The sequence below is a fragment of the Cherax quadricarinatus genome, chromosome 11, assembly GCF_038502225.1.
Source record: "Cherax quadricarinatus isolate ZL_2023a chromosome 11, ASM3850222v1, whole genome shotgun sequence".
NCBI classification, from domain to species: Eukaryota; Metazoa; Arthropoda; class Malacostraca; order Decapoda; family Parastacidae; genus Cherax; species Cherax quadricarinatus.
Window position 1 is genome coordinate 43,386,637 of NC_091302.1, and position 72,089 is coordinate 43,458,725.

The following is a 72,089-nucleotide window of genomic DNA, read 5'->3' on the forward strand; positions in this document are numbered from 1 at the left end:
TTTTATTTAGGAAAACTGGATATATCGGCCATGTTTCTCATGTCATATTCCATCACTTAGGCTGGGTCACACACACATTCAAATTTGTCAGCTTGAGTTTCCCAAACTTCAATATTCCATTAGAAGGTTCATCAGCTATAAGAGCTTCAAACATTTCATTCCAGCAGGGCTCTAGTTGCTATCAGTTGGATGGGTCATGAGACTAGGAAGGAGAAAATTGCTTCAACTGCAGTGATCATTTTTTTTTCATAAACCAAGGCTGGGTTACAAAAAAATCTGATCAGTGTACTTTGACATAGATGGGAGCAAATCAAAATTTTTTTTTTAATCGTCTCAGCAGTCAACACTTGCAGCATCTTCATAACTTAGAGGAAACTGGTGATAATAATTATATATAAATTGTTTATTAACATGCAAGTCACAGGTCCAAACAGATGGTACTAAATTAGCTGTTTTCAGTATAGCAGTATTCTCTGGAAAAAGAGTTTAGATCTAGGTGAAATACCAGAGGAATTAAAATGAGCAGGCATAGCCCTTCTCTATAAAGGAGGAAAGTAGAGCGCTAGTAAAAAATTAGACCAGCATTAACATCCTACATCATCAGTCTTTGGAAGGGTGATGCAATGCCAAATTACAGTCTTTATGAAAAGGCATGACTTGCACAACCCAACCCAACATGAATTTAGAGTGAGAAGATCATGCTTTTCACAGCTGTTGGATTTGCAAGGAAAATGTAGATGTGGTGTACACAGATTTTGTGACAGCATTTTTATACTGTGCACACTCACCGCGTAGACCCTCTCTCTCGTATCTAGGCCAAAATTTACCACTCACAGCTTACCTGATTGAGCCAAGCTCATGGCGTAAACCTATGTGATGGACCCTGGGGTCAATAATGTTGATTTACATGACAGAAGAAGGTTTAACCCTTTGACTGTTTCGGTCGTATATATACGTCTTGTGAGCCAATGTGTTTGACGTATATATACTCAAAAATTCTAGCGGCTTCAAATCAAGCAGGAGAAAGCTGGTAGGCCCACATGTGAGAGAATGGGTCTGTGTGGTCAGTGTGCACAGTATAAAAAAATCCTGCAGCACGCAGTGCATAATGAGAAAAAAAAAAACTCCGACCATGTTTTTGGATTAAAATGCCAACTTTGAGGTGTATTTTCGTATAGTATTTATGGTTGTATTCTTGTTTTCTTGGTCTCATTTGATAGAATGGAAAACATATAGAAATGGAAGTGGTTTTGATTGGTTTTACTAAGAAAAGGATCTTGAAATGGAGCTCCAAGTGGCAGAAATGTTCGATTTTTGCCGATGTTCAGTAGTAAACAAATGGCGTCTTTGTCCAATAAATGTCTAACTAGCCATTCTATTATGCAGTCAAGAATGGGTTGACATCATTTATACAATTATTACAATATTGCAGTAGTCTGCATAACAGTAAATCTTCTATTTTTTTTTTTTTTTTTTTTTTGTTAATAAAAATTCAAAATAGAAAGCAAGAGTATTATAACAGGGGCCTGGAGATGTGACTGATGAACAGCGAAATATGTTTAGTGCCAGTTATGTCTGCATTGTTCATTCTGGATCCTATTTTGAAACTGACATTTTTAATTTGCATGAAATTGGGCAAATTGCCAATTTCTGACCACTTTATTGGGTAGTTGAAATTGGTAAATGGGCGGTTTCTTGTATTCAATAGAACAAATGGAGTCCCAAAGAAATAGCTGAGAGTTTGGTCGACTGGAACAATGGAATTGGCCGTAAATAGGGTTCAAAGTGGGCGAAATTGCTGCTGCGTAAATGTCACCAAGGTCGCTAACTTTGTGAGAGCGTAATTCTGCAAGTTTTCCATCAAATTTCGTACATTTGGTGTCATTATCATCTGGAAAAGATTCTCTATCATTTCATAAGAAAATATAATATATATATATATACAGTGGACCCCCGGATAACGATCAGCTCCCAACTCGACCAATTATGTAAGTTTATTTTTGCAAGTGCTTTTGTAGGTGTATTTCTGGGGACCGGAAATGGACTAATCTAATTCACAATATTTCTTATGGGAACAAATTCGGTCTATAACGGCACCCAAACAGACTTCTGGATTGAAATAATATCGTTATGCGGGGGTCCACTGTATGTATGTATATATGTATGTATATATATATATATATATATATATATATATATATATATATATATATATATATATATATATATATATATATATATATATATATATATATATATATATATATATATGCATGCATGCATGCATGCATGCATGCAATAAGATCACAGTAAACGGGTGATTTCAGAATATGCAAAACAACCACTCTGAAAGAATAGAGAAATTCCAAGCGCTTTCGTGACTACTCACATTATCAGGGAACTATGATAATGTGAGTAGTCACGAAAGCGCTTGGAATTTCTCTATTCTTTCAGAGTGGTTGTTTGTGTGTGCGCGCGCACACACACACACACACACACACACACACATTTTATTTATTTATTTATTTATTTTTTCCAAATATTTTGTGATACCGGGAGATACTTTAGGATTTGGGGTTGCAACAATCAAAGGGTTAATCTAGGATATTTGAATGGGTATGGGTATGATAAGTGATCATTGATATTAATTTTATTATGAATGAGAAGAAATTGTATGTTTTAGCATTATTAAAAAAGGTGGGAGGATTTTAATGGGAGGGGTAAAGGGGATCAGGTTGGGTGTATCTGAGAGCTAAGGAAGAAGCCTCTTTAAGGGGGACTCCTTGTCGTGGTAAAGAGGCTCTTGGTCTTAGGAATTGGACCTTCTTGTATTCTTCCTCAGACCGAACCTAATTACCCCCAATCTCCCCTTCCCTATCCCCTCCCCCCTTTTTTTCCCTTTCCTAACCCCCATCCTATCCCTCCCTTTTCCCTGTCTCATTTGTAGCCTCTGGGGTCCTCCCCTCTAGCATTACAGTTTCTAGGTGGGGGGAAGTGTGCCGGGGTTCATCCCGCTCCTTGGGGTTCCTTGAGAGTGGTGCAGTTTGCCATGGAATCTGAATCATCTGGAGGTGCCCTGCTCTCTTCCCAGATTTCCAGGTGGTGGGGAGAGGTGTCCTTCAGGTGACAGGTGTATCTCCAGAGGTTGCCTGTCGGTTCTGGGAGGTGGCAGCTGAAGGAGGTATGCTTTGTGGCGGGTATCTGACTCCCCTCTCTTTTGTCACCAAGGTGGCTCAGTAGATGTGAGGTTGCTATCCCAGAGCACTGGTTTACTGGCTTGAAGTATAGGGTATGGCACGGGTCCCATGCAGCATCTGCACTGCTGGCGGTATTGAGGTCCTCTTGGATGAGAGGGGAAACTTGCGGCCCTTTCATGCCTTCTAGTAGCTATCCCTCCACTGTCCCTCTTTTTTTTCTCCTTAAAATAGTAAGAAATGTCACCATCATGGAGTCTTTGTTCTGCGACACCCCTACCTCCTCCTCCCAGGCCCCTTTCTGTTACCGCATCCTGTTCTGACCCAGCTTCGTTATTGGACCATTCTCCAGAATTTTCCCATACCCCTCTACCTCCTGCTGGTGACGCTTCGTCATCTGCTCCAGATGCCAAGGCTCCGCCTGTTTCTTCTAGTGCCTCTACCTCTTGCACATCTTTAACTATGCATCTGGCTTCCCCAAATACGGTTCAATGGTTTTTGGATTGGGCCGCCAGAGGTCCTACACCTAAACGTTCCAGACCATTTACTGAAGACTGTTCTTTGATTTCTCCTCATTCCACCCAGAAACGACCTACACAACACCCACTTTTTTATGCACCATGTTTACAAGTACACAGTGGACCAAATTCTTTTCCTTACAACCGATGTCTCTAACTGATTATCTTTCAGACCACAGTATTGGTAAAGCTCTTTTACGATACGTTGGCCAAAATATATCCTTTCACGCTCTTCAGAGCAGTGCGCACATCATTATAGTTCAGAATGCAGACCAAGCTCATGATCGTTCTCATCTTGCTTCCATTGATAACGTTCCTATCACAGTTCACAAACATGCAGTGGTACAGTGGTCTTACTGCTTACCATTGTACCGTGTGATTTTCTGTCTTGAGGTGACGATATTTTAGAGCAATTAGCCCTTCAGGACCTTCCGAATCTCAATGTGGATACATATGTCCTGCCTGCTCACGGGCAAAGGCGCTTTCCCAGTAACATTGCCTGCTTAACCTTTGACTGCTGTGAATGCCCGTCCTCCGTTTATATCGTGGGACATCACCTAGAGGTTCGTAAAGTGGTCCCTACACCCCAACAGTGTCGAAATTGTTGGCACTTTGGACATCCAGCTAAATAATGCAGATCTGCGGTGGAGTGCCCAGTCTGCAGTACTGCGGATCATGCCAATACATCTTAGTCTTTCCCCCACTTGTCTTAATTGCAATGAAACTCATCCTTCTTTTTCCCCTCGATGTCAGGTCTATCTTAATGAACATGAAATCCGTTGTCTTAGGGAGAGCGAAGGCCTTACTTATGCTATGGCTGTCTCTCAGCTCCGCATTCAGGGGAATCTTCCTCGTGTTCCTTATTCTTGAGTAACTAGGAGATCTCCAACCTTGACAGTCCACCCCTGCCTACCAGCTCCTTTGGTGCTATATCTTCCGGGGTCACCCCCGTCTCTAATTCTTTTGCGGTTTTACTCTCTGAAACCCCCACCTCCTTACCTCTTCCTACCTTTACTTCTTTATCTCACTTACTAGTTTCTCAGTTTGTGAGGCCTTGCATGCCTGCACCTTCTTTGCGCCTATCACCTGCAAAGTTTCCTAAGCCCAAGTCTCTTCACATTACTCCAGTTACCTGGAGTTTACCTGGAGAGAGTTCCGGGGGTCAACGCCCCCGCGGCCCGGTGTTCACAATTCCCCAACAGTTCTCCTTTTTGGCCTCGGTGCCTACTTCTCACCCCATTTCTAACTCTCTCACAAAGGTGGAGGTTCACCCCCCCCATGTGGTCTCCTCTTCTCCTGTTCCCCTCTCCCCCAGACTACTTCCCCAGTCCCCTTCCAACCTCCTTCCTCTCCTGTTCCACCGCAGGACTCTTCTGTCCCCTCCGGCACTTCTCTCCAGGTTCATACTCCCCTCCCCTCTCAGACCTCTTTGGTTCCCTCCATAGTCTCCCCAATCTCTACTTGCTCTACCTCACCTGTCTCTGAAGTCATGGTATTGGCATCTTCCTTGTCCACTGAAACACTTGATGCTATCTCCAACTATATTGCAGAGATGAAACCCTCGATGGACACCAGTGCAACTCCTTATGCCCCTTCTTATTTTTCACAACCCTCGCAGCAATCTTTTTCCTTCACAGCATTCTGATTCCTCCTTACACATTTTCCATTGTCTCCACACAATGACTTCACTGACCCTACTAGCCTCTAGATTTTATCGCTGCTCATTGTTGACATACCTATCTTTGTGAATAATGACTTATTTACAATGGAATATTCGTGGCCTCGGGGGTAATCAGGGAGAGCTCCAGGTGTTGCTCTCCCAGTTATCCCCAGTATGTGTCAGGTTACAAGAGCCTAAAATTCATTCAGTGGTTATCCATCCGTGCTGTTGCATTCTTCTGATCCCTTTCCTGATGACACTTTTAATGAGAGTGCACTTTTTGTGCGCGTTGGTATACTGTTCCACCAGGTCTTTGTTTGTTCTCACCTGCATTATTCTGCAGCCCATAATTATTTGCACAGGTGGTATACACTTTGCTCTCTATATCTTTTCCCTTCCCGTACATTCCATATCTCAGATGTTGCATTCTTGATCTCTTCTCTGCTGCCACCCATCTTGCTAGGTGATTTTAATGCTCATCATCATTTTGGGGAGGGTCCCACTGTGACTTGTGGTGATCAGTTGGAGAGACTTCTCACTTCTCATCATCTTCATGTTTTAAATACGGGTGCTCCCGCCCATTTTGACTCGCTCAGTCTCTCTCTTGCATCGATCTTTCTATCTGTTCCTCGTCAATTGCCCTTGATTACGCTTGGTCTTTTCTCCCAGATTTGCACGACAATGATCACTTTCCTATTATTCTTACTTCTACTAAATATTCCAGACCGCCTCGTAGCCCCCATTGGCAATTTGGACGAGCGAATTGGGGGCTTATACTCTCATCTTACCACTTTTTGTAGGGACCCTGCATTGTCCTCGATTGATGAGCTGGTGCACCAGTTTTCGACCTTAGTTTTGACTGCAGCATCATGTTCTATTCCTCAAACCTCAGGCAGGCATTCTTGGTGGTCTCCTGCCTGTGCCTGTGCTGTGCATTTGAAACGTGCTGCATGAGGCCATTATCAATATAATCAGACTGCAGATCGTCTTTTGGATTTTAACCCTTTGACTGTTTTCGACGTATAAATACGTCTTACGAGCCAGTGTTTCTGACGTATATATACTCAATAATTCTAGCGGCTTCAAATCAAGCGGGAGAAAGCTGGTAGGCCCACCTGTGAGAGAATTGGTCTGTGTGGTCAGTGTGCACCACATAAAAAAAATCCTGCAGCACACATTGCGTAATGAGAAAAAAAAAACTGATCGTTTTTTGGGAATAAAACGCCGACTTTGAGGTGTATTTTCGTATAGTATTTATCGTTGTATTCGCGTTTTCATGGTCTTAGGTGATAAAATGGAAAACATATTACAGAAATAGAGATGATTTTCATTACTTTGACGATGAAAATGACCTTGAAACTGAGCTCAAAGTAGCGGAATTGTTTGATTTTTACCAATGTTCAGGAGTAAATAAATCACACCACACGTCCAATACACGTCAACTGGGGAGTCTAATATTCTTTCACTAGTGCACTGATATTATTTATACCATTTTTACAATAATGCAGTAGTCTGCATAACAGTAAATTTTGTATTTTTTTGTATGAATAAAAAATCAAAATAGAAAGCAATAATAATATAAGAGGGGCCTAGAGATGTGACTAATGAACAGAGCATATGTTATTTCAGTGCCACGAATGTCTACCTTGTTTATTCTGGACCCTATTTCGAAATTGGCATCTTTTTTAGTTTGCGTGAAATTGGCCAAATTGCAAATTTCTGACCACCATATTGGGTAGTCCAAATTAGTAAATGGGAGGTTTCTTGTACTCAGCTGATAGATAAAATGGAGTTCTAAAGAAATAGTTATGAGTTTGGTCAACTGGAACAATGGAATTGGCTGATAATAGGGCTCAAAGTCGGCGAAATCGCCGATACGCATATGTCGCCGAGACCGCTAACTTCGTGGGAGCATAATTCCATGAGTTTTTGACCAAATTTCGAACTTTTGGTGTCATTACCATCGGGAAAAGATTCTCTATCATTTCATATGAAAAAATAATTTTTTTTTTTTTTTTAAATTGAGCGACATAGAATGACAGTTTCAGAAAGGGGCCTGAAACAGTCAAAGGGTTAAGCAGGCAAGGGTAGTAGCTCACTGCGTCATAAGCAACGCTAAACATACTTGTTGGCAAGACTACGTTTCTAATGTTACCCTGACTTCCCCTATGTCTGCAGTTTGGAAGAAGGTATAGAAACTATGTGGCAAGTACGCTTTGGACCCAGCTCCTGTTTTGCGGGTTGCTAGTGTTAGTGTTGTAGAACCTCTTGAAGTTGCCATGAAAATTGGGAACTATCTTGTCTGTCTCTCCCAAGGGCTTCACCTTTGTCTCTCATTTCTCGCTTCTAAGTCCGCCAGGGAGCAATCACCCTTTGATTTCTCTTTTAATGGGATGCAGCCATATAACATACCTTTTACTCTCTTAGAGCTAGAGTCCACGCTTTCCGCTTGCTGGTCATCAGCAGCTGGGCCTGATAATATTCATATCTGTATGCTACAGCATAAGAACATAAGAATGTAGGAACACTGCAGAAGGCCTACTGGCCCATACGAGGCAGGTCCTTATCAAAACGACATCTACCTAAAGCTACTCAAGAAATAACTCCCGTACCCCTTGACACCAATCAAACCCAGCCCCTCCCACTCATATATTTGTCCAGTCTCTTCTTAAAGCTACCCAAGGTCCTAGCCTCTATCACCCCACTGGGAAGACTGTTCCACGCATCTACAACCCTGTTAGAAAACCAGTACTTACCTATGTCCTTTCTAAATCTAAATTTATCCAACTTAAATCCATTATTCCTGGTTCTTACCTGGTTCGACACCCTCAGTACTTTATTAATGTCTCCCTTGTTTATGCCCGTCATCCACTTATACACTTCAATGATATCTCCCCTCATTCTACGCCTCTCCAGAGAGTGGAGATTTAAGGCTTTAAGTCTATCTTCATACGGGAGGTTCCTTACACAGTAAATCATTTTAGTCATTCTTCTCTGTATGTTCTCTAATGAGTCTATGTCCATCCTGCATTCTTCAGTCCATACAGTCCTTTTGCTTCTTTCCAATCTTGTTTAGACACATGGGGCTCTCCCTCAGCAATGGAAATCTGCCATTGTACTACCGTTTCGCAAACCAGGCACTTCGGGGCTTGATACCCTCACTATCATCCCATTGCTCTGACCAGTGTAGTTTGCAAGGTGATGGAATGATTGGTGAATAGACATTTGATATGGTATTTGGAGACTCACAATAGTCTGTCTCCTCAATATGGGTTTCGCAAGGGCTGCTCTACTTTGGACCCCTTGCTCCACTTAGATACATATGCATGAAATGCCTTTCCTAATAAACACACTGACGTAGCAGTGATTTTTGATCTCGAGAAGGCATATGACACCACTTGGAGGTATAACATCTTAGCCCAGGCCCACTCCTTAGGCCTCTGTGGTACTCTACTGACCTTCCTTGCTGCTTTATCTGAAAGACATTTTTGTGTCGTGTTGGCAACTCGCTTTCCTCAGACTTTGTTCAGGCCAAGAGAGTCCCACAAGGTTTTCCTTAGCACTACCCTTTTTCTCTTGGCTATAAATGATCTACCTTTCGTTCTTCCATAGCATATTTGGTCGTCACTTTATATGAATGACTTCTCTGTAGCTTACGCAGGTGCTGACTGTCACCTGGTAGCGGCCTTCCTGCAGGATGCAGTTGACCGTGTTTCCCATTGGGCCAATTCTCATGGATTTAAATTTTCTAGTGCGAAAACCCATTTCGTTACCTTCATTAGACATCCTGTTGTCCCAGACATTCCATTTTTTTTTTTTATTCGCCGGTATTCTCCCGGCCCGGGTCTTTTCCAAGTAGTGGTGACCCGGCCTTGGCTCGCTATCTGGGTAGTATCTCGAGACCTAAGTCTCCCGTGGGAGGAGGTACAAGTACCCCCTCATCTTTGGGACCAAGTGTCCCCAGGCCTAGCCACAGTCCCCGCCCTCACGGGGCTCAACATTCCATTGTATTTGCATGGTTCACGTATCCCAAAATGTGATACGGTCAAGTTTCTTGGCCTTCTGTTTGATCGCTGGTTGATATGGAAACTTCACATTTCTTCTTTGAAGGCAGCTTATCATGCTCGGCTAAACCTTAAAATTCTTGCTCATCATTCATGGGGAGCAGATCGCTGGACTCCCCTCTGTTTGCATTCTGCCCTAGTCTTGTCAAAGCTGGATTATGGCGACCAAGTCTATTCTGCAGCTTCTCCTGCAACTCTTTCTAAGTTAGATCCCCTTCATCATCAGGGTCTACGTTTATGCCTTGGTGCCTTTCGTTCATCCCCTGTTGAAAGCCTCTGTGCTGAGGCGAATATTCCTTCCTTACCCAATTGTCTTGATGCTCATTGCCTTCGTTACTTTGTCTGCTCCCATGACCTACATATAGGTTGGTTTCAGACATTAGTAGAAGCCTGTTATTTGACTGGCGCCCCTGCTTACTCCTTCTGTCTTCACTCCAGTCTTCTCTCCATTGCATCCCTTGTATGTTCATGTAGCATCTGCCTTTTCCCATCCCCCTTGGGAGGTTCCGACTTTTCATGTCTGTTATCCCCTACTGCCGTGTGCTAAAGCTCTCCTACCTATGGCTGCTTCTCGCGCGCTCTTTCTTGATCACTTCCAGTTGCATGCTCGTGCTGTCGCTGTTTATACAGATGGTTCTAAATCTTCTGGTGTTCCCTGAGAATGTTGTCCGAGGTCATTTGTTAGATTCGGCTAGTATTTTTACCAGCGAGTTGTATGCCATCCTCATAGCGCTTCTCCATATTACGTGTATGTCTCCTTCGGCATTTTTGATCATTTTGGATTCCCTCAGCACTTTACAGGCCATTAAACATTTTGATTCCCCTCATCCATTGGTCATCTGTATTCAACTCTGGTTGCACCGTGTAACTAGCAAAAAAAGGTGTCGTTTTTGCTGCCCGTCTTCACGGTCATTGGCAACAATGGTGGTCAGACATGCACCATAAAAAATTACACTCTATTAAACCGCTTTTGAGTTTGTGGCCATCTTCTTACCACCATAGCCGTACTCAGGAGACCGCACTCTCCCATCTTCGCATCGGCTATACTCGCCTTACCCACGGGTATCTCATGGAGTGACACCCTATTCCCCTCTCTGAGGTTTGTCGGGTCCCTATTTCGGTTCTTCAATTTTTTGTGGAGTGTCCGGTTTACCAGCGAGCTTGCAGGATTTACCTCCACCGATGCTGCCACCCTACCACTCTTACCTTATCTTCCCTTCTTGCAGACGGCGCTGCCTTAGACTTACAATCACTTTTTGATTTTTTGTCAGCAACTGCTTTACTATATGAACTTTGACACACAACCCTTAGCGTTTCTTACAGCCCTTTTCTCCCTCACCTCTGATCCCCTCTCCACTTAGCTGTTTATGGCCCTGGCACTATTTTCTTCCCCACAGCACTACATGACCCTTGTCAGTTTAGTGCTTTATTTGATTATAATAATAAGGAAGAAGAAAGAGTAATATTAAATGATCACTTGTGGGAAAATAAAGACAATTTTGTAGGTTAGAATACAGGTGGGATGCAAGAAGTGTGTGTGTAATTGGGGGCTAGAGTTGTGTAGAATAGAGGGAGAGATTGATTTTGGGAAATGTTAAGTGAATGTTTATAGAGATAAGTGAGGGGAAATTTTTGTTATGGGGACCTTAATGATAAAGTGGGTGTCACAGTTGTAGATTGTTTATCAGGTAAGTTTTGAGAAAAAGAGGATATATAAAAAAATATACTAGATAAAATATAGGGTGCACTGAGAACAGTTTGATAGACTATATATTATTGACAAAAGGGTAATGGGCAGATTTCTGGATGTACATGTTTTTTAGGAGTGACAAATGTCGGATCATCATTATTATGTGGTAGCTACAGTAAGAGTGTGGGGTAAATGGAGTAGGAGACTGGCAGCAGTTGGTAAGAGAAGTGAACATAAATGAATTAACCCTTGCAGGGCTGGAACCCTTCATCTGAAACTTTGTCTCAGGGTTGGAGAATTTAAAAAAAAAAAATCTTATGAAATGATAAATCTTTTTCCAAACATAATGAAATCAAAAGTATGAAATTTGATGGAAAACTTACAGAATTACGCTATTAAAAAGTTAGCAATCTTGGCTATGTTTAAGCATCGACAATTTCACCCACTTTGAACCCTATTTTTGGTCAATTCCATTCTTTCAGTTGACCAAACTCATAGCTATTTCACTGGTATTCTATTTATTGTCTGTTGAGCACAAGAAGCCGTCCATGTACCTATTTCAACCACCCAATAAAATGATCAGAAATCGGTAATTTGGCCAATTTCAAACAAGATTCAAAAGCTACCAATTGCAGACTGGGGTCCAGAATAAACAGTGTAGACATTCCTGGCACAAAAACATTTCCCCTATTCATTACTTACATCCTCAGGCCTCTCCTATAATATGCTTTTTTTTTTTTTTTTTTTTTTATTATTATTATTATTATTATTATCACACTGGCCGATTCCCACCAAGGCAGGGTGGCCCGAAAAAGAAAAACTTTCACCATCATTCACTCCATGACTGTCTTGCCAGAAGGGTGCTTTACACTACAGTTTTTAAACTGCAACATTAACACCCCTCCTTCAGAGTGCAGGCACTGTACTTCCCATCTCCAGGACTCAAGTCCGGCCTGCCGGTTTCCCTGAACCCCTTCATAAATGTTACTTTGCTCACACTCCAACAGCACGTCAAGTATTAAAAACCATTTGTCTCCATTCACTCCTATCAAACACGCTCACGCATGCCTGCTGGAAGTCCAAGCCCCTCGCACACAAAACCTCCTTTACCCCCTCTCTCCAACCTTTCCTAGGCCGACCCCTACCCCGCCTTCCTTCCACTACAGACTGATACACTCTTGAAGTCATTCTGTTTCGCTCCATTCTCTCTACATGTCCGAACCACCTCAACAACCCTTCCTCAGCCTTGTTTTCTATTTTGAATTTTATTCACATAAAAAATAAAGGCTTCACTGTTATGCAGTCTACTGCATTATTGTAATAATTGTATAAACACTGTCAGTGCATTTCTGAACACGTATTAGACTGACCATTTGGACATAGATGAGTAACATAACTCGTGTACTCTGGAATATCGGCAAAAATAAAAAATTTCCACTGCTTTGAGCTCATTTTCAAGCTGAAACCAATCAAAATCAGGTCTATTTCTGTAATATTTCTTCCATTCTATCAAATGAGACCAAGAAACTGAAAATACAAACATAAAAACCATACGAAAATACACCACGAAGTTGCTGTTTTAACCCAAAAACACTGCCAGTTTTTTCCCCATTATGCACTGCGTGCTGCAGGATTTTTGTTATATGGTGTACACTTACTGCACAGACCCATTCTCTCGTATCTAGGCCCAAAGTTGCTCCTCACAGCTTATCTGAGAGAGCCAAGCTCATGGAGTAGTACTATGGAACTGACCCAGGCTTCAAAGCAGTAGAACAATGGGACTGACCTTGAAAGGGTTAAGGAAGGAAAAAGTTTCAAAGATATAAGCAGCTTTAGGAATGGTGGGCTATAGAAAGTGCAGGCAGTGAGTAGTATAGGGTAAATCCAAGACTGTGCTGCCAATGTGCAGCAGAGGTTTGTGGGTATAGAATGGGAAGAGGTGGAACAATGAAGAAGAGAGGGTGGTAAATGGAAAAATTTAGCATGCAAGACTCTTTTTATTGTGTAAAAAATGATATTGAAAGCAGAGTGGTGTGGGAGTGCAAAGGATGAGCCAGCGAGAGAATGGGCAAGCCCATATCAGCAAATTTTGCTGAGAATAAAAAGCTGTTTTGGAGAGAGAGATCAATGATGTGAAGAGGCCAGGAGAGCAGATGGACTTACCAATTAAGAATAAAAAAAGAGGCTGAGTTGTGCAGCAATGGGCAGACTGAAAGTTAGGTAAAGTGGCAGGAATAAATGAGGATAAGACGAATGTTAGAAGTAGGTGGGAATATAACGTTGGAGTGGTTGGCATGTTCAATATATGCCTGAAAGAAGGGAGGGTTCTAAAGGATTGGCAGTGTGTGTGTGTGTGTGTGTGTGTGTGTGAGAGCATTCCCTTGTATGAGGGAAAAAGGAGACGAGAGGAGAATAAGAATTACAAGGAAACAAGCCTAGTAAGTATACCAGGTAAAGTGTGTGTTAGTTACTATTGAAAGAATTAAGGATAAGACAGAGGAGCAGGGAGGATTTAGGAAGGAGAGGTAGTGGATGTGGCTCAAAGGCACAGCCCAGCATTATATCACCAGTCAAGACATTTTATCACTCATACCACAGCCATGTAGTAAAATAGGTGGACACCTTCGGGTTATTCAAGTTTTTTTTTTTTTTTTTTTATGAACTAGAGCTAAGAATTTTTCATCCTTTTATTATTATTTTTAAGAATAGGTCATAGAAGAAGAAGAGAATTTTCAAAATCACTAATGCAAAATTGGAGATGGAGAATATTGGCTATTGCTATTGGATATATGTATATTTGTAGACTTTATTTTAAAAGACTGTAGATCAAAAGTGTTAGGAAAGATATTGGGAAGTGCAGTAGTTGCTATGCTGTATAAAAATTATTGAGATAATTTAAGATTGCATTAATGCTACACAAAAAATATCCCTAAACTGTTTTGTATATGCAAATTAGTACCACCGGGCCACAGTGCCCATGGCCTGGTGGCTAAAGCTCTCACTTCATACAGCAAGGGTAGAGACATTGGGTGTGTTCCTTAACACCGGTTGTCTATGTTCATCCATCAGTAAAATGGATACCTGGGAGTTAATCGACTGGTGTGAGTCACATCCTGGGACAAAACTGACCTGATTTGTTCGAAATACTCTGCATAACAAGCAGTTTTCTATATGTTGGTATATCATTGATGTCGGCTAGGGCTGTATATCATGTACTTGTAGTAAATAAAAGATATTATATTATTATTACTAGATATTTTCTTTCAAAATACTGTGGTGTGACAAATATCTCGCCAAGTATGCCTCAGCTGTGGTATGACATGAGCCAGCAGTTCTACCTAGTGTTTTGGATTCCCAAATTCCTCTTTAATTGCTCCTTGTCATCCCATTCATCAGATGTAAGGAATGTTAGCTATGTTAACCAGGACATGAAGGTGGGCCAGCGTTGACATTTTAGCATGATGTATTACGTCAACAGTTAATACACAGCCATTCAGATGAGCTTGCTGTGACCCCAGTCACACTATTATGTAGATTTTTTACATTCATTATTTAGTATGTTGGCTACCATGATTTATCCTAATAAACACTAGTTATTTGTAGACATTTGTACAATTTTTTTTTTTTTTATATATATATATATATATATACTCGAAGTCAATTGATTTGCTTTTAAGTACAGTATGTTATGAGAGTGGACATCAGATGAGGAAAATCTAATTTCTTTTTATCACTTTTTTCAGATGCACACCACAGAGTTCAACAGCCTAGCAGCCCTAGCAGAGCTATATAACTATGCATTCAAGTACAGTGACCAGCTGATGATCACATTAGAGGAAGACGAGTTCTCCACAAAGAATCGCCTGGCATATCGACTAGAGCAAGTGCACAACATAATGACAACCGATCAGGAATGACAGGACGCCCCCCCTGACCCTCGGGCTGGACCAGATCAACAGAGGGTACCAACTTCAGGGCCTGTGGGCCCTGGCTCCTACTCACCAGGTCCATATGGAGGGTCCCCCCCACATCACGCTTATCCCGGGGGACCGTACGGGGTTTCTCCGCCACAGTCTGCTGTTTATGATGGCCAGCTGGAAACAATGTTCACTTACCGTGGACAGGGTGCCGCCATGGGAGATGGGGGCCAAGGGGGGGTAGATGGCAGTGTGTATGGTCTGTACGGTGTGCCGCAACATGCCAGACTCTCACCCGGGGCATATGGAAGTGCACAGTTTCCAAATAGAGGGACACCACAGGTGTATGAATTTGAATATGAAGAGCCTCGATTCACTTGAGGCTTGGTGGTGAGGAGTGCTGTGTTTCTGCTCAAAATATGTTGCTGTGTGTGCAACAGGACAGAAAAACAAAGTGCCTCACACCAAAGGCTACAATGGTGCCCCGGAGTGAGCATGAAAAATAGGCAACAAAGCAACGAACAGACTTGCCCACCAGCAAGAAAGAAACAGAAGCAGCAAGACTTTACATTATGCACTACAGTAATTTTGTACCAAATTCCCAGGCGTCTAATAAACTCATTTGTGACTGAAGGTGCATTCTGCAGTCATTGTCTTTTAATGAGATTATCTTGGTGCTGTTTCTTATGTGTGCAATGTAGACTGCAAGCTGAGTGCTGCTACCTGGACAAAACTATGGTTAGCACTTAAGTGGTGCTCACACAGTGTGTCAGAAAACAGCATCTTGTGTTTAGTGTCACTTTTTTAATTGCCAGTCCTGCCCTGAACACTCGTTTGACCTTTGCTCTTCCGTCTTCCATCAAGATTGCACGTGACTCCAGCACAAGACTCTGCTGTTTACAAGACAGGACTCCGCTCAAAAAGCCGCCACAAAGAGAGTCCAGTGTTGGAGGTTTAGTGATACTGTACTGTAATTCAAAATTTGCTGTTATTGCTACTTGAATATCTAAAATTATGTGAAGGAATGTCACAATTGGCATTCAGTTCCCAAAGGAAACTATATCAGAATTATTCAGGATATTAATGGATTTTTTCCATAGACTTTAACAAGGAGAAAGAAACTATTTTACAACTTAGAACTCCTTGAATGCTGTACAGATGATCATCCATATTCCCTGCATTTAAAAAGCATAGCAATCATTACTCTCGATAAGCTTCTGTTTGTCCAGGTTTATAAACTGAGTGCATTAACATGTCGCTGCTCTGTTACCGTATGTATCATTTCATATGTGCAAAAAACTTTAAGATGTTTCAAGTTTTCATGTGATATTTCTATGTGTACGAAACTGCGTGTGTGATTGTGTGTGCATTCTGTTACTGCCATGTGCATGCGTGAGTGTGTGCGCAGAGAAGAAAGCCATGTGTGTGTTGTCTCGGTGTTTTGCGGACCTCTCAGCTTTTTGAGCATATTTTGCTTGCATGGTGGAGATGAAATTTTTTTTATTTTTTTATCATTAACCTACATACACCTCATGGTTTACAGAATGACTGTAGCTCATAACATCAAAAAGAGTATCATATTACCTGACCTCTGATTCATGGATATCACCAGGATGCTTAGGGTGTGGCTGGAAGGCTGAGTGTGCCAATGATTCCTGATGACTAGAATGAAGCTCCACCATGCTTGCAGAACTTGACATGAGGAAGCCTCTGTGCTCATAAGTAGCTGTTTCCAAAATTTGGTTCATCCTGGGTGTCCCAGTGATCTACGCAATCCACAGTATATTCATAAATCATTTCATCACCAACATTCACTTACATATACTACATTTTATTTTCGTTTTAAGTTTTGATTGGGAAAGTTCCATAAAGTTTTAATCATGTTGGCATTGCCACAGCAGCTGACTATATCAATAATTTTATGTAGTTGGAGATGGCCAAGATTTTAGTGACACTGCTCCTTATTTATAAAAGGATATAATTTTTCTAAGAGCTATGGACTAATGATCCTCTATGTATTTCCATGTTTTGAGCTTTTAGGTACATATTACGAAAGTGAGTGCAGACAAGGATTTTTGCAAAATCTTGAATACGCCTATTTTTCAGTGTAATTTTTCAGACTATCAATCTTATAAATTGAGCTTGATTTGGCACCTCTGGCAATAGAGACTCAGTGAGGGATGGGAAAGGGGACATGTTAGAAAGTGTACATGTTCTTTTTAGGCAGTTGGTCAAGCTAACCTAAAACAAAAAATATATTTTTTGGAGATTTTTTTTTTCTCTTTTGCTGATAGATATATTTTGAAAATCAACTTGGTATATAAATTTTCAATTCTGCACCAAAACATGCCTAATGTTGCTAAAATTGGTATAATTACCTGGATATTTGCAGATCTTGGATAAGCCAAAATTTAGTTTAAATTTCAATGTTCATACTAATTTTTGTAGTTGAAACTATAAGCCTAAAAAAGCATGACATATATATACACACACACATACACACAGTATATAAAATAATGAAAATGTTACAAAAAGTGACCCCTCACTGGGGTGCTCACATCTGATAAATAATGTGTCAAGTGTAATGGGAGTAACACTGAGATGAGTTACTGTCAATGGTCTCAGAGCTACAGTTGAGTTTATATCTCACTCTAATCTCACACCCATCTATGTACATTCATTTGTGAATAGTTCCTTTGTATTATATTAGTACTCATAAGACCATTTGATACAATCATTACTGGTATTAATTATTAATGATGTTGATAAAAATTCTTATTGTCTACTTAGCTCGCGTCCCAGGACCAACACAATCCTTTTGTTGCCGAGTAAACTATAGCCTCGGTGAGAATGAGGCTGTTTGTACATAACTGTGGAGGAAGGTCGGCGGCCTTCCACATCCTTCTGCATTCCAGGGTCTTAAGTCATATTGAGGACTCCACAATTTTACACACCTTTCTGTGGCCAATGTAACTACTGATTTTTTTTTTTTTCCGTTTGAAAGTTCATTCAGATGTAGCCTTGAAGCATTGGAGCATGATCAGAGGGCCATGATCTCTGTCTCTGTCATAGCTGGGCCCTGGTCTAGTCTAACTGCCGCCGACCATGCCTACCTGTGTACCGTGATTTCCCGCGCGTCCCGCTGTACAGGCGCACGTTACGTGTATGTCAAGTCTGTGTTTCATATAAATGGATCAATAAATTTTTTCACTGTATGCCAGGTATATAATTCAACCTTGACTTTTCAGTTGGTTACATCAAGGGCTGTTCTGTTAACATGACAACCATGTAACATGTGGAACTCTTGCTGAATTCAGCATTATGCAAGTACTAACACAAAGTTCAGCAATGAGTGGGACATTCTGAGATATATTATTATGCAAAAATCATGGACAAGCAAAACCACTACAGAGGGAAGTTGAATGATAGCTCTAGGCCTTTCATGTTGCAATCAACACATCAGGCGCTCGCAAAGTTGCAGAAATGAGTAAGCAATCTTATTCTGAGGGATGCCTTGTTAAGACTAAGGGTAGTGGATTATTATTAAAATAAAGGGGGAAACGCTAAACCCGTAGGATTACGGTATTCAAGCTTAATTCAGGGAACTGGGGCAGAGCCAATTCCCTAGATTATTATTATAATCATGGGGGAGTGCTAAACCTGTAGGATTATACAGTGCCTGTGGAGGGGGGGGTTAGATGGTATTCAGGGAACTGGAGCACAGATCCAATTCCCTAGACCAAGAGCCCCTCACCAGCATCAAGGAACCTTCCTTGCAGGATGAGGGAAATCATTCAGTATCCCCGGCATAAGCAGTGCCAGAGAAAAAAGTATTATAGGAAACAGAGACATCGGCCCATAAGCAAATGTAATTTAGCGTTAACTAGCAACTAAGGAAAACGAAAATATAGGGCAAACTCACCTAGTGGGTAGACACTGATCGAGCCTCACCAGGAAGAGCAACCTTGCTAGTTCCTACTCGTGGAACCCTGACATGCAAGGCAATCCACGGTATTCATATAAGAATCAGGTTTCAGACTGTAATATATATATTTTACTTTATTAACACATCGGCCATTTCCCACCAAGGTAGGGTTGCCCGAAAAAGAAAAACTTTCACCATTATTGTCTTGCCAGAGGCGTACTGACACTACAGTTATAAAACTGCAATATTAACACCCCTCCTTCAGAGTGAAAGCACTGTACTTCCCATCTCCAGGACTCAAGTCCAGCCTGCTGGTTTCCCTGAATCCTTTCATATTACCCTGCTCACACTCCAACAGCATGTCAAGTCCTAAAAACCATTTATCTCCATTTGCTCTTTATCTAACATGCTCACGCATGCTTGCTAGAAGTCCAAGCCCCTTGTACACAAAACGTCCTTTACCCCCTCCCTCCAACCTTTCCTAGGCTGACCTCTACCCCTCCTTCCCTTTACTACAGATTTATACACTCTCAAAGTCATTCTATTTTGTTCCCTCCTCTCTATATGTCCAAACCACCTCAAGAGCCCCTCCTCAGCCCTCTGGATAATAGTTTTGGTAATCCTGCACCTCCTCCTAATTTCCAAACTGTGAATTCTCTGCATTATATTCACTCCAAACATTGCCCTCGGACATGACATCTCCACTGCCTCCAGCCTTCTCCTCATTACAACATTCACCACCCATGCTTCACACCCATATAAGAGCACTGGTATAACTATACTCTCATACATTCCCCTCTTTGCTTCCATGGAGAAAGTTCTTCGTCTCCACAGACTCCTCAGTGCACCACTCGCCTTTTTTCCCTCATCAATTCTATGATTTACCTCATCTTTCATAGACCCATCTGCTGACACATCCCCTCCTAAATATATAAATACATTCACCTCCATTCTCTCTCCCTCTAATCTGATATCCAATCTTTCGTGGAATGTGAAAATTGGCATGGCTGTATTTGTTCAGCACCCGATTATGTGTTCGTGATCAGATGCAAAAATTTGGCAAATTTTTTGAACTAATTTGTTCATGATCAGAAGCATTTGTGACCAGAGGTTCCACTGTATATATATGTTGTGCCGAATAGGTAAAACTTGCGATTTTGGCTTTAAATAGTAATGCTCTTGCCGAATAAGGCAAGTGAAAATTTGTGTATGCAATAATTTTCCAAAAAATCATTCTGAATCTAATGAAAAAAATATTTCACTGTGTTTGTTTATTAAAGTACTGTAAACTTATCTAAAACATATTTAGTTGGATTAGGATAAATTAAATTGTGCTTATAATAAGGTTAGGTAAGTTTTTTAAGGTTCTTTTGGTACAAAATTATTAATTTTTACATTAACATGTATGAAAAATATATCTTTAAACATGTAACATAAAATTTTAGAAAGGACTAAGTTTTTAATGAGCTCTTGCTAACTGACCAGTTTTACCTATATGGCACGTGTATATATAATATATATATATACATATACATACATGTATATCAATAACAACACTGCACTAGCCAAGGATTTGAACCCATGTTGTACTGGCCTGCCTCATCGTAAGCGAGAACCACATGACGCTTTAAACCACAGGACCACCCAACCCTACCCTGTGGTTTAAAGCATCATGTGGTTCTCGCTTACCATGAGGCAGGCCAGTACAACATGGGTCAAATCCTTGGTTAGCGCAGTGTTGTTATTGATCAATACCACTCGTCTGTGGTTACAATATATATATATATATATATATATATATATATATATATATATATATATATATATATATATATATATATATATATATATATATACGTATACACACACAGAACCACCATGACTCACGAAATCGTAATGACACGATTGCAAACAAATCATACCATGGGCGGGATTGAACCCACTTTTGTGACTTCTCACATTATCAAGGAACTATAAAAATAAAGGTTAATAGGACATTATAAAGACGAGACTGCACCTCGCTGCCACCCCTAACAACACCTGACTTTTTATGATGTAGGTAGGTAGTCAGTGATCCGTAAAACACAACTTATATTCTACCCAAAAATTTGTCTAATGTACCTTAAATTCTTTCCAAATTTTATTATAAATGAATCCAAGTTAAGACCATAAGAAAGAAAAAAAGAAATATATTATTTTCAAAACTACTTTTTATAAAACATGATTCTATTATATTCCTGTCGACTATGGACTTGCTTACTATAACTTTCTCAACTGGATGGTTAAAATTTCTCACATGAATAAACAGAGCATTAGAATCTTGTCCACTTCTAATGCTATATTTATGTTGTTTTAACTTAGTTCAAGACTTTTACCAGTTTGACCGTAGTAAACTTTATCACATGCTTGACAAGGAATCTTATAGACACGCCCATGTTTTATCAAAAGTTTTCTGTGTCAAGATTTTTAAATACAACTTTGATATTAAAATTCTTAAGTAGAGAGGCATATCAACCAAGTTTTTTCATGGTAAGGGAGAACCAACATATTTTTAGTTGAATAAGGTTGGTTGTCCCTTTTTGAACTGTAAATAGTATTTCTTTTTTAAAGGATTTATCAATAAAGTTTCTTGGGTATTTTAGATCATTAGCTATTTCATAAATTTTGCAGGTGTCTTCATATATATATATACATACACACACACACACACACACTGTGTGTGTGTGTGTGTGTGTAGGATGGGATGAGAGGGACAGAAACTGCACATTGTGGTTCCAAAAAGCAGGAAAGGAATAAAAAAGCTGTAGTGACAAAATACCGGAAAACATGATGATAACACACGGGTCAGATACAAACTAAATGAAACAAGACAGAACAAAGCATGAGAGACAGGAAGTGAGAGATAAGAATGGGGATGGGTGGCAGAGAGGAATCTATATGTATGAGAAAAAGTCTTCCTGCAGTGGACAACAGCCAGTATTATTACACTTAAGGGGAAATGTTAAAACCATAGGGGTCATCATAAGCCAGTAGATATAACTGCCCCTTCTAACCCCCCCCCCCCCATCGAGTAACCCATACCCTATTCTCCCACATGGCCCCATCTTCAGCCTGTCACTAATAAAAGTTAGTGCCACTGTGTGTTCTTATAATGATTCTGATTTGCTATCCACTATGTATGTACACACACACACACACATACATGCATGCACGCATATACAACAGGCCTAGTATCTAATCGACATGTGCCTAGGACAAAATGGTAACTAACACAAACAGGCAAAGTGCCTTGTCACACACATATAAATATATACAGGAGGGCCCTGCTTAAACAGCAGGTCAGGTTCTGGGCTACTTCTGTAAAGTGAAATGCATATAAAAGCTTGATAACATTTTTACGCTATCATATATTGAGCAACAGAACTAGGCCTAGAAAATGCATATACTATATATATATATATATGGGGTGGTAGGGGAAGTGGAATATTCAAATGGCTTCAGGAAGAAATCCAAATATTCTTCCTTGAAGCCTTTTTATCCACTTCTCCGAGGCTATGGGTCCCACAATTTACACCAGAGGTGGACCCCATCCTATATATATATATATATATATATATAATATACGTATACAGTGGACCCCTGACTTACGATGGCCTCAACCTACGATAAAACTGAGTCACGATGCTTGTCAGCGTAAAAATTTGACCCCAACCTACGTTGAAAAACTCGACTTACATCATTCATCCCGAACACAGCTGTCTGGTCCATCTGGCCTGAGCGCCTCAGCAGAGCAAGTGTGACATTGTTTACAAGCCATGGCAGATGGTTGTACGCATACATTCGATAAATTTTGTATTAGTCCAGTGTTTTTAGTGCTTGTCACCGCTAAATAAGCCACCATGGGCCCAAAGCTTTTAGTGCCAATCCTGTGGTAAAAAGGGTGAGAAATACTATCGAAATACTATCGTACCATGGTCAGCTGCTGCTGCTGCTGCTGCTGCTGTACCACGGTCAGCTGTACTACTCAAAGATGTGGAGAGACTGCTGTTGGTGTGGCTTATCGAGACCGAAAAACAATTAACCCCAGAGGGTTAGCCACCCAGGATAACCCAAGAAAGTCAATGTGTCATCGAGGACTGTCTAGCTTATTTCCATTGGGGTCCTTAATCTTGTCCCCCAGGATGCGACCCACACCAGTCGACTAACACCCAGGTGAACAGGAAAAAATGCCTGGAACTAGTGCTCATATCGGTGAATTTAAGGCCAGCAAAGGTTAGTTTGAGAGATTTAAGAATTGTAGTGGCATACACAATGTGATAAGGCCTGTTCTGAAAGAAAATGCCAAACAGGACCTACATTACTCAGGAGGAAAAGGCACTCCCAGGACACAGTGTCTCATCACTCATCACCACATCTTCAATAAAGGTGTCATTTATTCTTCATTTAGTACACTAGTACATGCACAATGTATATTGTGCATGTATCCTTCTTTTTGTGTGTAGGAAAATGTATATTTCATGTGGTAAAAAAAAAAATTTCATACTTTTGGGTGTCTTGAACGCACTAATATGATTTCCATTATTTCTTATGGGGAAAATTAATTCAACTTACGATAATTTCATCTTACGATGTGCTCGCTGGAACGGATTAATATCGTAAGTCGGGGATCCACTTTATAATATATATATATATATATATATATATATATATATATATATATATATATATATATATATATATATATATATATATATATATATATATATATATATCATGCGAATAGGCAGAACTTGCGATATTTGCTTAAATAGTAGCAGCTCATCTTGCCATATAGGACAAATGAAAATTTGTGTATGCAATAATTTCACGAAATCATTCTGAACCCTAACGAAAAAAAATATATTTCACTGTGTTTGTTTAGTATTAAATTATTGTAAACAAATCTAAAATATATTTAGTTAGGGTTAGAAGCTAAAATAAATGGCTTGTTGAAATAAGGTTAGGTAAGTTTTCTAAGTTCCTTTTGGTGCAAATTATAAATTTTTACATCAACATCAATGAAAAAAATATATCTTTAAACGTATAAGAGAAAATTTTAGAGAGGACTTAATTTTAAATATGAGTTCTTGCTAATTGACCAGTTTTACATATAATAGACATATATATATATATATATATATATATATATATATATATATATATATATATATATATATATATATATATATATATATATATATATATATATATATATATATATATATATATATATATATATATATATATATATATATATATATATATATATATATAAAATATATATATATATATATATATATATATATATATATATATATATATATATATATATATATATATATATATATATATATATATATATATATATATATATATATATATATATATATATATATATATATATATATATATATATATATATATATATATATATACATATATATAAAATATATATATATACATATATATAAAATATATATATATACATATATATAAAATATATATATATACATATATATAAAATATATATATATACATATATATAAAATATATATATATACATATATATAAAATATATATATATAATAAATATATATATATATCTATATATATATATATACATATATAAAATATATATATATACATATATATATATATATATATATATATATATATATATATATATATATATATATATATATATATATATATATATATATATATATATATATATATATATATATATATATATATATATATATATATATATATATATATATATATATATATATATATATATATATATATATATATATATATATATATATATATATATATATATATATATATATATATATATATATATATATATATATATATATATATATATATATATATATATATATATATATATATATATATATATATATATATATGTATATATATGTATATATATATATATATATATATATATATATATATATATATATATAAAATATATATATATATATGTATATATATGTATATATATATATATATATATATATATATATATATATATATATATATATATATATATATATATATATATATATATATATATATATATATATATATATATAATATATATATATATATTTATAAAAATATATATATATATATATATATATATATATATATATATATATATATATATATATATATTTATATATATATATATACATATATATATATATATATATATATATATATATATATATATATATATATATATATATATATATATATATAAAATATATATATATATATATATATATATATATATATATATATATATATATATATATATATATATATATATATATATATATATATATATATATATATATATATATATATATATATATATATATATATATATATATATATATATATATATATATATATATATATATATATATATATATTTTATATATATACAGTGGACCCCCATGGCATGAAGAACTTAATCCGTGCAAGAGGGACTGGTCGTTATGCGAAATGTTATATGCTATGAATAATTTTCCCCATAAAAAAGAAATAATGGAAATAAAATTAATCCAAATGCCAAGATACCCCAAGTATGAAAAAAAACATTTTTTTACCAAAAAAAAAAAATGTTAATTTTCTAAAATACACACAAACTGAAAAGCATGCACAATTACATGACACTTACTTTTATTGAAGATCTGGTGATGATTGATGGGATGGGAGGAGGGGAGAGCATTATCTTCTTACTGTTTAGAAAGAATCCCTTCCATTAGGACTTAGAGGTAGCAAGTCGCTGCTGTAGTTACTTCCCTTCTTCTTTTAATGCCACTAGGACCAGCTTGAGAAGTCACTGGACCTCTGTCCTTTAACAAATCTGTCCATAGAGCTCTAGTACCTCCCGTTCCTTCAGACTTTCCTAAAATAGGGCCATAACATTGTCATTGAAATAGTCATGTACATGACTTAACATGCTGTGTCAGGGTGATTTTCATCCATAAAGGTTTGCAGTTCAACCCACTGTGCACACATTTCCTTAATTTTTGAAGTAGGCACAATGGATTCCACAACTAGGCATAGGCTTCTCAGGGTTAGCCCCAAACCCTTCAAATCTTTCTTAATTTCCATACTAATTCTCTACCCTTTTTACCACAGGGATTGGCACTAGAAGCTTTCTTGGGGCCCATGGTCATATTTTCCAGAAACAGTACAGCTTACTGTAATATCTGAAATATTCAGTGTATGCTTGAATGTTACCCGTGAGCTGGCTAGTAAACAATGGGAGATGGCAGGCACATGTGAGGTTGGCTGAGGGCCCACATTGGGAGGCGTCTCTGAGAATGAATTCACTGGCGGGTTTTTGTCTACTATCGCGGGAGGGGGCAAAATTTCCAGCGAACAGCGTTAGCTATGGGGATTGTTAGCTATGCAATGGCGTTAAGCTAGAGGGGGTCCACTGTATATATATATATATATTTTATATATATATATATAATATATATATATATATATATATATATATATATATATATATATATATATATATATATATATATATATATATATATATATATATATATATATATATATATATATATATATATATATATATATATATATATATATATATATATATATATATATATATATATATATATATATATATATATATATATATATATATATATATATATATATATATATATATATATATATATATATATATATATATATATATATATATATATATATATATATATATATATATATATATATATATATATATATATATATATATATATATATATATATATATATATATATATATATATATATATATATATATATATATATATATATATATATATATATATATATATATATATATATATATATATATATATATATATATATATATATATATATATATATATATATATATATATATATATATATATATATATATATATATATATATATATATATATATATATATATATATATATATATATATATATATATATATATATATATATATATATATATATATATATATATATATATATATATATATATATATATATATATATATATATATATATATATATATATATATATATATATATATATACAGTGGACCCTCAGCTAAACGATATTAATCCGTTCCTGAAAGCTCATCGTATGCTGAAATTATCGTTAGCTGAATTAATTTTCTCCATAATAATGGAAATCAAATTAATCAGTGCAAGACACCTCAAAGTATAAAAAAAAAAATTTGTTTACCACATGAAATATTAATTTTAATACACACAAACTGACACTTACCTTTATTGAAGATCTGGTGGTGATTGATGGGATGGGAGGAGGGGAGTGTGTGGAAGTTGTTAATGTTTAGAAGGGGAATCCCCTTCCATTAGGACTTGAGGTATCAAGTCCTTTTCCGGGGTTACTTCCCTTCTTCTTATAATGCCACTAGGACCAGCTTGAGAGTCACTGGACCTCTGTCGCACAACAAATCTGTCTATAGAGGTCTGTACCTCCCGTTCCTTTAAGATTTGCCTAAAATGGGCCACAACATTGTCATTGTAATAATCGCCAGAAGGCTTACAGCTTTCTCCCTGAATAGCTAGCTGCCTTGGATCAAAGTCTAGCACAAGCTGGGCTCCAAGGTATTGTCCAGTGTGGGTAGATTGGTAAAGCACTGCGTACCTTGTTCCAAGGTTCGTAGGTTCGAGTCTCCTTCAGCCAGAGATCAGTGTTTGTGTATATTTCGCCTGCTCTTGCGAATTCCTTGCATATAATGTATATATATATATATATATATATAATGTATATATATAATATATATATATATAATGTGTATAATATATATATATATATATATATATATAATGTCGTACCGAATATGTAAAACTGGTCAATTAGCAAGAACTCATTTAAAATTAAGTCATTTCTAAAATTTTCTCTTATACGTTTAAAGATATATTTTTTCATTAATGTTAATGTAAAAATTTTTAATTTTAAACACCAAAAGAATCTTAGAAAACTTACCTAACCTTATTATAACAAGAGCAATTTATTTTAGCCTAACCCAACTAAATATATTTTAAATACGTTTACAATAATTTAATACTAAACAAACACAATCAAATGTATTTTTTTCTTTATGTTCAGAATGATTTTGGCGAAATTATTGCATACACAGCCACAGCACCGTGTCTTCCTTTGCAGATGACACCCGAATCTGCATGACAGTGTCTTCCATTGCAGACACTGCAAGGCTCCAGGCGGACATCAACCAAATCTTTCAGTGGGCTGCAGAAAACAATATGAAGTTCAACGATGAGAAATTTCAATTACTCAGATATGGTAAACATGAGGAAATTAAATCTTCATCAGAGTACAAAACAAATTCTGGCCACAAAATGAGCGAAACACCAACGTCAAAGACCTGGGAGTGATTATGTCGGAGGATCTCACCTTCAAGGACCATAACATTGTATCAATCGCATCTGCTAGAAAAATGACAGGATGGATAATGAGAACCTTCAAAACTAGGGAGGCCAAGCCCATGATGACACTCTTCAGGTCACTTGTTCTATCTAGGCTGGAATATTGCTGCACTCTAACAGCACCTTTCAAGGCAGGTGAAATTGCCGACCTAGAAAATGTACAGAGAACTTTCACGGCGCGCATAACGGAGATAAAACACCTCAATTACTGGGAGCGCTTGAGGTTTCTAAACCTGTATTCCCTGGAACGCAGGAGGGAGAGATACATGATTATATACACCTGGAAAATCCTAGAGGGACTAGTACCGAACTTGCACACGAAAATCACTCACTACGAAGGCAAAAGACTTGGCAGACGATGCACCATCCCCCCAATCAAAAGCAGGGGTGTCACTAGCACGTTAAGAGACCATACAATAAGTGTCAGGGGCCCGAGACTGTTCAACTGCCTCCCAGCACACATAAGGGGGATTACCAACAGACCCCTGGCAGTCTTCAAGCTGGCACTGGACAAGCACCTAAAGTCAGTTCCTGATCAGCCGGGCTGTGGCTCGTACGTTGGTTTGCGTGCAGCCAGCAGCAACAGCCTGGTTGATCAGGCGCTGATCCACCAGGAGGCCTGGTCACAGACCGGGCCGCGGGGGCGTTGACCCCGAAACTCTCTCCAGGTAAACTCCAGGTACACAAATTTTCGCTTGTCCTATATGGCAAGTTAAGCGTTGCTATTTAAGCCAAGATCCCAAGTTTTGCCTATTCGGCATGACATATATATATATATATATATATATATATATATATATATATATATATATATATATATATATATATATATATATATATATATATAATATATATATATAATGTGTGTGTGTGTATATTATATATATATATATATATATATATGAGAGAGAGAGAGAATCACAGTCAGCAGGACTCGATACTGCTACTGGGATGGACAAGATTCCCAGGCAGCACTCTCATACACTCTGCCACATAAGTTGGGGAGCCTGGTTCATTGGCCATGTTTCTTTCCCAGCCCAGGCACGTCAGTGAGCCTCAAGCATGAATTTTAAGCTATTTCAATCTCCTCCTGTATGTTTCTGATCTCTCAAGCGATTTTTATATCTATGCACCGCACAGAAACAAGCGGGTATATACAGAGAAAGATCCCAGTCAGCAGGACTCAATACTGCTATATAAACACATCAGTCATTTTCCACCGAGGCAGGGTGACCCGAAAAAGAAGAAACACTTTCATCATTCACTCCATTACTGTGTTGCCAGAGGTGCGCCTACACTACAGTTAAAAAACTGCAACATATTTCCACCCTCTCCTTTCGAGTGCAGGTACTGTACTTCCCACCTCCAGGACTCAAGTCCAGCTAACCAGTTTTCCCGAATACCTTGATAAGTGTTACTTTGCTCGCACCCCACCAGCATGTCAAGTGTCAAGACCCATTGGCCTCCACTCCTAAGATGTTCACGCATGCTTGCTGGAAGTCTAAGCCCCTCACACACAAAACCTTTAACCCCCCCCCCTGCAACCTTTCTTAGGACGAACCCTACCCTGCCTTCCTTTCACTAGATTTATACACCCTCCAACTCATTCTATTTCATTTCATCGTTTCTAAATGTCTCCTCAGCCCTATGGATAATAATACCTTTAGCAACCCCGCACCTCCAAATCCCTAAGCTATGGATTCTCTGCATAGTATTTACATCTCCACTGCTTCCTGCTTTCTTGTTGCAATATTCACCACCCATGCTTCACAACCATATAAGAACATTGATACCACTGTACTCTCATGCATTTCCCCCTTTGCTACCATGGATAACATTATCTCCACAGATTCCTCAGTGCATCACTCGCCTTTTTCCCCTCATCAATTCTATGACTCACCTTAGCCGGGCTGTCGTTCATACGATGGACTATGTGCGGCTAGCAGTAACAGCCTGGTTGATCAGGCCCTGATCCACCGGGAGGCCTGGTCGTGGACCGGGCCGCGGGGGCACTGATCCCCGGAATACCTTCCAGTCCTGGGAGATCATCAGCGACGAGCATGGCTTGACAGCAGCGGGTACACTACGAGAGAATGTTCCTCATGTCAGGGAGCTGCAGCTGGAGAGGATCAATGTCAATGTTTACCTCGTCTTTTATAGACCCTTCTGCTGACAAGTCCACTCCCAGGTATCTGAATACATTCACTTCCTCATACTCTCTCCCTCCAATCTGATATCCAATCTTTCATTACCTAAATTTTTTGTCATCACCTTGTTCTTTCTTATGTTCACTTTTAATTTCCTTCTTTTACATACCATTCCAAACTCATCCACCATCCTCTGCAATTTCTCTTGAGAATCTCCCAAAAGTACAGTGTCATCAGCAAAAAACAAATGTGACAACTATTACTTTGTGTCAGATTCCTTATCTCTTGCCAACACCCAAGGATTCACTTCTCTTACAACCCCATCTAGAAATATACTGAGCAACCGTGCTGACATCACACATCCCTAAGGCCTACTTTTATTGAGAAATAATCTCCCTCTCTCCTACATACTCTAACTTGAGCCTCACTATCCTCGTAAAAACTCTTAACTGCTTTCAGTAACCTACCACCTTGTGCAAGAAAGGTATACAATACGAACAAGATATGACCTAGAATATGTATTGATAAAGCCACTAGATAGCAGAACGTCTACAATAAAGATATCCAGAAGTTGCACATGTGTCTTAACTTTCATCAACCTACTACCTATTCCGAACACTTGCAACATCTACATTGCTCCCCTATGCCTTTTCCAAATCCATAAATGCAACAAAAACTTCTTACCCTTATCTATGCTTCACTCTAAACATTTGGTCTACACATCCCATGCCCTTCCTAAAGCCTCCCTGTTCATCTGTGATCCTTCTTTCTGTCTTACTCTTAATACTTTCTCTTGGAAATTATTGTAGAACACAAGTATAAACTAAGCAATACACTGGAAACACATCACTTAGCTTTGTCGCTGTTAAAATCTACCCGCAGCTGCAGCTAGTATATTCCTTCAACGTGTAACAGCTGTTTTGCAGCGCAGTAGCTGTTGAGAAATATGGGTAAGTATACAAATAATTGCCCCTGAAGAGCATATTTCAGCATATCTCAGAAACTGAGTGCTGAAGTTACCTACATACTTGTTTGGGCTCAAAACCCCACCAGTCACCGGGGTGTATGGGAAATCTGCTTAAAATATACATTAGTTCTCAGTTGCGCAATCAATGGAACCACCCTATGTTTAAGCAGACTTACCTGGGTATTTGCATCGGACCCTTAATTTTCACCCGGATATCCGCAGTCTTGATTGAAGAATAGTCTTTTCAGAAACGTCACACTTCCTCCACTCAGTCTGGAAATTTGTAACAATCGCACTGTCACTATACGTTCTTCAATAACTCTGTATTTCGTTGTAATGTTACAAGAAGCTGCGCACACTTTGTAATATTTTTATTGTGATGATAGATTGTCTAGTGGTCGAGTATGCATTGTGATAGTTCCTTTGTTAAAGTCAATGCAAGCATAACACGTTTCTCATACTGTGATTTATAGTAATCTGACCTATGATGCCTCTCGCCCCCTGGTTGCCCTGGGCATATTTCTCTTCCTTGCCAAATTTTCAACAGGGAGCAATGCAGGATGCTTGATTTTTTGTTGTCTAGGCACAGACGTCAGTGTATGTTATCTTTAACATGGTAGCAACGTGGGTGCAGGGTTTTCCTTAATTGTCCTGCTAAGGTAAGATATTGTCTCTCATTAACCCACCCTAGATGCAAGGAAGTGGCGTGTCTATGACACACGCTGGTCATATGCTTCCAATTAAAGTGTTGATGCAGAAGCAAGCAAGATGCCATGGCCCTTTCTGAGAGGGTCATCCCTCAGGGCTGAAAGGACTGAAAGGGGCTATACCCCCTCCTGGAGAAAATTTCTCCACACTTTTAATAATAACTCTACCGTACACCTTACCAGGTATACTCAACAGGCTTATTCCCCTATAATTTTTACTCTCTTCTGTCCCCTCTGCCTTTATACAAAGGAACTATACATGCTCTCTGCCAATCCCTAGGTATCTTCCTCTCTTTCACACATCTTAAATAAAAGCACCAAACATTCCACCTGCTTTTATTTCTGCCTTGATCCCATCAATTCCAGCTGCTTTACCCCCTTTCATTCTACTCATAGCCTCATGCACCTTCCCCACACTCACATCTGGCCCTTTCTCACTCCTAAAAGATCTTTTACCTCCCTGCCCAATGCACGAAATCACAGCTTCCCTGTCTTCGTCAACATTTAACAGTTCCTCAAAATATTCCCTCCATCTTCCCAATACCTCCAACTTTCCAACTAGTAACTCCTCTCTCATATTTTTAACAGTCAAATTAATTCATTCCCTAGACTTTCTCAACTTATTAATCTCACTCCAAAATTTTTTCTTATCCTCAGCAAAATTTATTAATAGCACCTCACCCACTCTCTCATTTGCTCTCCTTTTATATTCCTTCACTTCTCTTTTTCTTTCCATATACTCCTTCTTCCTTACATCATTTCTTTGCTAACTTTTTCTCTCTTGCTACCCTCTTTACCTCATCATTCCACCAATCGCTCTTCTTGCCTCCTGCACCCACTTTCCTGTAACCACACGCTTCTGCTGAACACTCTAACACTACATTTTTAAATCTATTCCATATCTGTTCAACCTCGTCTTTTAATAGTTGTTTATATCTTACCCTAACTGCCTCCTCCTTTGGTTTATAAACCTTCACCTCTTACTTGCTGATGCCATTCTCCTTGTACCCCATCTACCTTTTTACTCTCACTGTAGCTACAACTAAAAAGTGATCTGATATCTGTGGCACCTTTATAAACATGCACATCCTGAAGTCTACCCATCAATCTTTTATCTACCAATACAATAAGCTCCTCTCATTACGCCCTATATATCTCATATTTATCCTTTATTTCTTCAAATATTTGTTACCTATTACCAAACCTCTTTCAATACATAGTTCAATTAAAGGTCCACCATTATCATTTACCCCCGACCCCCAAACTTACCTATCATACCCTCTATAACCGTTTCTCTTACTTTAGCAGTCAGGTCCCCTTCCACAATTACTTTCATACTTGGTTCAAAACTTCCTAAACACTCGCTTAATATATCCCAAAATTCTCTCTCTCCTCTACACTCCTCTCTTCTCCAGGTAAATAAACACTGAAGCTGAACTCCTCTCCAAGCTGAGGGACTGACAACCTCAAATACTTTTTTTCCAAGTTTGATGGACGGCTTACATCTTCATTTCGCTACTACACCTGCTGCCTCTGTATTTGACTGAAGAAGCCTACTGTATAAATAAAACGTTTCAACAATAAAGATACCCAACTGATGCACATGCGTCTTAATCATTAAAGGCTAAGTTGGATGACCACTCTCGGCGGGTTTTAAACGAATGGCTTTTGTCACACTATGTAGTGTGTGGTATCAGCAAATTCAAATAATGACTCTTCTTATTGGCTACAAACTTTCAACACCGGTATATCATAGTGGAAGGTTCAGATTGAGTTTGGGCTATTGCTGCCAACTTCCCAGTTTTACTGAACAAAGTGAACCCATCCCTTTACATATGATAAATTCATAATATCTCTTGACATCAACTACAAACTTTCAAAGCTCATGCATCCTACCTAAGGAAAAAAATCAGATCTGAATTGAACTTATATAGATGCCAATTTTAGTAAGGAAGAAACAGAAGTCTTAAGCATCAAGGAAGTGGTATGTGGAACGCAAGGCAGTTGGAATGCAAACTAGAAACCGGTATCTATAACATGCTTACCGCACAACATGATGATAAAGTTGACATCAGAGGAGCATCTGGAAGGAAGGAAATAAACTGAGTTGTGAAATAACTCAGCACTCTTGATAAAAGGAAAATTACATATAAACACACACACAAGAACAAAGAAGATAAAAAGTATCCAATACAAACAAACAATAAATTAAATCCCAGTAATTTAAAATAACCTTTGGCTTCCAGAGCTTGATATCAGAGTCCTCAAATGTCTTATGCGGCGGAGTTTAAAAGTAATTAAATTGTTAACATTAAAAGATTCTGCTAAAATTTTCCCTTAGTCCCTCAAGTACCCTGGTAATTATCAAAATTCTCGACTAAATAATAATAAAAAAAAGAGCCAAGCCGTCGGTAAACTGTTAATTAACATGTGCTCTACAGCCAGCACCAAACCACGCCACATAATCAGCAACGTATCACAATCGTCTGTAGGGCCCACTGGATCTGCCATGAAGCTTACTGGGCCGGGGCCAACAAAGTGCACTGGGAAGTGCCAGCTCAGGAGAGCAGCGAGGACTGTGTGCACCTTTAAACGCTTGGTAATTTGACATAATACGAATTCTCAACAGCACTCACCAAAAAGTAAGCCCAATTCTTATTCTGAGTGATCTTTGATCCTTAAAACATGAACAGAATCATGGTCGGGAAAATTAGAATAGATCACTTAAGCTTCCCCATCCACCACCTACGAAGACGTACCTCAGGCACTATTCATGGAAGGCAGAGGGCGAATGTTAACAACCTGCCTGACCGCACACACATTTGGTCATAATCCAAGAGAGTAACAGTAAAATAGTCAAATTAAACGCTAAACCCGATCCATGAGAGAAGATTGTCTTCGAATATTAAAAATCGGAGAGAGCTGTCGACTCGCAGTGGGTTTCCTTTCAACCACAAAGACATAGGACAGGTTGCCAGGTTTATACTGTCTCCTTCCTCATTACAGAGATCAAGAGAGAGTTCACTATATTCTACACAGAGGCTCTTAACAGGGAAAAGTATGGAAATAATTCAACAGGCACAGAAGGAAAGTGCAGGCCGCGAGACAAAGATGACACCCACGCGCCAGCCTGGAAAGACGTAAGGCCGCTTACAAGCAGTGCATCGACCGCCGATCTGATGCTCAGGTACGATCTGAGAGCACCTTTTAAGATATTTAGTGCTCGCAAAGGCCCATTTAAGCATTATCTCAAGAATACCACCTAATATTGTCCACTGCCACATAAAGTCGGCGACAGGCCTTCTTGGGAAGGCCTCCATACAAATGGAGGTCTTAACTATTTCGTGAACAATACCAACCACACCATCAGTAGCCAGTATAAAGCATGTAATGTTCAATAATAAGCTGTCCTGCAGTAACCTGTTCTCCTGGAAGAATTCCCGAGAGCAGTGTAAATTAATCTTGAATGACCGGCTTCTCGGAAATTGTCCAATAGAAATAGTCGGCCCCTCAATGCTAGAGACATGAGGAGGACTACGCCGAATCTTTCTCCAAACTGAAAAAGACTGCTTAGGTATGAAGACGTCTAGTGACACCCTCCTGGAGGTACCAGACCAAACTTTCAACATCCTCTCTATCATCTTGCAGATGTATATTATTATTATTATTATTATTATTATTATTTAGTATTGCTATTATTATTATTATTATTGCTACACCCATAAGCGTCATACAACACTGCAAGAATCAGTCTGTTAAAGAACTCGGACGGTAGTACTACGACAGCCTCCATGGGGGTCTGGCTTGGCTTGGAAAGGATCCCCCACCGTAGGGGGTCATATAGCGCCTGGTGGAACAGAAGGCACTCAAGTTCGATCCAAGGAAAGGCAAGATAGGTCCAAGTTCTTGGGTCCATGACACAGAGCAGTTTAAATGTCATGGGCCGCCATTGGCCCCTTCTACCTCGCCTTAAGAGAATTTCTCCTCCTATCTGTTGATTTCTCGCAACATTGCATAGCTCCTGACGATGCACGAGAATGCCAAAGATCTAGAGCTAAAGATTTTCATCCCCATGGGGCTTGTTCTCCACACACACACACACATTATATATATATATATATATATATATATATATATATATATATATATATATATATATATATATATATATATATATATATATATCGTGCCGAATATGTAAAACTGGTCAATTAGCAAGAACTCATTTAAAATTAAGTCCTTTCTGAAATTTTCTTTTATACGTTTAAAGATATATTTTTTTCATTAGTGTTAATGTAAAAATTTTTGATTTTGCGCCAAAAGAATCTTAGAAAACTTACCTAACCTTATTGTAGCAAGAGCAATTTATTTTAGCCTAGCCTAACTAAATATATTTTAGATTTGTTTACAGTAATTTAATACTAAACAAACACAGTGAAATATTTTTTTTTCGTTAAGTTCAAAAATGATTTTGACGAAATTATTGCATACACAAATTTTCACTTGTCCTATATGGCAAAATGAAAGTTGCTATTTAAGCCAAGATCGCAAGTTCTGCCTATTCGGCACGACATTTTATATATATATATATATATATATATATATATATATATATATATATATATATATATATATATATATATATATATATATATATATATATATATATATAATTATGCAAAATGGCGAACAAACAATGCTAGATACAAAACAACCATTTAATTTAACCTTACTAAGGTACATTCAAAAACATTACCTTTTATGAATAATTCCCGACCCAGTCTAAGAAAAAACTACCTTCCGTGGAAAATGCAAGTTTTTATTGAAAGTTTACTGGTATACTTGAAAAATATGCGAATAAAAACTATACAAGTAATTTTTTTCCTATTTTAAAGGATTATTTTAATTCTACATATCATACAATCATGACAAAGCGCAAAATCCACAAGGGTCATATATCAGTAATGGAGGATATTAGTACAAGCAAACTGGTACAGTAAGAGATGATTACTCCACTGGTGTCTGTAAACTAAAGTGAAGCTCAAACCTAATGTAACAACTGTGTCCCAGCTAGAATGAATAGATACAGTACACTGAATACAGTACACTGAATACAGTACACTGAATACAGTACACTGAATACAGCACACTGAATACAGTACACTGAATACAGTACACTGAATACAGTACACTGAATACAGCACACTGAATACAGCACACTGAATACAGTACACTGAATACAGCACACTGAATACAGTACACTGAATACAGCACACTGAATACAGTACACTGAATACAGCACACTGAATACAGTACACTGAATACAGTACACTGAATACAGTACACTGAATACAGTACACTGAATACAGTACACTGAATACAGCACACTGAATACAGTACACTGAATACAGTACACTGAATACAGTACACTGAATACAGCACACTGAATACAGCACACTGAATACAGCACACTGAATACAGTACACTGAATACAGTACACTGAATATATACAGTACACTGAATACAGTACACTGAATACAGCACACTGAATACAGTACACTGAATACAGTACACTAAATACAGTACACTGAATATATACAGTACACTGAATACAGTACACTGAATATATACAGTACACTGAATACAGTACACTGAATACAGTACACTGAATACAGTACACTGAATACAGTACACTGAATACAGCACACTGAATACAGTACACTGAATATATACAGTACACTGAATACAGCACACTGAATACAGCACACTGAATACAGTACACTGAATACAGTACACTGAATATATACAGTACACTGAATACAGTACACTGAATACAGCACACTGAATACAGTACACTGAATACAGTACACTAAATACAGTACACTGAATATATACAGTACACTGAATACAGTACACTGAATACAGTACACTGAATATATACAGTACACTGAATACAGTACACTGAATACAGTACACTGAATATATACAGTACACTGAATACAGCACACTGAATACAGCACACTGAATACAGCACACTGAATACAGCACACTGAATACAGCACACTGAATACAGCACACTGAATACAGCACACTGAATACAGCACACTGAATACAGTACACTGAATATATACAGTACACTGAATACAGCACACTGAATACAGCACACTGAATACAGCACACTGAATACAGCACACTGAATATATACAGTACACTGAATACAGCACACTGAATACAGCACACTGAATACAGCACACTGAATACAGCACACTGAATACAGCACACTGAATACAGTACACTGAATACAGCACACTGAATACAGCACACTGAATACAGCACACTGAATACAGCACACTGAATACAGCACACTGAATACAGTACACTGAATACAGTACACTGAATACAGTACACTGAATACAGTACACTGAATACAGTACACTGAATACAGTACACTGAATATATACAGTACACTGAATACAGCACACTGAATACAGTACACTGAATATATACAGTACACTGAATATATACAGTACACTGAATACAGCACACTGAATACAGCACACTGAATACAGCACACTGAATACAGTACACTGAATACAGTACACTGAATACAGCACACTGAATACATCACACTGAATACAGCACACTGAATACAGTACACTGAATATATACAGTACACTGAATATATACAGTACACTGAATACAGCACACTGAATACAGCACACTGAATATATACAGTACACTGAATACAGCACACTGAATACAGCACACTGAATACAGCACACTGAATACAGCACACTGAATATATACAGTACACTGAATACAGCACACTGAATACAGCACACTGAATACAGTACACTGAATACAGTAAACTAAATACAGTACACTGAATATATACAGTACACTGAAAAAATACAGCACTCTGAATACAGTACACTGAATAAATACAGCACAATGAATAAATACAGCACACTGAATAAATACAGCACACTGAATAAATACAGTACACTGAATAGATACAGTACACTGAAAAAATACAGCACACTGAATAGATACAGCACACTGAATAAATACAGCACACTGAATAAATACAGCACACTGAATAAATACAGCACACTGAATAAATACAGCACACTGAATAAATACAGCACACTGAATAAATACAGCACACTGAATAAATACAGCACACTGAATAGATACAGCACAATGAATGACGTGGGTGGAATCAATTACTGATGAGAGAACACTTGAGCCCAGGAACTAGAATAAAATGAACTTGATGCGAGGAAGTGGAGGTGGTTGGAACTAATGAGGAAGTAGAGAAGATAGTAGCTGGATAGTCTCATGTTCCAAGTAAGAAGAGTTATATGGACTTTAAGTTAGTACATAAAAAGTAAGACTTAATCCAAGGTAGTAGAGGACAAAGAAAATCTAAAATAAAATGGAGATTGATGGTCTTAAAGTGAAGTAAGAAATCTGCTGGCATACTCCGCAGTGTGTGGAAAAAATAATGAGAGAGAACAGAGAGATACATGAAGATGATTGAGAAGGTAGTCTTAATGTAGATTCAAGAGGAAGCAGAGGAGAAGAAGAAGGAAGAAGAGGAAGGGGGAGGGGGCACTAACAAGAGGTGGACAAAAAGGAGAAGGAAGGAGTAGATAGCCCGAGGAAGAGGACAGTTAGGATATCAGCCAGCCAACAGAGAGGAAGGCGCCCCTGGGCGAGTGGAATGGGAGGGTGGCAGATTACGCAGCTCGGGCGCAGTATGTGGAGTGGGCATGTTGCAGGTGGGTGGCCAGGGGAAGCACAGCAGGGCTTGCTGCAGGTGGGTAGCCAGGGAAAGCACAGCAGGGGTTGCTGCAGGTGGGTAGCCAGGGAAAGCACAGCAGGGGTTGCTGCAGGTGGGTGGTCAGTGGAAGCACAGCAGGGGTTGTTGCAGGTGGGTGGCCAGGGAAAGCACAGCAGGGCTTGCTGCAGGTGGGTGGCCAGGGAAAGCACAGCAGGGCTTGCTGCAGGTGGGTAGCCAGGGAAAGCACAGCAGGGGTTGCTGCAGGTGGGTGGTCAGTGGAAGCACAGCAGGGGTTGCTGCAGGTGGGTGGCCAGGGGAAGCACAGCAGGGGTTGCTGCAGGTGGGTGGTCAGGGGAAGCACAGCAGGGGTTGCTGCAGTTGGGTGGTCAGGGGAAGCACAGCAGGGGTTGCTGCAGGTGAGTGGCCAGGGGAAGCACAGCAGGGGTTGCTGCAGGTGGGTGGTCAGGGGGAGCACAGCAGGGGTTGCTGCAGGTGGGTGGTCAGGGAAAGCACAGTAGGGGTTGCTGCAGGTGAGTGGCCAGGGAAAGCACAGCAGGGGGTGCTGCAGGTGGGTGGCCAGGGGAAGCGCAGCAGGGGTTGCTGCAGGTGGGTGGCCAGGGGAAGCACAGCAGGGGTTGCTGCAGGTGGGTGGTCAGGGGAAGCACAGCAGGGGTTGCTGCAGGTGGGTGGCCAGGGGAAACACAGCAGGGATTGCTGCAGGTGGGTGGTCAGGGGAAGCACCGCAGGGCTTGCTGCAGGTGAGTGGCCAGGGAAAGCACAGCAGGGGTTGGTGCAGGTGGGTGGTCAGGGGAAGCACAGCAGGGGTTGCTGCAGGTGGGTGGCCAGGGGAAGCACAGCAGGGGTTGTTGCAGGTGGGTGGCCAGGAAAAGCACAGCAGGGGTTGCTGCAGGTGGGTGGCCAGGGAAAGCACAGCAGGGCTTGCTGCAGGTGGGTGGCCAGGGGAAGCACAGCAGGGGTTGCTGCAGGTGGGTGGTCAGGGGAAGCACAGCAGGGGTTGCTGCAGGTGGGTGGCCAGGGGAAGCACAGCAGGGCTTGCTGCAGGTGGGTGGCCAGAAGCACAGCAGGGCTTGCTGCAGGTGGGTGGCCTGGGAAAGCACAGCAGGGCTTGCTGCAGGTGGGTGGCCAGGGGAAGCACAGCAGGGGTTGCTGCAGGTGGGTGACCAGGGAAAGCACAGCAGGGGTTGCTGCAGGTGGGTGGCCAGGGAAAGCACAGCAGGGATTGCTGCAGGTGGGTCGTCAGGGAAAGCACAGCAGGGGTTGCTGCAGGTGGGTGGTCAGGGGAAGCACAGCAGGGGTTGCTGCAGGTGGGTGGCCAGGAGAAGCACAGCAGGGGTTTGCTGCAGGTGGGTGGTCAGGGGAAGCACAGCAGGGGTTGCTGCAGGTGGGTGGTCAGGGGAAGCACAGCAGGGGTTGCTGCAGGTGGGTGGACAGGGAAAGCACAGCAGGGGTTGCTGCAGGTGGGTGGTCAGGGAAAGCACAGCATGGGTTGCTGCAGGTGGGTGGCCAGGGAAAGCACAGCAGGGGTTGCTGCAGGTGGGTGGCCAGGGGAAGCACAGCGGGGGTTGCTGCAGGTGGTTGGCAAGACGAAGCACAGCAGGGGTTGCTGCAGGTGTGTGGCCAGGGAACAACAGCAGGGGATGCTGCCACACCTACACTACCACAACACAAGCCACACCTTCACCACCACAACACAAGGCACTCCCTCACCACCGCAACACAAGCCACACCTCCCTCAACACCACAAGACAAGCCAATCTTCCCTCAGCACCACAACACAAGCCACACCTCCCTCACCACCGCAACACAAGCCACACCTCCCTCAACACCACAAGACAAGCCAATCTTCCCTCAGCACCACAACACAAGCAACACATCCCTCACTAAAACAAGACAAGCCACACCTCCCACAACACCACAAGACAAGCTACACCTCCTTCACCACTAGAAGACAAGCCACACTTCACAAACCACCACAACACAAGCCACACCTCCCTCATCACGTCAATACAAGCCACACTTCCCTCACTACGTCAATAAAAGCCACGCCTCCCACACCACCACAAGACAAGCCACACCTCCCTCACCATCACAACACAAACCACACCCCCCGCACCACCATAAGCCACACCTCCCTCACTACCACAAGCTAAGCCACATCTACACCACAAGACACAAGCCACACCTCCCACACCACCACATCCCAAGCCACACCCTCACCATTACAAAATAAGCCACACACCCCTCTCAACCACAATACAAGCCACACCCCCCTCACCACCACAAGGCAAGCCACACCTCCCTCACCACCACAAAGCAAGCCACACCTTCACCACCAGAAGACAAACCACACCTCCCTCACCACCACAAGACAAGCCACACCTCACACACCACAATATAAGCCACACCTCCCTCACTATCACAAGAAAAGCCACACCTCCCACACCACAAGACAAGCCAGACCTCCCTCACCACCACAAGACAAGCCATACCTCCTACACCACAAAACAAGCCACACCTCCAACACCACCACAAGACAAGCCACATCTCCGTCACCATCACAAGACAAGCCACATCTCCCTCACCACCGCAACACAAGCCACCCCTCCCTTACCACCACAACACAAGCCACATCTCTTTTACCACCACAAGCCACACCTCTCTTACCACCACAACACAATCCACACCTCCCTCACCACCGCAACACAAGCTTCACCACCACAACACAAGCCACACCTACCTTACCACAAGCCACACCTCTCTTACCACCACAACACAAGCCACACCTCCCTTACCACCACAACAAAAGCCATACCTCCCTTAGCACCACAACTCAAGCCACACCTCCCTTACCACCACAACACATGCCACACCTCCCTCACCACCGCAACACAAGCCACACCTCCCTTACCACCACAACACAAGCCACACCTCCCTCACCATCGCAATGCAAGCCACACCACCATAACACAAGCCACACCTCCCTTACCACCACAACACAAGCCACACCTCCCTTACCACCACAACACAAGCCATACCTCCCTTACCACCACAACTCAAGCCACACCTCCCTTACCACCACAACAGAAGCCATACCTCCCTTACCACCACAACAGAAGCCATACCTCCCTTACCACCACAACACAAGCCATACCTCCCTTACCACCACAACACAAGCCATACCTCCCTTACCACCACAACTCAAGCCACACCTCCCTCACCACCACAACACAAGCCACTCCACCATAACACAAGCCATACCTCCCTTACCAGCACAACTCAAGCCACACCTCCCTTACCACCACAACACAAGCCATACCTCCCTTACCACCACAACACAAGCCATACCTCCCTTACCACCACAACAAAAGCCACACCTCCCTTACCACCACAACACAAGCCACACCTCCCTCACCACCGCAACACAAGCCACCCCTCCCTTAACACCACAACACAAGCCACACCTCCCTTACCACCACAAGACAAGCCACACCTCTCTTACCACCACAAGCCACACCTCCCTTATCACCACAACACAAGCCACACCTCCCTTATCACCACAAGCCACACCTCCCTTACCACCACAAGACAAGCCACATCTCTCTTACCACCACAAGCCACACCTCCCTTATCACCACAACACAAGCTACACCTCCCTTACCACCACAAGCCACACCTCCCTCGCCTCCGCAACACAAGCCACACTACCGTAACACAAGCCACACCTCCCTTACCACCACAAGCCATACCTCCCTTATCACCACAAGCCACACTACCACAACACAAGCCACACCTCCCTTACCACCACAACACAAGCCACACCTCCCTTACCACCACAACAAGCCATACCTCCCTTACCACCACACTTCAAGCCACACCTCCCTTACCATCACAACACAAGCCACACCTCCCTCACCGCCGCAACAGAAGCCACACCACCATAACACAAGCCACACCTCCCTTACCACCACAACACAATCCACACCTCCCTCACCACCGCAACAGAAGCCACACCTCCCTCACCACCACAACACATGCCACACCTCCCTCACCACCGCAACACATGCCACACCACAACACAAGCCACACCTCCCTCACCACCGCAACACAAGCCACACCACCACAACACAAGCCACACTTCACTCACCACAATACAAGCCACACCTCCCTTACCACAACACATGCCACACCTCCCTCACCATCGCAACACAAGCCACACCACCACAACACAAGGCACACCTCTCTAACCACCACAACACAATCCACACCTTCCTCACCACCGCAACACACGCCACACAACCACAACACAAGCCACACTTCCCTTACCACCGCAAGCCACACCACCTTCACCACCAAAAGTCACACTTCCCTCACCACCGAAACACAAGCCACACCACCACAACATAAGCCACACACAACACAAGCCACACATCCCTCACCACCGCAACATAAGCCACACTACCACAACATAAGCCACACACAACACAAGCCACACCTCCCTCACCACCGCAACATAAGCCACACTACGACAAGCAACACCTCCCTCACCACCACAAGCCACACCTCCATCACCACCATAACACGTCTCACCTCTTTCACCACCACAACAAAAGCCACACCACCCTCACACAACAAGCCACACCACCACAACATAAACCACACCTCCCTCACCACCACAACACAAGCCACACCTCCCTCACCATCACAACACAAGCCACACCACCACAAGACAAGCCACACCACCACAACACAAGCCACACCACCGCAACACAAGCCACACCTCCCTAACTACCTCAACACAACCCACACTTCCCTTACTACCACAACACATGCCACACCTCCTCCACCACCACAACACAAGTCACACCTCCCTCACCACCACAACACAAGCCACGCCACAACAACACAAGCCACACCTCCCTCACCATCAACACAAGCCACACCACCACAACACAAACCACACCTCCCTCACCACAACACAATCCACACCTCCCTCACCAAGACAACACAAGCCACACCTAAACAACACAAGCCACACCTCCCTAACTACCTCAACACAACCCACATTTCCCTTACCACCACAACACATGCCACACCTCCTTCACCACCACAACACAAGTCACACCTCCCTCCCCATCACAACACAAGCCACACCACAACAACACAAGCCACACCTTCCTCACCACCGCAACACAAGCCAAACTTTCCTAACCACCACAACACAAGCCACACCTCCTTCACCACCACAACACAAGACGCACCTCCCTCACCACCACAACACAAGCGACACCTCCCTCACCACCACAAGCCACACCATCACAACACACCCTCACCACCACAACACTAGCCACACCTCCCTCACCACCACAAAAGCCACACCTCCCTCACCACCACAAAAGCCACACCTCCCTCACCATCACAAGCCACACCACCACAACACAACCCTCACCACCACAACACAACCCTCACCACCACAACACTAGCCACACCTCCCTCACCACCACAGCACAAGTCACACCTTCACCACCGCATCATCCTTTGCGGATGATACTAGGATCTGCATGAGGCTGTCATCTGCTGAGGACGCGGTTAACCTCCAAGAAGATATAAACAAAGTTTTCCAGTGGGCAACGGTAAACAATATGATGTTCAATGAGGACAAATTCCAACTACTCCGTTATGGAAAACTGGAGGAGATAATAACTAGAACAGAGTATACTACTGACTCCGGCCATACAATAGAGCGGAAAAATAATGTAAGGGACCTGGGAGTAGTAATGTCTGAGGATCTCGCTTTCAAGAATCACAACAGTGCCACGATCGCACGTGCAAAGAAAATGATAGGATGGATAATGAGAACGTTCAGAACGAGAGATGCCAAGCCAATGATGATCCTTTTCAAATCACTTGTTCTCTCTAGGCTGGAATACTGCTGTACATTAACATCTCCTTTCAAAGTAGGTGAAATTGGAGATCTAGAGAGTGTACAGAGATCCTTTACTGCACGTATAAGTTCTGTCAAGCACCTTAACTACTGGGAACGCTTGGAAGCACTTGACTTGTACTCGTTGGAACGCAAGAGGGAGAGATATGTCATAATCTACACTTGGAAAATCTTGGAAGGAATGGTCCCAAATCTGCACACAGAAATCACTCCCTACGAAAGTAATGGACTGGGCAGGCGATGCAAAATGCCCCCAATAAAAAGTAGGGGCGCCATTGGTACACTAAGGGAAAACACCATAAGTGTCCGGGGCCAAAGACTGTTCAACAGCCTCCCATCAAGCATTAGGGGAATTGCCAATAAACCCCTGGCTGCCTTCAAGAGAGAGCTGGACAGATACCTAAAGTCAGTGCCGGATCAGCCGGGCTGTGGCTCGTACGTTGGACTGCGTGCGGCCAGCAGTAACAGCCTAGTTGATCAGGCCCTGATTCATCGGGAGGCCTGGTCATGGACCGGGCCGCGGGGGCGTTGATCCCCGGAATAACCTCCAGGTAACCTCCAGGTAACAAGCCACACCATCACAACACAACCCTCACCATCACAACGCTAGCCACAGCTCCCTCACCACAAAAACAACCCTCACCACCACCACACTAGCCACACCTCCCTCACCACCATAGCACAAGCCACACCTCCTTCACCACCACAAGCCACACCTCCTTCACCACCACAAGCCACACCACCACAACACAACCCTCACCATCACAACACTAGCTACACCTCCCTCACCACTACAAGCCACACCACCACAACACAACCCTCGCCATCACATCACGAGCCACACCTCCCTCACCACAACACAACCCTCACCGTCACAACACTAGCCACACCTCCCTCACCACAACACAACCCTCACCGTCACAACACTAGCCACACCTCCCTCACCACCACAAGCCACACCACGACACAACCCTCACCATCACAACACTAGCCACACCTTCCTCACCACCACAAGCCACACTACCACGACACAACCCTCTCCATCACAACACTAGCCACACCTCCCTCACCACCAGAAGCCACACCACCATAACACAACCCTCACCATCACACTAGCCACACCTCCCTCACCACTACAAGCCACACCACCACAACACAACCCTCACCATCACAACACTAGCCACACCTCCCTCACCACTACAAGCCACACCACCACAACACAACCCTCGCCATCACATCACGAGCCACACAACCCTCGCCATCACATCACGAGCCACACCTCCCTCACCACAACACAACCCTCACTATCACAACACTAGCCACACCTCCCTCACCACTACAAGCCACACCACCAAAACACAACCCTCACCATCACAACACTAACCACACATCCTTCATCACAACACAACCCTCACCATCACAACACTAGCCACACCTCCCTCACCACAACACAACCCTCACCATCACAACACTAGCCACACCTCCTTCACCACTACAAGCCACACCACCAAAACACAACCCTCACCATCACAACACTAGCCACACCTCCTTCACCAACACAAGCCACATCACCACAACACAACCCTCTCCATCACAACACTAGCTACACCTCCCTCACCACCGCAACACAACCCTCACCATCACAACACTAGGCATACCTCCCTCACCACCAGAAGCCACATCACCACAACACAACCCTCACCATCACAACACTAGGCATACCTCCCTCACCAACACAAGCCACATCACCACAACACAGCCCTCACCATCACAACACTAGCCACACCTCCTTCACCACTACAAGCCACACCACCAAAACACAACCCTCACCATCACAACACTAGGCATACCTCCCTCACCAACACAAGCCACATCACCACAACACAACCCTCACCATCACAACACTAGCCACACCTCCTTCACCACTACAAGCCACACCACCAAAACACAACCCTCACCATCACAACACTAGCCACACCTCCTTCACCAACACAAGCCACATCACCACAACACAACCCTCACCATCACAACACTAGCCACACCTCCTTCACCAACACAAGCCACATCACCACAACACAACCCTCACCATCACAACACTAGCCACACCTCCCTCACCACTACAAGCCACACCACCACAACACAACCCTCACCATCACAACACTAGCCACACCTCCCTCACCACTACAAGCCACACCACCACAACACAACCCTCACCATCACATCACGAGCCACACCTCCCTCACCACAACACAACCCTCACTATCACAACACTAGCCACACCTCCCTCACCACTACAAGCCACACCACCAAAACACAACCCTCACCATCACAACACTAACCACACCTCCTTCATCACAACACAACCCTCACCATCACAACACTAGCCACACCTCCCTCACCACAACACAACCCTCACCATCACAACACTAGCCACACCTCCTTCACCACTACAAGCCACACCACCAAAACACAACCCTCACCATCACAACACTAGCCACACCTCCTTCACCAACACAAGCCACATCACCACAACACAACCCTCTCCATCACAACACTAGCCACACCTCCCTCACCACAACACAACCCTCACCATCACAACACTAGCCACACCTTCACCACTACACAACCCTCACCATCACAACACTAGGTACACCTCCCTCACCACCACAGCACAAGCCACACCTCCCTCACCACCACAAGCCACACCACCATAACACAACCCTCACCATCACAACACTAGCCACGCCTCCCTCACCACCACAACACAACCCTCACCATCACAACACTAGCCACATCTCCCTCACCACCACAACACATCCCTCACCATCACAACACTAGCCACACCTCCCTCAGCACCGCAACACAACCCTTACCATCACAACAACAGCCACACCTCCCTTACCACAACACAACCCTCACCATCACAACACTAGCTACACCTCCCTCACCACAACACAACCCTCACCATCACAACACTAGCCACACCTCCCTCACCACAACACAACCCTCACCATCACAACACTAGCCACACCTCCCTCACCACAACACAACCCTCACCATCACAACACTAGCTACACCTCCCTCACCACAACACAACCCTCACCATCACAACACTAGCCACATCTCCCTCAGCACCGCAACACAACCCTCACCATCACAACAATGGCCACACCTCCCTCACCACAACACAACCCTCACCATCACAACACTAGCCACATCTCCCTCAGCACTGCAACACAACCCTCACCATCACAACAATGGCCACACCTCCCTCACCACAACACAACCCTCACCATCACAACAATGGCCACACCTCCCTCACCACAACACAACCCTCACCTTCACAACACTAGCCACACCTCCCTCATCACAACACAACCCTCACCATCACAACAATGGCCACACCTCCCTCACCACAACACAACCCTCACCTTCACAACACTAGCCACACCTCCCTCATCACAACACAACCCTCACCATCACAACACTAGCCACACCTCCCTCATCACAACAACCCTCACCATCACAAGAATGGCCACACCTCCCTCACCACAACACAACCCTCACCATCACAACACTAGCCACACTTCCTTCACCACAACACAACCCTCACCATCACAACACTAGCTACACCTCCCTCACCACAACACAACCCTCACCATCACAACATTAGTCACACTTCCCTCACCACAACACAACCCTCACCACAGCATTAGCCACACTTCCCTCACCAGAACACAACCCTCACCATCACAACACTAGCCACACCTCCCTCACCACAACACAACCCTCACCATCACAACAATGGCCACACCTCCCTCACCACAACACAACCCTCACCATCACAACATTAGTCACACTTCCCTCACCACAACACAACCCTCACCATCACAACACTAGCCACACCTCCCTCACCACAACACAACCCTCACCTTTACAACACTAGCCACACCTCCCTCACCACAACACAACCCTCACGGTTACAAAGCATGGCTTGCTTCTGCAGTGTTTTAAAAATTGAGGTTGGAGAGTTGAAGGAGGAGGTCTTGCTTCTCCAGGATGAGATTAGGAGGCTGAAGGTCCACCTCAGTGGGTCTGGGAGAGAGTGTGAGGTGGCTGGAGTTGTGGGGAATGAGGCTTCTAGCAGTGAGGTGCAGTCTGTCTCTTGCTGTGAGGAGGTAGCAACGGCTACCAGCAGTGAGGTGCAGTCCAGCACCTGCTACAAGTGGAGAGTGGTAACCAGTAATGGGAGGAGAATCAGAATAAGGAAAGTTAAGAGTGAAGATCTGAAGGTAGGAAATCGCTTCTCTGTTCTTCAGGATGAATGTCCTTCAGTGGCCAGTGAAGGTAAGGGTACTACTGCCCCTGCTAACAGAGGTAAGCGCATTCTTGTGGTTGGTGACTCTCAGGTAAGATATATTGACCATGCTTTTTGTAATAGGAATAAGATGAGAGATAGAGTGTGCTTCCCTGGAGCTGGTGTTGGGGACATAGTTAACAGGCTGGATAATATCATGTCAGGTAATGGGAACAAGCCCATTATCTGTCTCAGTGCTGGTGGAAATGATATTGGGAAGGGTAGGAGAGAAGAGCTGCTAGATAAGTACAGTTCAGCTATAGATTTCATTAAGTCTAAGGGAGGGGTCTCAATCATATGTAGCAAATGCCTAGAAGGGGAGTAGGAAATGAATGGTTGTCTAGGGCAATTGGTGTAAATTGCTGGCTAGACAGATACTGCAAGGAACCTGCAATCCCATTCATTGACAACTGGAACAACTTTTATGGCAAACATGATATGTATGCAAGGGATGGGGTACATCTCTCTGGGGCTGGGGTGGTAGCACTTGCAAACTCAATTGAGAAGGCCATTGGTGAAATGCCTATGATTTTAAACTGATAGAAGATAGAGGTATGGGTGTGTGTGTGGGAAACAAGCAGGTTGCAACACTAGGGTTGGAAACAGTAAATGTATAAAAGGCATTCAGCATGAAGTTATAAAGACAATAGATCAGGTCAGCAAACAAAGGGGGACAGCAGGGGGCAGCAAGGGACTAGCTCCCTTAAGGTTTACTATACTAATAGCAGGAGTGTAAGAAATAAGATAGATGAGCTAAGATTAATTGCAAGTGCAGGAAACATAGATATTATTGCTATAACAGAGACCTGGCTCAATCTGAAAGATAGAGAGATGCCCTCTGAATGTCACATACAAGGCTATAAATTATTCCACACTGACAGGGTCAACAGGAAGGGTGGTGGAGTAGCGATGTATGTCAGAGACAATTTAAATTGTTGTGTTAGACAAGATATAAAATTAGAAGCGTCAGCCACTGAATCTGTTTGGTTACAGCTTCTCGAGGGCCGAGAAAAACTAATTTTGGGTGTGATTTACATGGCCCCAAATCTTGATAGGGAGTGCAGTAAACTTCTATGGGACGAAATTCGTAAGGCATCTACATACGAAAATGTTGTGCTAATGGGATTATTATAATCAAGGGGGAAGCGCTAAACCCGGAGGATTATACAGCGCCTGGGGGGGGGGATGTGGAAGGCATTCAGGCTTAATTCGGGTAACTGGAGCACAGATCCAATTCCCTAAATCAAGAGCCCCTCACCAACATCAAGGAACCTTCCTTGAGGGGATGTGCTAATGGGAGATTTCAACTATAGACAGATTGACTGGAGCAATTTGACAGGAAATTTAGAGTCAGGTGACTTTCTTGATACGATCCAGGATTGTTTTTTAAAACAGTTTGTGACAGAGCCAACTAGGAGAAATAACCTCCTTGACTTGGTTCTTGCCAGTAGGGAAACACTAATTAATAATCTTGAGGTTAATGATGAGCTTGGGGAAAGTGATCACAAATCACTCAGTTTTAATATATCATGGAATTCCCCTAATAATGGCAATCAAGTCTCTGTCCCTGACTTTCGCTTGGCTGATTTCATAGGACTGAAAAATTACTTAGGTGGGCTGAACTGGAATGACCTGACTAAGGGTCAGGTAGGTGGTGATGGTTGCCGATATGACGCTTTCCAGGGCATAGTTCTAGCTGCTCAGTCAAATTATGTTCCAAATAGGGAAATCAGATCAAACAAAAATGATCGTAAATGGATGAACAATAGATTAAAATATCTGATTGGTCAAAAGAGAGGCATATATAGGCAAATCAAAAGAGGAGAGAGAGAGGCAATTAAGAAATCGATATATTCAGTTAAAGAGAGAAATAAAAAGGGAATTAGAAAAGCAAAAAGAGATTATGAGGTTAAAGTTGCAAGAGAATCGAAGACTAACCCAAAAGGATTCTTTCAGGTATACAGAAGTAAGATCAGGGACAAGATAGGCCCACTCAAAAGTTCCTCGGGTCAGCTCACTGACAGTGATAAGGAAATGTGTAGAATTTTTAACACATACTTCCTCTCAGTTTTTACACAGGAGGATACCAGCGATATTCCAGAAATGATAAATTATGTAGAACAGGACGATAATAAACTGTGCACGATTAGGGTCACAAGTGACATGGTCCTTAGGCAAATAGATAAATTAAAACCTAACAAATCCCCAGGCCCTGATGAACTGTATGCAAGGGTTCTAAAGGAATGTAAAGAGGAGCTTAGCAAACCTTTGACTAATCTTTTCAACATATCACTACAAACTGGCATGATGCCAGATAAGTGGAAAATGGCAAATGTGATACCTATTTTCAAAGCAGGTGACAGGTCCTTAGCTTCGAACTATAGACCAATAAGCCTAACCTCCATAGTGGGAAAATTTATGGAATCAATAATTGCCGAGGCAGTTCGTAGCCACCTTGAAAAACATAAATTAATCAACGAATCTCAGCATGGTTTTACAAAGGGGCGTTCCTGCCTTACGAATTTATTAACTTTTTTCACTAAGGTATTTGAGGAGGTAGATCATGGTAATGAATATGATATTGTGTATATGGACTTCAGTAAGGCTTTTGACAGGGTCCCACATCAGAGACTATTGAGGAAAATTAAGGCACATGGAATAGGAGAAATTTTTTCCTGGATAGAGGCATGGTTGACAAATAGGCAGCAGAGAGTTTGCATAAATGGGGAGAAATCAGAGTGGGGAAGCGTCACGAGCGGTGTTCCACAGGGGTCAGTGTTAGGTCCCCTGCTGTTCACAATCTACATAAACGACATAGATGAGGGCATAAAGAGCGACATCAGCAAGTTTGCCGATGACACCAAAATAGGCCGTCGAATTCATTCTGACGAGGACATTAGAGCACTCCAGGAAGATTTGAATAGACTGATGCAGTGGTCGGAGAAGTGGCAGATGCAGTTTAATATAGACAAATGCAAAGTTCTAAATGTTGGACAGGACAATAACCATGCCACATATAAACTAAATAATGTAGATCTTAATATTACGGATTGCGAAAAAGATTTAGGAGTTCTGGTTAGCAGTAATCTGAAACCAAGACAACAGTGCATAAGTGTTCGCAATAAAGCTAATAGAATCCTTGGCTTCATATCAAGAAGTATAAATAATAAGAGTCCTCAGGTTGTTCTTCAACTCTATACATCCTTGGTTAGGCCTCATTTAGATTATGCTGCACAGTTTTGGTCACCGTATTACAGAATGGATATAAATGCTCTGGAAAATGTACAAAGGAGGATGACAAAGTTGATCCCATGTATCAGAAACCTTTCCTATGAGGATAGACTAAGGGCCCTGAATCTGCACTCTCTAGAAAGACGTAGAATTAGGGGGGATATGATTGAGGTGTATAAATGGAAGACAGGAATAAATAAAGGGGATGTAAATAGTGTGCTGAAAATATCTAGCCTAGACAGGACTCGCAGCAATGATTTTAAGTTGGAAAAATTCAGATTCAGGAAGGATATAGGAAAGTACTGGTTTGGTAATAGAGTTGTGGATGAGTGGAATAAACTCCCAAGTACAGTTATAGAGGCCAGAACGTTGTGTAGCTTTAAAAATAGGTTGGATAAATACATGAGTGGATGTGGGTGGGTGTGAGTTGGACCTGATAGCTTGTGCTACCAGGTCGGTTGCCGTGTTCCTTCCTTAAGTCAATGTGACCTGACCTGACTAGGTTGGGTGCATTGGCTTAAGCCGGTAGATTTGGACCTGCCTCGCATGGGCCAGTAGGCCTGCTGCAGTGTTCCTTCGTTCTTATGCTCACAACACTAGCCACACCTCACAACACAACCCTCACCTTCACAACACTAGCCACACCTCACAACACAACCCTCACCTTCACAACACTAGCCACACCTCACAACACAACCCTCACCTTCACAACACTAGCCACACCTCACAACACAACCCTCACCTTCACAACACTAGCCACACAACACAACCCTCACCTTCACAACACTAGCCACACCATCACAACACAAGCTGTATTACTCTACCTTTAATCAAAACAATCGTACTCATCACGTTATCCTAATATCCTTTACTAACATGCAAATAATCCCCCGAATAAACATTTTTTTATTCAGCACAATAAAATCATATCTACTTACCGGCGATCATCCTTCTTTGTTTTTCAATATTTCTGCACTCTACATAGGGATGTTCCATTTCCCAATGACTTCAGAAAGTAATAGTGGGTCACCAGTCATGTTGTCTTGGGCAGTTGAGGTCAGTTGTCATCATTTCGGGCCCGTTTCAGTGATTTTCATGCAGGAGTGTTGTCTAGCGGTGACGTGATGACCGCCGCCATGACACCTCAAGACGCGCTCTACCAACTATTGTCACTCGTCATTATTGTTATAATTTTCGGCCTTCTTACACTATTATTATGGCATCACCGTATTTATTAATGTAATTAACAGTGTAAGTGATAATGTGCCTATGAGTTCAATGTTTTTTTTTGTGCGTGTGTGTGTTTTATCACTGTTGGGTTTGTATCGTCTGTGTTAGTTCCAGCTGCAGGTTGTTTACTGTTCAAGGCCTCATTATTATTATTATTATTATTATTATTATTTTTATTTTTATTATTATTATTATTATTATTATTATTATTATTATTATTATTATTATTTTTATTATTATTATTATTATTATTATTATTATTATTATTATTATTATTATTATTATTATAAACCCGTAGATTAGGAATATGAGGAAAAGGTTCAATTCAAAGAACAGGTACGCTAGGGTCCAAAGAAGCTAGGAGGCCGTGAACTCCATCACAAACAGAAAAAAATGGCAGGCAGGCAGCTAGGCAAGTAGGCAGGCAGGAAGGTAGGCAGGCAGATAGGCAGGTAGGCAGGCAAGTAGGCAGGAAGGTAGGCAAGCAGGCAGGCAGCTAGGCAAGTAGGCAGGCAGGAAGGTAGGCAGGCAGACAGGCAGGTAGGCAGGCAGGTAGGCAAGAAGGTAGACAGGCAGGCAGGCTGGCAGGCAGGCAGGCAGGCAGGCAGGAAGGCTAGCAGGCAGGCAGGCAGGCAGGCAGGCTGGCAGGCAGGCAGGCTGGCAGGCAGGCTGGCAGGCAGGCAGGCAGGCAGGCAGGCAGGCTGGCAGGCAGGCAGGCAGGCTGGCAGGCAGGCTGGCAGGCAGGCTGGCAGGCAGGCAGGCAGGCAGGCAGGCAGGATGGCAGGCAGGCAGGCAGGCTGGTAGGCAGGCTGGCAGGCAGGCTGGCAGGTAGGCAGGCAGGCAGGCTGGCAGGCAGGCTGGCAGGCAGGCAGGCTGGCAGGCAGGCTGGCAGGCAGGCTGGCAGGCAGGCAGGCAGGCAGGCTGGCAGGCAGGCTGGCAGGCAGGCAGGCAGGCAGGCAGGCTGGCTGGCAGGCAGGCAGGCAAGCTGGCAGGCAGGCAGGCAGGCAAGCTGGCAGGCAGGCAGGCAGGCAGGCAGGCTGGCAGGCAGGCAAGCTGGCAGGCAGGCAGGCAGGCTGGTAGGCAGGCTGGCAGGCAGGCTGGCAGGTAGGCAGGCAGGCAGGCTGGCAGGCAGGCTGGCAGGCAGGCAGGCTGGCAGGAAGGCTGGCAGGCAGGCTGGCAGGCAGGCAGGCTGGCAGGCAGGCTGGCAGGCAGGCTGGCAGGCAGGCTGGCAGGCAGGCAGGCAGGCAGGCTGGCAGGCAGGCTGGTAGGTAGACAGGCAGGCAGGCTGTCAGGCAGGCAGGCAGGCAGGCAGGCTGGCTGGCAGGCAGGGAAGCTGGCAGGCAGGCAGGCAGGCTGGTAGGCAGGCTGGCAGGCAGGCTGGCAGGTAGGCAGGCAGGCAGGCTGGCAGGCAGGCTGGCAGGCAGGCAGGCTGGCAGGCAGGCTGGCAGGCAGGCTGGCAGGCAGGCAGGCAGGCTGGCAGGCAGGCAGGCAGGCAGGCTGGCAGGCAGGCTGGCAGGTAGGCAGGCAGGCAGGCTGGCAGGCAGGCAGGCAGGCAGGTAGGCAGGCTGGCAGGCAGGCAAGCTGGCAGGCAGGCTGGCAGGCAGGCAGGCAGGCTGGCAGGCAAGCTGGCAGGCAGGCAGGCTGGCAGGCAGGCTGGCATGCAGGCAGGCTGGCTGGCAGGCAGGCAGGCAGGCAGGCAGGCAGGCAGGCTGGCAGGCAGGCAGGCAGGCTAGCTGGCAGGCAGGCAGGCAGGCAGGCAGGCAGGCAGGCTGGCAGGCAGGCTGGCAGGCAGGCAGGCTGGCAGGCAGGCTGGCAGGCAGGCTGGCAGGCAAGCTGGCAGGCAGGCAGGCAGGCAAGCTGGCAGGCAGGCAGGCAGGCAGGCAGGCAGGCAGGCAGGCAGGCAGGCTGGCAGGCAAGCTGGCAGGCAGGCAGGCTGGCAGGCAAGCTGGCAGGCAGGCAGGCTGGCAGGCAGACAGGCAGGCAAGCTGGCAGGCAGGCAGGCAGGCTGGCAGGCAGGCAGGCTGGCAGGCAAGCTGGCAGGCAGGCAGGCAGGCTGGCAGGCAGACAGGCAGGCAGGCAGGCAGGCAGGCAGGCAGGCAGGCAGGCAGGCAGGCAGGCAGGCTGGCAGGCAGGCAGACAGGCAGGCAGGCAGGCAGGCAGGCAGGCAGGCAGGCAGGCAGGCAGGCTGGCAGGCAGGCAGGCAGGCAGGCAGGCAGGCAGGCAGGCTGGCAGGCAGGCAGGCAGGCAGGCAGGCAGGCAGGCAGGCTGGCAGGCAGGCAGACAGGCAGGCAGGCAGGCAGGCAGGCAGGCAGGCAGACAGGCAGGCAGGCAGGCAGACAGGCAGGCAGGCAGAACTGGCAGTTGTCACTCACGTATGCAAATCCCAGGCGAAATATTTTATATCCTTATACAAAGTATTTTTTGAAATTAGCTGCTGCTGTGAATGTAGGAAAAATACGAGAGAGAACTAGTAATATGATATCGGCAGGCTGGCAGCAGGAGGTGACTGGAGTAGCTTTGTCATCGTTAGTCTTGGTTGGCAGCAGAGGACGTGTTATATATATACTCTCTGAGAGGTAAATCTGTACATATGCGCTCAGAGGTGTATATTACGGTGTATATATATACTCTGAGAAGTGTATCTCTGTGTACATATACTGCGAGGTGTATTTCTCAGTATATATATGTCGTGCCGAATAGGTAAAACTGGTCAATTAACAAGAACTCATTTAAAATTAAGTCCTTTCTAAAATTTTCTCTTATGCGTTTAAAGATATGTTTTTCATTTATGTTAATGTAAAAATTAATAATTTTGTACTAAAAGAACCTTAAAAAACTTACCTAACCTTATTACAACAAGCGCAATTTAATTTCACATAATCTAACTAAATATATTTTAGATAAATTTACAACAATTTAATAACAAACACCATGAAATATATTTTTTTCGTTAGGTTCAGAATGATTTTGCGAAATTATTGCGTACACAAATTTTCGCTTGCCTTATTCAGCAAGAAGAGCGATACTATTTAAGCCAAAATCGCAAGTTTTACCTATTCGGCACGACACAACACACACACATACCTCAGTAAGGAATCGTTCAAGACTCTATACACCGTGTACGTCAGGCCCATACTGGAGTACGCAGCACTAGTTTGGAACCTACACCTGGTCAAGCACGTCAAGAAATTAGAGAAATTGCAAAGGTTTGCAACAAGGCTAGTTCCAGAACTAAGGGAATGTCCTGCGAAGAAAGGTTATTAAGGGAAACCGGGATGATGACACTGGAAGACAGGAGGGTCAGGGGAGACATGATAACGCGATACAAAATACTGTGTGGAATAGATAAGGTGGACAGAGACAAGATGTTCCAGAGATGGGACACAGAAACAAGGGGTCATAATTGGAAGTTGAAGACTCAGATGAGTCAAAGGGATGTTAGGAAGTATTTCTTCAGCTACAGAGTTGTTAGGAAGTGGAACAGTCTGGCAATGATGTAGTGGAGGCGGGAACCATACATAGCTCATGGAGCAGGGAGAGGGAGGACTAAGTAGCGGTCAGTGAAGAGGCGGGACCAGGAGCTGAGTCTCAACCCTTGCAATCACAGTTAGGTGAGTACACACACACACATTATATATATATATATATATATATATATATATATATATATATATATATATATATATATATATATATATATATATATATATATATATATATATATATATATATATATATATATATATATATATATATATATATATATATATATATATATATATATATATATATATATATATATATATATACAACTCTCAGTTTTAGAGCAACCACTAGGGAAGGAAATGATATTGATGTAGCAGTGCTAGATCAATATCATTTCTAGGGTCTTATATCAAAATCGTTATAAATACTTATAAAAATAAAGTATTTACAAAGTTAATTTACTGCAGCCTTGTTGACTCTCTCTCTCTCTCTCTCTCTCTCTCTGTCTGTGTCTCTCTCTCTCTCTCTCTCTCTCTCTCTCTCTCTCTCTCTCTCTCTCTCTCTCTCTCTCTCTCTCGATAGGTATTTAACGCAACATAGTAACTAGTAGGCCTTATACGTTGTACGTAAGAAATATTCACCGGAATTCCTGCTGGCCTGAATGCGATAAAAAAAACAATGATTGGAAATTCCAGTGGTGAATCCCTTGAGCGCAGAGTAGCTACGGTATGTGGGGGGAAATGTGGCTCATTTGGTGTGGTGGTGACCACGTCTGGAGCTGTGGGCGACAAAGAGCACAGTGACCTCACAGTACGAAACACAGAAAAGGTCACAACAAGACAGAGATTTTGAACCTTCGTCACAGGAGATGTGAGGCATCCCAACTGAGTCTGTGTACCTTTCATGGTACAGGTTCAGTTGTACGAAAATATCTTTGTTAATGTTCATGATTCCTGTACTACTTAAGAACATTGTTGGTGTTTAAATTCACTCGTATTAATAAAACAGCTATTTTGGTACTTATTGATAAGAGGTCCATGCTCACATGCTAACAGATATAGCAGGATCTCAACTGGAGGTTGAAGACGGCGTTAGTCGACTGATGTGGGTCGCATCCTGGGGACAAAACTGACCTCGACTGGTGTGGGTCGCATCCTGGGGACAAAACTGACCTCGACCAGTGTGGGTCGCATCCTGGGGACAAAACTGACCTCGACTGGTGTGGTAGCATCCTGGGGACAAAACTGACCTCGACCGGTGTGGGTCGCATGCTGGGGACAAAACTGACCTCGACCAGTGTGGGTCGCATCCTGGGGACAAAACTGACCTCGACTGGTGTGGGTCGCATCCTGGGGACAAAACTGACCTCGACTGGTGTGGGTCGCATGCTGGGGACAAAACTGACCTCGACCAGTGTGGGTCGCATCCTGGGGACAAAACTGACCTCGACTGGTGTGGGTCGCATGCTGGGGACAAAACTGACCTCGACCAGTGTGGGTCGCATCCTGGGGACAAAACTGACCTCGACCGGTGTGGGTCGCATGCTGGGGACAAAACTGACCTCGACCAGTGTGGGTCGCATCCTGGGGACAAAACTGACCTCGACTGGTGTGGGTCGCATCCTGGGGACAAAACTGACCTCGACTGGTGTGGTAGCATCCTGGGGACAAAACTGACCTCGACTGGTGTGGTAGCATCCTGGGGACAAAACTGACCTCGACCGGTGTGGGTCGCGTCCTGGGGACAAAACTGACCTCGACCGGTGTGGGTCGCATCCTGGGGACAAAACTGACCTCGACTGGTGTGGGTCGCATCCTGGGGACAAAACTGACCTCGACTGGTGTGGGTCGCATCCTGGGGACAAAACTGACCTCGACTGGTGTGGGTCGCATCCTGGGGACAAAACTGACCTCGACTGGTGTGGGTCGCATCCTGGGGACAAAACTGACCTCGACTGGTGTGGGTCGCATCCTGGGGACAAAACTGACCTCGACTGGTGTGGGTCGCATCCTGGGGACAAAACTGACCTCGACCGGTGTGGGTCGCATCCTGGGGACAAAACTGACCTCATTTGCCCGAAATGCTCTACATAACAAGGGGCTTTCTATATAGTAGTATGTCACTTATGTCAGCTAGGCCTATATACCTTATACATGTACATGTAGAAATAAAGATTATTATTATTATTATTATTATTATTATTATTATTATTATTATTATTATTATTATTATTATTATACAACTGCCTCCATGTTAATAACGACCTCTCAAAATTAATCACAGGTAAATACGCGACTGTGCTAACACCTTCCACCTAACACCTGAACAATTGCAGACACCTGAAGATTTCGTAAACAATGGCATTTTGACCAGACTCTCCCTTTACATACTATTGACTCCTGGATGCGACCCACAACTGAAGGTTACCACACAGGTGCCTTTTTATACTGCAAGGTAAGTAGGGACAGCAGGCCAGGAGAGCAGGGGCAGCAGAGTAGGTGAGCAGGGACAGCAGACTAGGTAAGCAGGGACAGCAGGCCAGGGACAGCAGGCCAGGTGAGCGGGGACAGCAGACTAGGTAAGCAGGGACAGCAGACTAGGTGACCAGGGACAACAGATGTGTGTAAGTAGACTTACCCTCTTGTTCCCTACACAACAATTCTGCTTCACTATATATAAAATACAAATTTACTGTTTCTAGCATTGGTCACGAGTTTGTTATATCTGTATGAATGTAGTTAGTGTGTTGCTGCTGCATGTTAGTGTGTTGCTGCTGCGAGTTAGTGTGTTGGTGCTGCGAGTTAGTGTGTTGCTGCTGCGAGTTAGTGTGTTGCTGCTACAAGTTAGTGTGTTGCTGCTGCGAGTTAGTGTGTTGCTGCTGCAAGTTAGTGTGTTGCTGCTGCATGTTAGTGTGTTGCTGCTGCATGTTAGTGTGTTGCTGCTGCATGTTAGTGTGTTGCTGCTGCGAGTTAGTGTGTTGCTGCTGCATGTTAGTGTGTTGCTGCTGCGAGTTAGTGTGTTGCTGCTGCATGTTAGTGTGTTGCTGCTGCATGTTAGTGTGTTGCTGCTGCGAGTTAGTGTGTTGCTGCTGCATGTTAGTGTGTTGCTGCTGCATGTTAGTGTGTTGCTGCTGCGAGTTAGTGTGTTGCTGCTGCAAGTTAGTGTGTTGCTGCTGCATGTTAGTGTGTTGCTGCTGCGAGTTAGTGTGTTGCTGCTACAAGTTAGTGTGTTGCTGCTGCGAGTTAGTGTGTTGGTGCTGCGAGTTAGTGTGTTGCTGCTACAAGTTAGTGTGTTGCTGCTGCGAGTTAGTGTGTTGCTGCTGCGAGTTAGTGTGTTGCTGCTACAAGTTAGTGTGTTGTTGCTGCTAGTTAGTGTGTTGCTGCTGCGAGTTAGTGTGATGCTGCTGCAAGTTAGTGTGTTGCTGCTGCGAGTTAGTGTGTTGCTGCTACAAGTTAGTGTGTTGCTGCTGCGAGTTAGTGTGTTGCTGCTACAAGTTAGTGTGTTGCTGCTGCGAGTTAGTGTGATGCTGCTGCTAGTTAGTGTGTTGCTGCTGCGAGTTAGTGTGTTGCTGCTACAAGTTAGTGTGTTGCTGCTGCGAGTTAGTGTGTTGCTGCTGCTAGTTAGTGTGTTGCTGCTACAAGTTAGTGTGCTGCTGCTGCGAGTTAGTGTGTTGCTGCTACAAATTAGTGTGTTGCTCCTGCGAGTTAGTGTGTTGCTGCTACAAGTTAGTGTGTTGCTGCTGCGAGTTAGTGTGCTGCTGCTGCGAGTTAGTGTGTTGCTGCTACAAGTTAGTGTGTTGCTCCTGCGAGTTAGTGTGTTGCTGCTACAAGTTAGTGTGTTGCTGCTACAAGTTAGTGTGTTGCTGCTACAAGTTAGTGTGTTGCTGCTACAAGTTAGTGTGTTGCTGCTGCAAGTTAGTGTGTTGCTGCTACAAGTTAGTGTGTTGCTGATACAAGTTAGTGTGTTGCTGCTACAAGTTAGTGTTGCTGCTACAAGTTAGTGTGTTGCTGCTGCATGTTAGTGTTGCTGCTGCAAGTTAGTGTGGTGCTGCTACAAGTTAGTGTGTTGCTGCTGCAAGTTAGTGTGTTGTTGCTGCAAGTTAGTGTGTTGCTGCTGCAAGTTAGTGTGGTGCTGCTACAAGTTAGTGTGTTGCTGCTGCAAGTTAGTGTGTTGTTGCTGCAAGTTAGTGTGTTGCTGTTGCAAGTTAGTGTGTTGCTGCTACAAGTTAGTGTGTTGCTGCTGCAAGTTAGTGTGTTGCTGCTGCAAGTTAGTGTGTTGCTGTTGCAAGTTAGTGTGTTGCTGCTACAAGTTAGTGTGTTGCTGCTACAAGTTAGTGTGCTGCTGCTGCAAGTTAGTGTGTTGCTGCTGCAAGTTAGTGTGTTGCTGCGGCAAGTTAGTGTGTTGCTGCTACAAGTTAGTGTGTTGCTGCTGCTAGTTAGTGTGTTGCTGCTACAAGTTAGTGTGTTGCTGCTGCAAGTTAGTGTGTTGCTGCTGCGAGTTAGTGTGTTGCTGCTACAAGTTAGTGTGTTGCTGCTGCGAGTTAGTGTGTTGCTGCTGCAAGTTAGTGTGTTGCTGCTACAAGTTAGTGTGTTGCTGCTGCGAGTTAGTGTGTTGCTGCTACAAGTTAGTGTGTTGCTGCTGCGAGTTAGTGTGTTGCTGCTGCAAGTTAGTGTGTTGCTGCTGCAAGTTAGTGTGTTGCTGCTGCAAGTTAGTGTGTTGCTGCTGCAAGTTAGTGTGTTGCTGCTGCAAGTTAGTGTGTTGCTGCTGCAAGTTAGTGTGTTGCTGCTGCAAGTTAGTGTGTTGCTGCTGCAAGTTAGTGTGTTGCTGCTGCAAGTTAGTGTGTTGCTGCTACAAGTTAGTGTGTTGCTGCTACAAGTTAGTGTGTTGCTGCTGCGAGTTAGTGTGTTGCTGCTACAAGTTAGTGTGTTGCTGCTGCAAGTTAGTGTGTTGCTGCTGCAAGTTAGTGTGTTGCTGCTGCAAGTTAGTGTGTTGCTGCTGCAAGTTAGTGTGTTGCTGCTGCATGTTAGTGTGTTGCTGCTGCGAGTTAGTGTGTTGCTGCTGCAGGTTAGTGTGTTGCTGCTGCATGTTAGTGTGTTGCTGCTACAAGTTAGTGTGTTGCTGCTCCATGCTAGTGTGTTGCTGCTACAAGTTAGTTTGTTGCTGCTGCAAGTTAGTGTGTCGCTGCTGCATGTTAGTGTGTTGCTGCTACAAGTTAGTGTGTTGCTGCTGCATGTTAGTGTGTTGCTGCTGCAAGTTAGTGTGTTGCTGCTACAAGTTAGTGTGTTGCTGCTACAAGTTAGTGTGTTGCTGCTGCATGTTAGTGTGTTGCTGCTGCAAGTTAGTGTGTTGCTGCTACAAGTTAGTGTGTTGCTGATACAAGTTAGTGTGTTGCTGCTACAAGTTAGTGTTGCTGCTACAAGTTAGTGTGTTGCTGCTGCATGTTAGTGTTGCTGCTGCAAGTTAGTGTGGTGCTGCTACAAGTTAGTGTGTTGCTGCTGCAAGTTAGGGTGTTGTTGCTGCAAGTTAGTGTGTTGCTGCTGCAAGTTAGTGTGGTGCTGCTACAAGTTAGTGTGTTGCTGCTGCAAGTTAGTGTGTTGTTGCTGCAAGTTAGTGTGTTGCTGTTGCAAGTTAGTGTGTTGCTGCTGCAAGTTAGTGTGTTGCTGCTACAAGTTAGTGTGTTGCTGCTGCAAGTTAGTGTGTTGCTGTTGCAAGTTAGTGTGTTGCTGCTACAAGTTAGTGTGTTGCTGCTACAAGTTAGTGTGTTGCTGCTGCAAGTTAGTGTGTTGCTGCTGCAAGTTAGTGTGTTGCTGCTGCAAGTTAGTGTGTTGCTGCTACAAGTTAGTGTGTTGCTGCTGCGAGTTAGTGTGTTGCTGCTGCAAGTTAGTGTGTTGCTGCTACAAGTTACTGTGCTGCTGCTGCGAGTTAGTGTGTTGCTGCTACAAATTAGTGTGTTGCTCCTGCGAGTTAGTGTGTTGCTGCTACAAGTTAGTGTGTTGCTGCTACAAGTTAGTGTGTAGCTGCTACAAGTTAGTGTGTTGCTGCTACAAGTTAGTGTGTTGCTGCTGCAAGTTAGTGTGTTGCTGCTACAAGTTAGTGTGTTGCTGATACAAGTTAGTGTGTTGCTGCTACAAGTTAGTGTTGCTGCTACAAGTTAGTGTGTTGCTGCTGCATGTTAGTGTTGCTGCTGCAAGTTAGTGTGGTGCTGCTACAAGTTAGTGTGTTGCTGCTGCAAGTTAGTGTGTTGTTGCTGCAAGTTAGTGTGTTGCTGCTGCAAGTTAGTGTGGTGCTGCTACAAGTTAGTGTGTTGCTGCTGCAAGTTAGTGTGTTGTTGCTGCAAGTTAGTGTGTTGCTGTTGCAAGTTAGTGTGTTGCTGCTGCAAGTTAGTGTGTTGCTGCTACAAGTTAGTGTGTTGCTGCTGCAAGTTAGTGTGTTGCTGTTGCAAGTTAGTGTGTTGCTGCTACAAGTTAGTGTGTTGCTGCTACAAGTTAGTGTGTTGCTGCTGCAAGTTAGTGTGTTGCTGCTGCAAGTTAGTGTGTTGCTGCTGCAAGTTAGTGTGTTGCTGCTACAAGTTAGTGTGTTGCTGCTGCTAGTTAGTGTGTTGCTGCTACAAGTTAGTGTGTTGCTGCTGCAAGTTAGTGTGTTGCTGCTGCGAGTTAGTGTGTTGCTGCTACAAGTTAGTGTGTTGCTGCTGCGAGTTAGTGTGTTGCTGCTGCAAGTTAGTGTGTTGCTGCTACAAGTTAGTGTGTTGCTGCTGCGAGTTAGTGTGTTGCTGCTACAAGTTAGTGTGTTGCTGCTGCGAGTTAGTGTGTTGCTGCTGCAAGTTAGTGTGTTGCTGCTGCAAGTTAGTGTGTTGCTGCTGCAAGTTAGTGTGTTGCTGCTGCAAGTTAGTGTGTTGCTGCTGCAAGTTAGTGTGTTGCTGCTGCAAGTTAGTGTGTTGCTGCTGCAAGTTAGTGTGTTGCTGCTGCAAGTTAGTGTGTTGCTGCTGCAAGTTAGTGTGTTGCTGCTACAAGTTAGTGTGTTGCTGCTACAAGTTAGTGTGTTGCTGCTGCGAGTTAGTGTGTTGCTGCTACAAGTTAGTGTGTTGCTGCTGCAAGTTAGTGTGTTGCTGCTGCAAGTTAGTGTGTTGCTGCTGCAAGTTAGTGTGTTGCTGCTGCAAGTTAGTGTGTTGCTGCTGCATGTTAGTGTGTTGCTGCTGCGAGTTAGTGTGTTGCTGCTGCAGGTTAGTGTGTTGCTGCTGCATGTTAGTGTGTTGCTGCTACAAGTTAGTGTGTTGCTGCTCCATGCTAGTGTGTTGCTGCTACAAGTTAGTTTGTTGCTGCTGCAAGTTAGTGTGTCGCTGCTGCATGTTAGTGTGTTGCTGCTACAAGTTAGTGTGTTGCTGCTGCATGTTAGTGTGTTGCTGCTGCAAGTTAGTGTGTTGCTGCTACAAGTTAGTGTGTTGCTGCTACAAGTTAGTGTGTTGCTGCTGCATGTTAGTGTGTTGCTGCTGCAAGTTAGTGTGTTGCTGCTACAAGTTAGTGTGTTGCTGATACAAGTTAGTGTGTTGCTGCTACAAGTTAGTGTTGCTGCTACAAGTTAGTGTGTTGCTGCTGCATGTTAGTGTTGCTGCTGCAAGTTAGTGTGGTGCTGCTACAAGTTAGTGTGTTGCTGCTGCAAGTTAGTGTGTTGTTGCTGCAAGTTAGTGTGTTGCTGCTGCAAGTTAGTGTGGTGCTGCTACAAGTTAGTGTGTTGCTGCTGCAAGTTAGTGTGTTGTTGCTGCAAGTTAGTGTGTTGCTGTTGCAAGTTAGTGTGTTGCTGCTGCAAGTTAGTGTGTTGCTGCTACAAGTTAGTGTGTTGCTGCTGCAAGTTAGTGTGTTGCTGTTGCAAGTTAGTGTGTTGCTGCTACAAGTTAGTGTGTTGCTGCTACAAGTTAGTGTGTTGCTGCTGCAAGTTAGTGTGTTGCTGCTGCAAGTTAGTGTGTTGCTGCTACAAGTTAGTGTGTTGCTGCTACAAGTTAGTGTGTTGCTGCTGCTAGTTAGTGTGTTGCTGCTACAAGTTAGTGTGTTGCTGCTGCAAGTTAGTGTGTTGCTGCTGCGAGTTAGTGTGTTGCTGCTACAAGTTAGTGTGTTGCTGCTGCGAGTTAGTGTGTTGCTGCTGCAAGTTAGTGTGTTGCTGCTACAAGTTAGTGTGTTGCTGCTGCGAGTTAGTGTGTTGCTGCTACAAGTTAGTGTGTTGCTGCTGCGAGTTAGTGTGTTGCTGCTGCAAGTTAGTGTGTTGCTGCTGCAAGTTAGTGTGTTGCTGCTGCAAGTTAGTGTGTTGCTGCTGCAAGTTAGTGTGTTGCTGCTGCAAGTTAGTGTGTTGCTGCTGCAAGTTAGTGTGTTGCTGCTGCAAGTTAGTGTGTTGCTGCTGCAAGTTAGTGTGTTGCTGCTGCAAGTTAGTGTGTTGCTGCTACAAGTTAGTGTGTTGCTGCTACAAGTTAGTGTGTTGCTGCTGCGAGTTAGTGTGTTGCTGCTGCGAGTTAGTGTGTTGCTGCTGCATGTTAGTGTGTTGCTGCTGCGAGTTAGTGTGTTGCTGCTGCAGGTTAGTGTGTTGCTGCTGCAAGTTAGTGTGTTGCTGCTGCAAGTTAGTGTGTTGCTGCTGCGAGTTAGTGTGTTGCTGCTACAAGTTAGTGTGTTGCTGCTGCAAGTTAGTGTGTTGCTGCTGCAAGTTAGTGTGTTGCTGCTGCAAGTTAGTGTGTTGCTGCTGCAAGTTAGTGTGTTGCTGCTGCATGTTAGTGTGTTGCTGCTGCGAGTTAGTGTGTTGCTGCTGCAGGTTAGTGTGTTGCTGCTGCATGTTAGTGTGTTGCTGCTACAAGTTAGTGTGTTGCTGCTCCATGCTAGTGTGTTGCTGCTACAAGTTAGTTTGTTGCTGCTGCAAGTTAGTGTGTCGCTGCAGCATGTTAGTGTGTTGCTGCTACAAGTTAGTGTGTTGCTGCTACAAGTTAGTGTGTTGCTGCTGCATGTTAGTGTGTTGCTGCTGCAAGTTAGTGTGTTGCTGCTGCAGGTTAGTGTGTTGCTGCTGCATGTTAGTGTGTTGCTGCTGCAAGTTAGTGTGTTGCTGCTGCGAGTTAGTGTGTTGCTGCTACAAGTTAGTGTGTTGCTGCTGCATGTTAGTGTGTTGCTGCTGCATGTTAGTGTGTTGCTGCTGCATGTTAGTGTGTTGCTGCTGCAAGTTAGTGTGTTGCTGCTGCATGTTAGTGTGTTGCTGCTGCATGTTAGTGTATTGCTGCTGCATGCTAGTGTGTTGCTGCTGCAAGTTAGTGTGTTGCTGCTGCAAGTTAGTGTGTTGCTGCTGCAAGTTAGTGTGTTGCTGCTGCATGTTAGTGTGTTGCTGCTGCATGTTAGTGTGTTGCTGCTGCAAGTTAGTGTGTTGCTGCTGCATGTTAGTGTGTTGCTGCTGCATGTTAGTGTGTTGCTGCTGCATGCTAGTGTGTTGCTGCTACAAGTTAGTGTGTTGCTGCTGCATGTTAGTGTGTTGCTGCTGCATGCTAGTGTGTTGCTGCTACAAGTTAGTGTGTTGCTGCTGCATGTTAGTGTGTTGCTGCTGCAAGTTAGTGTGTTGCTGCTGCAAGTTAGTGTGTTGCTGCTGCAAGTTAGTGTGTTGCTGCTACAAGTTAGTGTGTTGCTGCATGTTAGTGTGTTGCTGCTGCATGCTAGTGTGTTGCTGCTGCGAGTTAGTGTGTTGCTGCTGCGAGTTAGTGTGTTGCTGCTGCAAGTTAGTGTGTTGCTGCTGCAAGTTAGTGTGTTGCTGCTGCAAGTTAGTGTGTTGCTGCTGCAAGTTAGTGTGTTGCTGCTGCAAGTTAGTGTGTTGCTGCTGCAAGTTAGTGTGCTGCTGCTGCGAGTTAGTGTGTTGCTGCTGCAGGTTAGTGTGTTGCTGCTGCAAGTTAGTGTGTTGCTGCTGCAAGTTAGTGTGTTGCTGCTGCAGGTTAGTGTGTTGCTTCTGCAAGTTAGTGTGTTGCTGCTGCAAGTTAGTGTGTTGCTGCTGCAAGTTAGTGTGTTGCTGCTACAAGTTAATGTGTTGCTGCTACAAGTTAGTGTGTTGCTGCTACAAGTTAGTGTGTTGCTGCTGCGAGTTAGTGTGTTGCTGCTGCAAGTTAGTGTGTTGCTGCTACAAGTTAGTGTGTTGCTGCTGCTAGTTAGTGTGTTGCTGCTGCTAGTTAGTGTGTTGCTGCTGCTAGTTAGTGTGTTGCTGCTGCTAGTTAGTGTGTTGCTGCTGCTAGTTAGTGTGTTGCTGCTGCTAGTTAGTGTGTTGCTGCTGCTAGTTAGTGTGTTGCTGCTGCAAGTTAGTGTGTTGCTGCTGCAAGTTAGTGTGTTGCTGCTGCAAGTTAGTGTGTTGCTGCTGCAAGTTAGTGTGTTGCTGCTGCGAGTTAGTGTGTTGCTGCTGCAAGTTAGTGTGTTGCTGCTGCATGTTAGTGTTGCTGCTGCATGTTAGTGTGTTGCTGCTGCATGTTAGTGTGTTGCTGCTACAAGTTAGTGTGTTGCTGCTGCATGTTAGTGTGTTGCTGCTGCGAGTTAGTGTGTTGCTGCTGCGAGTTAGTGTGTTGCTGCTGCAAGTTAGTGCGTTGCTGCTGCAAGTTAGTGTGTTGCTGCTGCAAGTTAGTGTGTTGCTGCTACAAGTTAGTGTGTTGCTGCTGCAAGTTAGTGTGTTGCTGCTGCAAGTTAGTGTGTTGCTGCTGCAAGTTAGTATGTTGCTGCTGCAAGTTAGTGTGTTACTGCTGCAAATTAGTGTTGCTGCTGCCAGTTAGTGTGTTGCTGCTGCAAGTTAGTGTGTTGCTGCTGCAAGTTAGTGTGTTGCTTCTGCAAGTTAGTGTGTTGCTGCTGCAAGTTAGTGTGTTGCTGCTGCGAGTTAGTGTGTTGCTGCTACAAGTTAGTGTGTTGCTGCTACAAGTTAGTGTGTTACTGCTGTGAGTTAGTGTGTTGCTGCTGCGAGTTAGTGTGTTGCTGCTGCGAGTTAGTGTGTTGCTGCTACAAGTTAGTGTGTTGCTGCTGCGAGTTAGTGTGTTGCTGCTGCAAATTAGTGTGTTGCTGCTACAAGTTAGTGTGTTGCTGCTACAAGTTAGTGTGTTGCTGCTACAAGTTAGTGTGTTGCTGCTGCGAGTTAGTGTGTTGCTGCTGCGAGTTAGTGTGTTGCTGCTGCGAGTTAGTGTGTTGCTGCTACAAGTTAGTGTGTTGCTGCTGCGAGTTAGTGTGTTGCTGCTACAAGTTAGTGTGTTGCTGCTGCGAGTTAGTGTGTTGCTGCTGCGAGTTAGTGTGTTGCTGCTGCGAGTTAGTGTGTTGCTGCTACAAGTTAGTGTGTTGCTGCTGCGAGTTAGTGTGTTGCTGCTACAAGTTAGTGTGTTGCTGCTGCGAGTTAGTGTGTTGCTGCTGCGAGTTAGTGTGTTGCTGCTACAAGTTAGTGTGTTGCTGCTGCGAGTTAGTGTGTTGCTGCTGCAAGTTAGTGTGTTGCTGCTGCAAGTTAGTGTGTTGCTGCTGCGAGTTAGTGTGTTGCTGATGCAAGTTAGTGTGTTGCTGATGCGAGTTAGTGTGTTGCTGCTACAAGTTAGTGTGTTGCTGCTGCAAGTTAGTGTGTTGCTGCTTAAAGTTAGTGTGTTGCTGCTGAAAGTTAGTGTGTTGCTGCTGCGAGTTAGTGTGTTGCTGCTGCAAGTTAATGTGTTGCTGCTGCAAGTTAGTGTGTTGCTGCTGCGAGTTAGTGTGTTGCTGCTGCGAGTTAGTGTGTTGCTGCTGCATGTTAGTGTGTTGCTGCTGCATGTTAGTGTGTTGCTGCTGCAAGTTAGTGTGTTGCTGCTGCGAGTTAGTGTGTTGCTGCTGCGAGTTAGTGTGTTGCTGCTACAAGTTAGTGTGTTACTGCTGCGAGTTAGTGTGTTGCTGCTGCATGTTAGTGTGTTGCTGCTGCATGTTAGTGTGTTGCTGCTGCATGTTAGTGTGTTGCTGCGGCAAGTTAGTGTGTTGCTGATGCAAGTTAGTGTGTTGCTGATGCAAGTTAGTGTGTTGCTGCTGCGAGTTAGTGTGTTGCTGCTACAAGTTAGTGTGTTGCTGCTGCGAGTTAGTGTGTTGCTGCTACAAGTTAGTGTGTTGCTGCTGCGAGTTAGTGTGTTGCTGCTGCATGTTAGTGTGTTGCTGCTGCATGTTAGTGTGTTGCTGCTGCATGTTAGTGTGTTGCTGCGGCAAGTTAGTGTGTTGCTGCTGCGAGTTAGTGTGTTGCTGCTACAAGTTAGTGTGTTGCTGCTACAAGTTAGTGTGTTGCTGCTGCGAGTTAGTGTGTTGCTGCTGCATGTTAGTGTGTTGCTGCTGCATGTTAGTGTGTTGCTGCGGCAAGTTAGTGTGTTGCTGCTGCGAGTTAGTGTGTTGCTGCTGCAAGTTAATGTGTTGCTGCTGCAAGTTAGTGTGTTGCTGCTGCGAGTTAGTGTGTTGCTGCTGCAAGTTAATGTGTTGCTGCTGCAAGTTAGTGTGTTCCTGCTGCAAGTTAGTTTATATCTGCTACTTCGGAGTTGTGGTAATTAAGATGACACCTCAGGACTGAGGTGAGTAAAATGACACCTCAGGAATGAGGTGAGTAAGATGACATCTCAGGACTGAGGTGAGTAAAATGACTCCTCAGGAATGAGGTGAGTAAGATGACACCTCAGGACTGAGGTGAGTAAAATGACACCTCAGGGCTGAGGTGAGTAAGATGACACCTCAGGACTGAAGTGAGCAAGAAGACACCTCAGGGCAGAGGTGAGTAAGATGACACCTCAGGGCTGAGGTGAGGAAGATGACACCTCAGGGCTGAGGTGAGTAAGAGGACACCTCAGGACTGAGGTGAGCAAGAAGACATCTCAGGGCTGAGGTGAGTAAGATGACACCTCAGGGCTGAGGTGAGTAAGATGACACCTCAGGGCTGAGGTGAGTAAGATGACACCTCTGGGCTGAGGTGAGTAAGATGACACCTCAGGACTGAGGTGAGCAAGATGACACCTCAGGGCTGAGGTGAGTAAGATGACACCTCAGGGCTGAGGTGAGTAAGATGACACCTCAGGGCTGAGGTGAGTAAGATGACACCTCAGGGCTGAGGTGAGTAAGATGACACCTCAGGGCTGAGGTGAGTAAGTTGACACCTCAGGGCTGAGGTGAGTAAGTTGACACCTCAGGGCTGAGGTGAGTAAGTTGACACCTCAGGGCTGAGGTGAGTAAGTTGACATCTCAGGGCTGAGGTGAGTAAGATGACACCTCAGGGCTGAGGTGAGTAAGATGACACCTCAGGGCTGAGGTGAGTAAGATGACACCTCAGGGCTGAGGTGAGTAAGTTGACACCTCAGGGCTGAGGTGAGTAAGATGACACCTCAGGGCTGAGGTGAGTAAGATGACACCTTAGGGCTGAGGTGAGCAAGTTGACACCTCAGGGCTGAGGTGAGTAAGTTGACACCTCAGGGCTGAGGTGAGTAAGATGACACCTCAGGGCTGAGGTGAGTAAGTTGACACCTCAGGGCTGAGGTGAGTAAGATGACACCTCAGGGCTGAGGTGAGTAAGTTGACACCTCAGGGCTGAGGTGAGTAAGATGACACCTCAAGTCTGAGGTGAGTAAGTTGACACATCAGGGCTGAGGTGAGTAAGTTGACACCTCAGGGCTGAGGTGAGTAAGATGACACCTCAGGGCTGAGGTGAGTAAGTTG

At 43.2% G+C, this 72,089-nt stretch overlaps 1 protein-coding gene and 1 long non-coding RNA gene across 8 annotated transcripts in view; one reads left to right on the plus strand and one right to left on the minus strand.

Moving 5' to 3' along the window:
* PlexA (plexin A) overlaps positions 1-18,258 on the plus strand; it is a 680,989-nt gene extending 662,731 nt beyond the window's left edge. For all 7 annotated transcript variants that reach the window (XM_070084031.1, XM_070084033.1, XM_070084036.1 and 4 more), the window contains exon 26: positions 14,870-18,258. In XM_070084031.1, coding sequence (XP_069940132.1) covers positions 14,870-15,043 — 174 coding nt within the window. In that variant the 3' untranslated portion in view covers positions 15,044-18,258. The remainder of the gene's footprint in view (positions 1-14,869) is intronic.
* Positions 18,259-29,487: 11,229 nt separating this feature from the next.
* On the minus strand, positions 29,488-54,881 carry LOC128687634 (uncharacterized). Its single transcript, XR_008406869.2, has 4 exons — positions 54,642-54,881; positions 34,413-34,450; positions 31,837-31,933; positions 29,488-30,665 (listed from the first exon to the last, which is right to left on the minus strand). It is a non-coding gene; the product is annotated as an uncharacterized lncRNA (long non-coding RNA).
* Between the last annotated feature and the right edge of the window lie 17,208 nt (positions 54,882-72,089).